This window comes from Humulus lupulus, chromosome 5 (assembly GCF_963169125.1).
Source record: "Humulus lupulus chromosome 5, drHumLupu1.1, whole genome shotgun sequence".
Classification (NCBI taxonomy): domain Eukaryota; kingdom Viridiplantae; phylum Streptophyta; class Magnoliopsida; order Rosales; family Cannabaceae; genus Humulus; species Humulus lupulus.
Window position 1 is genome coordinate 67203391 of NC_084797.1, and position 72089 is coordinate 67275479.

At 40.8% G+C, this 72089-nt stretch overlaps 1 non-coding gene across 1 annotated transcript; it reads left to right on the forward strand.

Moving 5' to 3' along the window:
* The first annotated feature begins 25885 nt into the window (after positions 1-25885).
* Positions 25886-25992, forward strand: LOC133780776 (small nucleolar RNA R71). The gene has a single exon (XR_009869595.1). It is a non-coding gene; the product is annotated as a small nucleolar RNA R71 (small nucleolar RNA).
* Positions 25993-72089: the final 46097 nt, after the last annotated feature.

A 72089-nucleotide genomic window follows, 5' to 3' on the forward strand; every position in this document is an offset into this window, starting at 1 on the left:
AATTATGTAGATATATTTATGATATTAGTAGATTTTCTTTGCTGGGCATTAGGCTCATTCCTTTATTTTTATGTATGCAGGAAAATAGATTTGGCGGGGGAAGGATTCATGGTAGTTTGGTCTGTGTATTGAGGAAGAATGGATTCGATGGACTGCGTAAACGATTCGAGGATGGCGTTGTTTTTAGTTGTTATCCAGATTTCCGGATAGCGTTTAGATTGATGTCCTCGGGGAAGCAGAATTACCAATGTCTTTCGCGGTAGGTGACCAGAGCTCGCGGGTGGACAGAAAGGCTTCGCCTCTCCCGTTTAGTGTCCGGATTACTCTTTCAAGCAAACACGACACGGAGGCTCGTCGACCCTCTCGGACTCCGGAAGGGGTATCCTTCAGGGAAGCTCCTTCCAGGAGGAGCTCTTCAAGTGGTCTTCGCGGAAACAGTTCCGTGCCTCGCACGGAACAAAACCAAGCGGTCGAGTCATGGAGGAGGCATATTTGGAATGATATCCACCTGACACAGGATCCCGCCTGACACGCCCGACAGGTCAAAGCCGCACACATCCCAGCACGCCTAAGGGTACCTTTTCGCCTACTGTTCCGCTGACAACTTGGAAAAGACGGCTGACTTTGTGTGTTCCCCATACTTTCACGTAAATATACCCACATAGAGTCTTGTAGCCATGCTACTACAGTAATTGTATCCCCTATTTATGGCTGGTGTAATTAAGACTCATGTACGTAGAGAAAAACCCTAATCCAAAACCCTAGCTATAAAGACCCCTTCATTTTACAAGAAGAGGGACGGCCAACAGATCACATAGCAAAAACTCTACAAAAATCTCTCTAGCTTTATCTTCTTCAAGAGAACCCGAGAGAAACACTGTGAGTGTGTGAAGTTCTTGTACACCAGCAATCTTACTGTAGTCCTTTCCAAGTATAATAACATCGACTCGTGGACTAGGGCTTGTTAACGCCTGAACCACGTAAAAACACTGTTTGTTTAGTTACATTTCAACACTTCTACAGTTCTTATCTTTTTATTATTCTGTTTGTATTCGTTTCCGAAAAACTCGGTAAACATTTTGGTGCTTTCATTGAGAGCTGTAGGAAGTTGTTAGTCAGCTCTTTTTTTGTGTACGTTTTTGTATTCACTTCGTACTAAAGAGATGGTGACTACGAGAAAATCCGCGGTTGACAAAAATGCTAGGGTCAACCCCGATACTGCGATGGAAGATGCGGTGCAAAGCGAACCCTTGGACTACCAAGGTGAAGACCCGACATCCCGCCAGGATCGGGTCAGTACCGAAGATACGACATACTTAGAAGACGAAGAAGAGTATGTCCAAGACGGTTATTACAAGGACGGCTGCTACTATGAGAAGGACCCAGAGCTGGTCCAAGTAGCCGAAGAACTGGAGGTCACCAAAGCCAAGCTTGCTGAACAGAAGCGCCTCTCTGAAAAAATGCAGCGCATGATGGAGCGCCTCCAAAGCAAGTTCGGAGACCTAGGCGACTCGGACGAGGACGCCTCTGTTTTAGGTGGTGCTGATGCCGCTATGCCGGATCCAGCCGCTGCTGGACCATCCAAAGCCGCCCCTAACAAGGGCAAAGAAAAAGTTGGAGAGCCTGTACGCGCTGACACCCCTGCACCTCCTAAAGGCGTGAATCACCAGGCCGACTGCCCCCCCCGCGCGCAGAAGGTCTCTGGCGCTCCTAAGCCCAGACGTTCTTCAGCCCCAAGGGGGCACTCCATGCCTAAAGGGCCCGGTGCTAAGGCACCCAGGCCTAGGGGAAGGAACAACCGCCCCAGTGATTCCGTCAACCAGGACGGTCGGGCTGCGAACTCGCACTCCGAAGATAGCTGGTCCACGGTGGACCTAAGAAGAAGGTTGGAGGCCAAGTATGAAAAGGCCAAAGGAGAAAAGGCCCGGCCTCGCGGAGATGACCTCCGAAATCATATTAATGACAAGCTCCGGGGACGTGACCTCCCGGAGAGTGATACGAAGAGGCTCGAGGAACAGATTGCTGCTTTGACCAAGCTGGTCCGGAAGCAAAGTGGGGCCCTGTCAGACTCTGAGGAGGAAGACCCGGAACCATGTATTCGGAGGATCGCGGAAACGTCCCTCCCGGATAACTTCAAAATGCCTCACATAGAATTATATGATGGGAGGACAGACCCGCGTACCCACCTAGCTAAATACAACAAAATGATGCAAGTGGCGCGTGTCAGTGAGGACGCCAAATGCATGTGCTTCTCACTCACCCTTACCAAGTCCGCGGAGGACTGGTGGGAAAGATTAGCTCCCGGATCAATCCACAGTTGGAAGGAGCTACAGTCCGCATTCAGGAGGCAGTTCATTGCTGCCCGCGACCACGACATGGAGGTTGGTTCCTTAACCAACATCAAGCAGCAACCCAATGAGAACCTCAAAGCTTTCATTCAGAGAATGATGGAAGCTGCTGCAAAGACCAAGGTCAGCGATGACATGAAGCTGATCGCCCTTCAATCGGGCCTTACTGTCAGCTCCCTGCTATGGGGGGAAATGCAGAGGAGACGGGCAGAAACGCTGTCCGAATTCATGTCAAAAGCTCAGGGAATCATCAACCTTGAGGATGCCTACCAGCAGGCCTTTGGAGTTCCCCCAGCTCCAACGCCTTCCGTGACTGCGCCGAGCTTTGCTTCGCAAGCTCCCGCACCAGCCCTCACGCTTCCAGGAGCCCAATTCACTCCAAGTGTGTATGGGCCTTCCGCGTCTGCTCAGACGCCGAGTCAAACCCATTTCTCTGGGTATGGAGCTGTACAAACCAGATGTAGTATCGCTCCTGGCATGCCGCAGCCGCAAGCGGAAGCCCTAGAACGAAATTTGAGCCAATCGCGGAGCAAACGAAGCGCTAGAAACTCCAACCGGGGAGACCATTCAAAGAAGCCCCGGAAGGACTATGAGCCCAAGTTCACGGAATATACCAGTTTGATAGACTCACGAGAGAATGTCTATCGGGCGACCTGTAATATGGTCAACTACAGGAAGCCCCCGAAAGTGTCTCACGGAGGAAGGCGTCCGCGAGACACCAATAAGAGGTGTGAGTTCCACGGAGACGTGGGGCACACCACGAACGAGTGCCTTCAGCTGAAGGATGAGATCGAGTCCCTGGCAAGAGCGGGACACCTCGGTCAGTGGGTGAGGATACCAATTATCTATCCCAGACAGGGGGTAGTTCACGAAGCTGCATATTCCCCGGGACAGAGGGGGACCGCTAGCGCTCCTGGACCCGGTCACCCCCAAGCTCCCGGGTCTCAGTTCCCAGCGCTTCCTGCTCCAACCGCCCCGGCACCCATCGCCTTGTTGGCTCCAGGACCGGGCAACCCATATCCGCCCGGCCTTGCTCCGCCACCCGTTGACAGACACGTAGCCACCATTTCCGGAGGACCGCACCTTGCCGGAAGCACCCGCAACTCCCAGAAGAGGTACTTGAGGGAGTTAGAACACAACGGGGAGATGTGCGCCTTGGTTCAATCACCTGCTCAACGTCCCCGAATGATGGACCTTCCCATCACCTTCATGGAGGACGACGCTCGACATGTGCACTTCCCCCACAACGATCCCCTCGTGGTGGAAGCCCAGATTGCCAATAAGAAGGTCTCACGGATCTTGGTCGATAACGGAAGCTCCGTAAACATCCTCTTCAAAGCGGCCTTCCACGCGATCAGATTAACCGAGACAGACCTGGCCCCATGCCCCATCCAGCTTCAAGGGTTCAATGGGGACGCACTCATGCCATTAGGCAAAATTCAACTTCCAGTCACCCTCAGAGGAGAAAACGACGCTTGTGCCTTCAAGTACAGCACATTCGTGGTGGTCGACTGCCCCACGGCGTATAATGCCATCTTAGGCCGACCGGTCCTAATCGATTGTGGGGCCATAACCTCGATACGCCACTTATGCTTGAAGTTTCCATGCGACGATGGGCGTATTGGCACCCTCCGAGGAGACCAACGAAGTGCACGGAGCTGTTATAACGTCTCTGTCCGATCCGTCTACACGGTCCAGGAGACGTTTGCTGCCATTCCTTTGGCGGAAGAATTACCAGAAACTGGGGGTGCTCAGGAGGCATAATTTGACGAACTCGACCCAAGAGTGGGAATCGAGAAAGCAATAGAGCCGATGGAGGAAGTCGAAGAGGTGATCCTCAACCCGGGAGATCCCACCAAAGTCATTCAGGTGGGGAAAAACCTGCCGTCGGCCATTCGAGATAAGATCATGGCCACTGTGAAGAATAATCAGGATATCCTGGCATGGTGCCACGCTGATATGACGGGGATTAATCCTAATGTGGCGTGCCACACACTCAACATAGACCCATCTGCAACTCCAATTCGCCAAAAGAGGAGGCCGTTAGACCCAGTGAGGGCCGAAGCCGTCAAAGCTTAAGTGGACAAGTTGATGTCCATAGGCTTTCTCCAGGAGTCACACTATCCCGTGTGGTTGGCCAACCCAGTTCTGGTCCCGAAACCCGATGGGTCCTGGAGAATGTGCATTGACTTCACGGACCTAAACAAAGCCTGCCCGAAAGATTGTTTCCCTCTTCCGCGAATCGATCAGATGGTAGACGCTACTTCCGGGTACGAACTCTTATCCTTCATGGATGCGTACTCCGGATACAACCAGATCAAGATGCATGTCGCGGACCAGGAACACACCAGCTTCCTCACGGACAAAGGTGTCTACTGTTACGTGGTCATGCCTTTCGGTTTGAAGAATGCTGGGGCGACGTACCAGCGTCTAGTAAACAGGATGTTCAAGGACCAACTGGGGAGGAACATGGAGGTGTACGTGGACGACATGTTGGTAAAGTCCAAGACCTCCGGGGACCACAGTGACGACCTTGAGGAAGCTTTCGCCGTGATCCGAAAGTACGGAATGAAACTGAATCCAAAGAAATGTACTTTCGGGGTCTCGTCTAGGAAGTTCCTCGGTTTCATTGTCAGCTCCCGCGGAGTGGAAGCCAACCCTGAGAAAATTAAGGCGTTCATAGATATGCCTTCCCCCTGGAAGCATAAGGATGTCCAGAGTGTTACCGGAAGGATAGCTGCTCTCAGCCGCTTCGTATCCAAGGCCACTGACAAGTGTATCCCCTTCTTCAACGTGTTGCGAGGAAACGAGAAGTTCGAGTGGACCCCCGAATGCGAAGCAGCCTTCCAACACCTCAAGGAACATTTAACCCGAGCTCCCATTCTGTCCAAACCTGTCAAAGGAGAGGCGTTGTTCTTATACTTAGCCGTGACTGAGCACGCAGTGAGTGCCGCTCTCGTCCGGGAAGATGGCCGTATCCAGCTCCCTGTGTATTACGTAAGCAAGAGGTTATTGGATGCCGATTCTAGATATTCAATGATCGAAAAACTCTCCCTCTGCTTGCTAATTGCTTCGCGGAAGCTGAGGCCATATTTCCAGGCGCACACCATCAAAGTACTCACCAATCACCCTCTCCGACAAGTCTTGCAAAAACCCGAATCTTCTGGCAGATTGCTTAAGTGGGCCATGGAACTGAGCCAGTTCGACATCCACTACCAACCACGTGTTTCCATAAAAGGTCAAGCTCTCGCGGACTTTATTGTGGAATGCTCGGGAATGAATGACCTCCCGGAAGATCCTGTCCCGGAACTTCCCACCTGGAAGGTCTATGTAGACGGAGCCTCAAATGAAAAAGGAGCTGGAGCAGGGGTCATCCTAATATCTCCCCAAGGGCACCAGCTCCAGAGCGCCATCCGTTTCGCGTTCCCAGCATCCAACAACGAGGCAGAACATGAAGCCATGATAGCTGGATTACGACTAGCCAGAGAAGTCGGAGCCCAAAAAATCGAAGTATACAGCGACTCCCTACTTGTGGTAAACCAAATATCCGGGGAATACCAGACGAAGGGCGAAAAAATGGCTGCCTACGTGTCTCTCTCCCACGGCCTACTGCCGCATTTCAAAGGCTACCAAATCCGCCAGGTCCCCCGGGACCAGAACTCACTCGCGGACACGCTGGCCAAGCTTGCAACGGACCCGGAGATTGAACAGTATGGCCTAGTCCCCATCGGGCACTTAGAAGCCCCCAGTACTGAGACACGAAGGATAAACGCCATCATCGACCATTCCCACTCCTGGATAGGACCCATCCTCAGATTTCTCACCACCGGAGAGCTCCCCACTGATAAAGCTGACGCAAGGAAGCTCCAATATCAAGCTCCCCGATACGTGGTTATGGATGGAAAGCTTTACCGCAAGGGGTTGTCCATACCCTTCCTTAGGTGTGTTGCCGGAACCGAAGTCAGCACCATCATCCATGAGGTTCACGGAGGCTTCTGTGGCGATCATACCTCCGGGCTGAGCCTCTCCAAAAAGATTCTTCGACAAGGATACTTCTGGCCCACCATGAAGAAGGATTGTGTGGATTATGTCAGGAAATGTGAGCAGTGCCAGAGGTACGCCAAGGTTCCGCGAGCGCCGCCTACAGAAATTACCTTAATGACCAGCCCCTGGCCGTTCGCCGTTTGGGGCATTGACCTAGTAGGTTCCCTCCCAACTGGAAAGGGTGGAGTGAAGTATGCCATAGTCGCGGTAGACTACTTCACCAAATGGGCTGAAGCTGAACCTATGAACACGGTCACATCTAAAAAAGCACTGGACTTTGTCATCAGGAATATAGTGTGTCGTTTTGGGCTTCCACGAAAAATTGTGTCCGACAACGGAAAGCAATTTGACAGTGAACACTTCACGAACTTCTGTGCTTCGCATGGAATTATCAAAAGCTTTTCCGCAGTCGCCAGACCCCAGGCTAATGGGCAAGTGGAGGCTGTAAACAAAATATTAAAGACCACGTTGAAGAAAAAACTCCAAGCCTGCAAGGCTCACTGGCCGGAAGAACTTCCGCGAGTACTTTGGGCCTATCGCACAACAGAGAGAACTTCGACGGGGCACACGCCTTATTCCATGACCTTCGGTTGCGAGGCCGGCATCCCAGTAGAAACTATGATCCCCTCTCACAGGCAAGATACCTACGACCCTACCCAGAACCATGCCCTTCTCCAGGAGTCCTTGGACATGATCGAAGAGCTCCGGGAGCAGTCGCAGGTCCAACTAAAAATGTACCAAGGCAAGATAGCCCGACACTTTAACACGAGAGTCAAGAGCCGTACATTCGAAGTTGGGGATCTTGTCCTACGGAGAGTATTTCCTGCTACGCAGGATCCGGGAGTGGGAGTCCTCGGACCCAACTGGGAAGGCCCCTACGAAGTCCAAGAAAAAGTGGGCCATGGGACGTATCACTTAAAGAGACTCGACGGATCTAAAGTCCCGCGCGCCTGGAATGCGGAGCACCTCCGCCGTTACTACCAGTAGGCCCCGGACCATCTAGTCGGAAGTCCTTGGTGAAATTAGCAAAAGTGAAAAATGTGGAAATAATCCTCCCTGTTGTAAAACTCACGCCTAGCAGGCTAATTTAATGAAACACGGAGAGATTCACTCCGCTTTTACTGCACTTTTTATCCCTGTGTTCAAAGCTGCGTTTTAACAAGTGACCACGCGGTCCGGAGACGTCCGGACCCCACGCTCACTTGGGGGGGTATACATGGCTAAGGCATAGCCAAACGCCCCTTGAACAAAATGTACACAGAACACCACTTAGGTGCTAGCATTGTGTTTGAAATTTTTAAATTGTTTGAAATGTTTAAATTGTTAAGCTTAGGTTTATTTGTTGCCATGAACATGCTTGCATTACGTGTCATATGTGCATTATGTGCTTATGTGAAAATTGCCATGGAAATGCCTGCCATTATGTATCATGAAAATTATCTCCTGTGTAGCCCAGCGATGGACAGGACTGGGGGTTGAGGCACGTTCATAGAGCTACGCCGAAACACCCCCAACTCCCTGACAAGTCCTTTGCAGAATACTCCGCGATCGCTGTAGAGCTTTGCTTCGCAAGCTCCAGCTCCGGGTCCCGCAAGGCGAAAGATGGCAAGATCCGTGATCGCTGTAGAGCTCTGCTTCGCAAGCTCCAGCTCCGGGTCCCGCAAGGCGAAAGATGGCAAGATCCGCGACCGTTGTAAGCCTTGCTTCGCAGGCTCCAGCTCCGGATCTCACAAAATAATGCATGGCGAGCTCCTCGACCATTGCAAGTTTCAGCTCCAGGAGCAGACATGGTCGATCCCCCACTCACAGCAGGCCTTGCTTCGCAAAGCCCCTGCTCCGGGATCACACCTAGTGGGCGTGGCGATTTCCCCGACAGCAACGAGCCTTGCCTCGCAGGGCTCCATGCCAGGTCCCTGAAGTCAGCCACCATGAGGTTCGCAACAACAGTTAGTTTTGCTTCGCAAAGATCTAACCTTAAGTCTAGCGACGCTCACCAAAAGAACTCCCGTTCCAAACCATGGAACGGCTCACCTTAGCAATCCCAGCGAACAGTATAACTACAAGTCCCGGGATTGGCTATTTGCCTTAGGAAAGCTAAAATACGGTGAAAGGAGCCTGGCCGTTGGAACCAGAAAACCTTCGTAACCTAGAGACTACGTGGGAAAAGACATCAGCCGTTAGAGCTTCAAGTGGGAAGTGCATAGGTTTTGGCCGTTGGAACCAAAACCTCATGCGCCCCTACAACAGTTTCTACCGTATAAAAGTCTACCCCAAGCGCAAAGATAAATAAAGAACTCGGCAGAAAAGAAAGGAGAATGCTATAATTATGGCAAATATGTCCGTAATGAAAAACTCAAATGAAAAATAAGTAAAGATAAAACCCCTTCAAGCATTGGGGGTAGCTGCAGCTTCCACGACCGCGGCCTCGGGGGCATCGGCTTCAACTGAGGCTGGCGGAGTCGGCTCATTGGAAGGCGGAACTTTGTCACGGGAAGGTTCAGAGGTCCCCGCCTCTCCGGGATCTCCCGCCTCAGGGGCTCCAGCACGTTCGTCAATATTGTAAGTTTGGACGTACGCCTCTGGGCCTTGATCCCATACGAGTAGCTTCTCCCTCATGGCTTCGGCATCCTCTCCCAGATAGCCTAGTACCTCCGGGTTCACTTTCCAGAGTTGATGCATGAGGACCACATGCGATATATTAATCGTCCTGTTCAGTATCACCTCAGCATCCTCCTTCTCCTTCAAGCGCTCCGCCTCGGAGGTTGCTAGCTGTGCCTCCGCGATAGCTAATTGAGCCCTTACTTTTTCCATCTCGGCCTTGGAGGCATCCCGCTCCCCCTTAAGAGAATCAATCTCCTTGCGCTGCTCCCTATTTTGGTTCAGCACGGATTGCTTCTCGGTCACATGCCCCCTGGCAGTGAATTGCAAGGCCCCGATCTCTTTATCCTTCTCGGCGAGCCCCAATTGCAGCATAGACACGAGATCCCTGCTCCTCTTATGGAGTTGCTCCTCCTCGTGCAGCTTACTCTGAAGAGTGGAATATTCCTCTTGCTGCTTAAGGAGGAGATCATTTTTTGATTGCAAGCGGGCTTCCAAGGTATCCTTCTCCACCCTGGCTTGGGACAGCTCTTCCCGGAGCTTGGAGTTTTCGGCCTTCATCCCATCCGACCGCTGTCTAAACTCATTCTCTGCCTTGGCCCGGTACTCTTGATATTTGGCAAGATATTGCTTGTCCGCCTCTTCCTCAGCCGTGCGCCGGGCCTGATCAATCTTCTCCGAAGCCTCCAAGGCCTGTTGGGTCAGTTTCTGCTTCTCCGCCTCCAAGGCCTGGCGAGCCAGCTGGCTCTCCTCCAGCTGAACCAGAACTGCACCAACCTCCCGGAATGAGCATTCCGCGATCATAGAGGCCTGCAAGGAAAGACAACAGAATGAGTTAAGCTGGACCAAAAGACAGATGATCACAAAACACAACAACTGACGGCTTACCCCGGACAATTGCTGCTTCACGGCATGTGTCAGCAACAGCGGATCCTTACTGCTACTGATGGCCCATTTCTCAGAATTGAGCTCGCACAAGCTCAGGGCCATGTCCTCCATCATCTCTGCTCCGAACGGCGCCAATGCACGTCCAAGCCTAGGCACCAGCCTCTTCTCCAAGGCTGGGCCATCCAAAACCGCTCCAGCCGGGTGAAGAGACCGCACCCCCTCGGCCAACTCAACTCTCTTCACGGCAGACAAGTTGTCTGCCCTTCCCTGGGTAATGGCCTTCTCCGCCTCCAACCGTCTCTTCAAAAAATTATCGGCCCGTCTTACACCCTCCAGGAGGGCAGCGGGGAAACGGGTTGGTTTCTGCGGGAAGTGGAACTTCAGGCCAGGCAGAGGAAGATTTGTTGGCTGAGAAGAAGGAGACCCCGAAAGGGTGGACTCCCTTTGGGATGGAGGAGGAGGCAGACGAGGTATTAAGGCCCCGGTCTGTTGCTTTTGTTGCTGCAGCAGCGGAAGTAATTGCCCTTGTTGCTGCTGCTGGTTTGGATGTTGTAGTTGCTGCCGCTGTGGCGTTGGTGATTGTCTCTGTTGTTCTTGTTGCTGCTGTTGTTGTGGTTGTGGTTGCTGTCGTTGCTGTTGTTGTTGCCTTCGACCAGGAGAAGAGTGTCTAAGGCGTTTCTTCTTAGCGCCCTCAGCATCTTCTCCGGGACGCTTGCTCACCCCAGTTGTCTTCACGGGGAACACAAGCCCTTCCCCGTCGCTGCTGCTACTCGAGACCATCATAGTCTCGGAAGGCCCGTCGGCAGGAGACTTCTCTACCCTCAGAGACGCTTGCGCCTCGCCACTTGTCTTCTTGGGGGAGGCAGCTTTACATCCCCTACCAGCCTTGGTCTTCCGTCCTTTCCCCGTGGACGGGTCTTGGCTAGTGGCAGCCTTCTTAATGAGCAAAGTAACCCTCCCCAACATCTTGGCTTCTGGATACTCTGCAAGAAACGTACAAAGCAAGGTTAACGAACCAACAAGCAATGAGAAAGAAGATAAGCGGAAGACAAGACAATCAACAACATAAAAGCACAAGCAAGCCCGCCAGCAGGGAACAAGAAACAAGAAAAAGAGAAGTTTGAAAGGGACGACCATGCACGAGAAATGTGGATGGCCTTCCCCGAGCAAAACAAAACACTGCTTCCTGCTCCAGGAAGCTCCCGTACTCCTTGAAGTCCGGGAATGACATGCTGAGGGAAGAAGGGTCAACCATGATGACACCTTCTGGCAGACTACCATCACTCAGACACCCGAGGATCTCATCTACCCTATCGCAATATCTGTCAAAAGGTATCCTACGCGGATCTAGCCTAAGGAAGCGGGGATCGAACCCCATCTGAGAGGTCCGGGAAACCTCAGACAGGCTGGGGGTGTGGATCAATCGAAAACTAGTCTTACCTCTCCCGGAGGTACTAGCCCCCGGAGCCCCTTCGTTAGGGTAAGCCGCGGCGTGGCGGGCCTCGATCTCCTCTTCCTCCGGCTGGGGGTCGGGGAACCTCTCCGCCCAACTAGGAGATAAAGTATTCTCGTCCCGGGCTGCTTGGTTGATCACCTTGGACAGCTCCAGGGCAATCTGCTCCCGGATGTCGGCAGACACCTGACTTTGCCCCCTGCCACTCACTGGCTCGATGTTTTGGAAAGAGGCGAGTAGCCCATACTCCCTCAAAGATTCGGAGGTCACAAGTCCCTCCACTTTCAACTCTTCCTCAAAAAGCCCTTCATAGAACTTGGACCTCCTTATCATCTCCGCACAGCGAGGTGTCCGCGGAACGACTTCTGCAAAATTCAAATACAAGCATTAGAGATCCTCCCAAAAGGCAAATCAAACGCAAAGAAACAAAGTTGAAAAGGAGAGGAAGGAGCACTTACCAGGGATTTTGAAGTCCAAAGATAGGGCTGGCACCCTCTTCAGCGGAAAGCCAGTTGTCAGGAACCAGTACTCCCGGAGGTCTGGAACCCTCGCGGTATGACAGGTGGGGCACATCACGTCCGGGTGCCTTTCCAGCCTGTAAAACCCCACCTTGTCTGAATGACCCCTCATAGGCTGAGACTTCAACCCGTAGAAGTACAGCACCTCCTCCGGGGTAGGAGCTTCCAGTTTCCGGGACATGCAAAAGATGAACCACCCTGCTAGGAGCTTGTAGCTGGGAGGAATCAACTGGAAGGGGGCAATCCCCGCCTTCACGCAAAAATTGGCAAAGTAACTCCTTAGGGGCAAGTGCGCCCCACACACTATGTGTGCCCAGCTCCAGGCACCGAAGCCCTCGTGACTCTGGCTAGCCGACTCGCCCAGCACCGACAGACGGTGCCACATCAGACCTGGGATGTTCTTCAGGCCTGCCTCGGAGGAATACAGCTCCAGCATGCCATAATTCCTGAAAAGGTTCGGCTTTTGGTCCATCTCCCAGATTGAACTATTGGAAGTCGGTGGGCTAGCCGCGACCACTTTCGCCTTTCCTTTCCCCTTTGCACTAGCGACAGGGGAACCCTTCTCCTGGGCAGAATCAACCTCCCCCACAGCAAGGAGTTGTTCCTTTGAGATGTTCGTCACTGGACAAAAGAAAGAAAGAAGAAAACACTCTAAGCAGTCAGCACCCTTGTCATACCCTAGTGGTATCAAAGGCGTCGGGGAGACCCTCCCCGAAAACTTCTTGGAGAGGCTCCCACCGAGCTTACCGAGGGATTGGCACCATGCCACCCGAAGGGCAGCAAGGAACCAGACTCAGACTCCGAGCCTAAGCCCACCAAAAGAAGTGTTTTTCCAGAGAAAGACACCCTAAAGGCGTTCATGCTTATGCCCTAAAACAGCAAAACAAGGAACGACTTTCCAAACGCAAATCGTCAAAGCATGCAAAAAAAAGGCTAGTTATCGACTCACATCAATCACATGCCTACCAAAGCCCTATTCACGCATGCACATAAGCGATAATGGCAGAAACCCCAACTCTAACAACTACCAACAACCTAAGGTTTGGGAGGAAAGAGCAAAGTAGAAATACTTACTGATATTCGGGTAGTCGGAGGTTGAAGGAGTAACGGGATCACTGCACAGCACGATCGCGAGAAGTAAAAGCTGCAAAGGCGAACGGCGGTTCAAACCCTGAACTTCGGCGAATAAACCCACTGCCAAACCAAAAGAAAAGTTTCTAGATCCCTTACCAAAAGAGGTGGCAAGGAATGAAAGCTTGGACGCCTGAGAGTTCGAAGGTTTGAAAATCAGAAAATCCGAAAGATAGAGAATTTGAAAGCGTAAAGAGGAAGAAAGGTCCGTTCCCTCGTTTTTATAGAAGGGAAGAAGTCGTTTCGAATTCCTCAAATGGACGGTCCCGATCTTCCCATTCCGTGTGCATCAGATCCAACGGCTGGAGATGAAGCGACGATCCTATTTATGACTCCTCGGATGGGAATAAAGTATTTATTTCCCATCATTACACCACCTCGGGCGCGGAGTACCATTAAAAACCGTCAAATCATTACTCAGATGACTGACGCACGCATACTCAACCAGTCGCCTCACGCACACGTCTTGGTCGCCGAACCATTCCCAGCATGACACGTGGTCCTTGCCGCACTTGAGTACTTGAGTTCAAACAGAAGAAATTCCCTTTCTTTTCCATACTAACACTCAGGAGGGAAAAAGGAACCCTTCCGGGAACACAGAAGGTGGCCCCTCGCCTAATCTAAGAGACCGAAATACCCGGAGGACTGTACAAGCTCCTGGATCTGTCAAAGCTCCGTGACCTTGGGGGGTAAATGTTATCCAGATTTCCGGATAGCGTTTAGATTGATGTCCTCGGGGAAGCAGAATTACCAATGTCTTTCGCGGTAGGTGACCAGAGCTCGCGGGTGGACAGAAAGGCTTCGCCTCTCCCGTTTAGTGTCCGGATTACTCTTTCAAGCAAACACGACACGGAGGCTCGTCGACCCTCTCGGACTCCCGAAGGGGTATCCTTCAGGGAAGCTCCTTCCAGGAGGAGCTCTTCAAGTGGTCTTCGCGGAAACAGTTCCGTGCCTCGCACGGAACAAAACCAAGCAGTCGAGTCATGGAGGAGGCATATTTGGAATGATATCCACCTGACACAGGATCCCGCCTGACACGCCCGACAGGTCAAAGCCGCACACATCCCAGCACGCCTAAGGGTACCTTTTCGCCTACTGTTCCGCTGACAACTTGGAAAAGACGGCTGACTTTGTGTGTTCCCCATACTTTCACGTAAATATACCCACATAGAGTCTTGTAGCCATGCTACTACAGTAATTGTATCCCTTATTTATGGCTGGTGTAATTAAGACTCATGTATGTAGAGAAAAACCCTAATCCAAAACCCTAGCTATAAAGACCCCTTCATTTTACAAGAAGAGGGACGGCCAACAGATCACATAGCAAAAACTCTACAAAAATCTCTCTAGCTTCATCTTCTTCAAGAGAACCCGAGAGAAACACTGTGAGTGTGTGAAGTTCTTGTACACCAGCCATCTTACTGTAGTCCTTTCCAAGTATAATAACATCGTCTCGTGGACTAGGGCTTGTTAACGCCTGAACCACGTAATAACACTGTTTGTTTAGTTACATTTCAGCACTTCTACAGTTCTTATCTTTTTATTATTCTGTTTGTATTCGTTTCCGAAAGACTCGGTAAACATTAGTCTTTTTATTATGTTTTTATGTATTTTTCTGCATTTGGTTTTGTAAACAATTTCCTTTAGTATAAAGTGTTATATATATTTTTAAAACAATGGGATCCCATACCCTGCATTTGTGTATTTCAACATTTACCTTAGAGTTTTTTAATAAAGTTGTGAATGTTTCTTATGTATGTTTTCTTGAAAATAGTGTCTATGTATAGTAGTTTTAATGGTCCAAAGTCTTAGAATTAGTTGGGTCATTACACTTAACTAAACTAAAACTAAATTAAAAAAAAAGTTTAGAAACTTGGGCTGCCTCCTAAGAAGCGCTTGATTTAAAGTCGTCAGCTTGACTTTATGGAGAAGCACACATTAATGAGAGGCTTCCGGCCATAGAAAGTGGCATATGCCCTCATATATGGGTTTTCATTGTGGATGCCCTCATAAATTCAGAAGATAATTTCTTCCATGAGGTGATTGAATGTTTTTTGTACTTGTTGAACCACAATCGGGCGGGTCAAGTCAGAGTTGCGGGGAACAAGATACATCTTAGGTCGAACTTGACATTGTGGGCCATCATTAGCGTATTGAATTTCCCGAGGTGATTGGACGGGTCAGTGTTTTCGTCATATGCGGCATGGTCGACTTCCTGAAGCCAACATGATATGTAGCTGGTGCGATGTTTGGAGCAAAAGGCTCGAGCTCATCATCAAAATCACAATCATCGACTCCTTTTCTAGATAAGATCCTCTTCATCTGTTCTTACATCAAGGCCAGTCACTTGAGGGTTGGAACCTTGACCTCTAAGTTATTTGGGAGCTGATCACCAGTCCCCATCCTATTGTACGCGTTAATTGGGTTGTTTTCCCTCCAAGCTTGAGCTCGGTTAGGTGGGACATTCCCATTCTCACGCACGATAGACGAATCTCCCCTGTACTAAGTTTAATTCAAATCATCACGGTGAACTGGATACCTCCTTTGTAAATTCACATGATCATGCAGGTCAGGATGTGGGTCAGAACAAACACTTTGTGCAGAACTCAAATGATTCCTCAAGTCGCTCTTTGATGTGCCTCCACACTAACTCTCCGTCCAGTAACTTCCGTCAGCAAAACTTACAACCCGTGGCTGGGATTGAGGACCTGGATTATTAGCACGAGGCTGTGGGACATAGATGTCTTCTGAGGGAGGAGGATTTCTCCTGCTATCCCCTCTAGCTGGAGCGTTCCTTTGCGGACGAGGTGGTGTCAGATGTTGAACCGACGACGGCGGGTGTCTTATTGGTGAAGCTATCCTCACTCCATCGGGGTGACTAGGTTAGCTCGTCTTTGTTCTACCCCGATCTCCCAGGTTGGGGTAGAATTGGTTCATTTCTCTGTGTTGGAAGCTCTGGTCATGGCACGAATGGAATTGCTGGGGTGTTTTGCCTCCTTGAATTGGTCCTAGCTCCCTCTGTTGGGTTGTTTTGAACATTCAGTGGAATCTGCTCAGAAGGCACGAAGCTCGGGGTCATAATTATGATCGATCGATTGACATGGGGCCGATGGTTCCTATGAGGGTTAGTAGGTTGAGTATTTCGTTGATTTCACTCTGAGGGTATGGAACTTGGAGTTGTAGTTCTTATAGAGTGACTGAGATTGGGTCGATTATTCCTGTGGGACCTATGGGATCCACTTTTCCTCCTTTCGATATTAACACCGGTTGTAGGAGGGGATAATCAAACCAAGATCTCCTCAATATGCTTGTCAGCCCTAGTGAGATGGCTCCTTAATTGGGGATTTTCCATCTCGATGGTTGTCAGGTACCTCGAATTTGGATTTGGTGGGTGTGATGCTGAGCTCCTGGTATCGTCTTGGCCCACATGTTGCTTTCCAAGACAATGCTGAGCATTTGGGCCTTTTCCAGCGGGAACAACCGTGTGATGCGCCTCCTGATCACTAGGTTGTTCCATGTCGTTGCCATGCATAGACCGAGTGACCACCATGGTGAATGTTGGGTGAAACTTGCGTGGGGGATTAAGCACTAATATGCTCTCAATGAAAGCTTCAATCTGTTGACACAAATTTTCACCAACAATGGATTAAGAAATATGACAACAGAGATATTAGTGCTCTCTTTCTAAACCATAACTAGTCAAATGAACATTATCTCAAACACTCACACTTTAATGTGCTTCAGTGGTTAAAATCCACTTAGTCCACGAGACAATCTTATTAATCTCTTTTAGGCTCTGGATGAAATTGTTTCTTGCAATTTCAGCAGAGTTTTTGTATATCAAGAAGCAACCCCTTTTCCTATCCATTCCATTGATATTTATAGAGGGTTTTTTTGGACAGCTTTGGGTAACCGCGTGCATAAATATGGTAAATAATCAATCGGAATAATCTCCCATTCACATAGGGATATGATTGCCTATGGAATTTACTTTCGTTATCTTGGGTAATAAATGTGTAATAAAATCTGGGCATTAATGAGCGTATAAGGGATCTCCGAGTCTTTTGGGATCCTTCATTATGCGTCATGATTAGGCTTCCGCGAGCTGAACACTTCCCTTGAGCTGGATGTTGAAGAGCTAACGGAACATGACACGAGCCTCCGTTCATAGTTTCTAGGAGGCGATCTAGTCATCACGCATCTCAAACTAGGTTATTGGAATAATAGGCGACGTTGAAGATTATTTGGTTGTCGTACTACCAAGTTTTACTTGAACTACTCACACAAGAGATAGCTAGATGCTCTTCCTATTCGCTTTCTCCATGGGCTTATTTGCCAGCTATACTTTGAACTGAGTGATTTAGTTCGTGTTTATTTTGGGGTATAACACTATGGATTCTCAACACTAAATTAGACACATTCCTTTGCAAATATAGCATTAAGAACACTAATTATGCACCAAATTTCCAATTAGTCATACAAGGTAAATAACATATCCATATACCATCTGCAAATCACACTTATCCAAGGTGATTCTCATGTATCATTCCAGTATTTCCACTAATTTGAAGGAATAAGGTTGATTTAGAAGCGATGACCTTCATTTTGGAGTGGTGGTGGAAATGATGGAGGGTGGCAGCCAGGGTTAGGAAGTAAGTGAGAGTGAAGAAGAAGAAGAAGAAGAAGAAGAAGAAGAAGAAGAAGAGGAGAGGGTATCGGGCATCCTTACTTTTCTTTGTTATTATTTAATTTTTTTATGAAAACTTAGCTACCCTTGTGAGCCTGCAACCCATTCTCATGGGCTTGTGAAGCCCCCTGACTTGTGTGTACCCAATCCTGAAAATTTTGCTCTTCCCACTTTTCCTCGATTAGATCTAGAGATGCGTTGAGTAATTCATGGTTTCGATCTTGAATGAAGGTTTTCTGTCTATGTGTCATCACTAGTGCTTCAATTGGGAGCATAGCCTCACTTCCAAAGGTCAAAGAGAGGGGAGTGTGCCCCATGGAGGAGAGATGTGAGGTCTTATAGGCGCAAAGTACTTAAGGGAGCTGTTCGGGCCATAGTCCCTTGGCTTCATCTAGTCACTTCTTTAAGCTTACCTTTAGGATTTTATTTACAACCTCGACCTGTCCATTAGCTTACAGATTCTCCATTGAAGAGAAACTCTTGGTTATGCTGTATTTCTCACAAGAGTTTGTGAAGAGATCGCTATCAAACTGAGTTCCGTTGTCAGACACGATCTTCTTCGGGAGCCCAAAATGACATATGATGTTCTTCACGATGAAATCCAAGACTCTCTTCGAGGTTATGGTCACCAGAGGCTCAACCTTGACCCACTTCGTAAAGTAGTCGATGGCAACAACTGCATCGTGAACTCCTCCTTTCTGTGTTGGTAATGAACCAATCAAGTCGATTCCCCATATTGCAAATGGTCAGGGGGATGAGATCATGATTAACTCAATGGGCACTACCCGAGCAATTGTGGTGAAGCATTGGCACTTGTTGCATTTCTGTACGTATGAGGCTGAATCCTTTTTTCAGTGTAGGCCAAAAATAGCCCTGTCTCAATATCTTTAGAGCTAAGTTTTGCCCCCCAGCGTGGTCTCTGCAAAAGTTTTCATGTATCTCATGTAGGATAGTCTGTGCTTCCACAAGCAGAACACAACGCAGGAGGGACAGTGAATGACCTAGTTGATATAGAATTCCCTCAACCATAACATACAGTGGGGCTTGATATATCAATTTTCTTGCATCCTTTTGGTTGTTTGGTAGTTTACCGGTTGTGAGGTATTCCACTATGGTGGTTATCCAGGTCATTTTTGTGGAAATCACTCCGACCTCAATTGGTTCTTATATTATGCTTGGTTTTTCTAGGAACTCCAATGAGACTACGTTTAGTGTATCCGCCTCTTTGGTGGTGGAAAGTTGGGCTAAAGGATCTGCATTGGAATTCTGCTCGCAGGGTACTTGCTCAATGGAGCAGAACTCAAACTCAGAAAACTCATCTTTAACCTTAGCTAGGTAAGCCGCCATTTTGATACCACGAGCTTGATACTCCCCTAATATCTTATTAAATACGAGTTTGAAATCAATATAACATTGGACCGCCTTTGCTTTCAATTCTTTTGCCACCCGTATTCCTGCCAATAGAGCTTCATACTTTGCCTCATTATTGGATGCTTCGAACTCGAACCTTAGAGCTGTATGGAATCGATGCCCCACAGGTGAGATCAGAATTATCCCAGATCTAGATTCGTTCTCGTTAGATGATCCATCAACAAAGTTTTTCCACAAATCTTGCATTGGTTCTTTTATTAACTCAACCTGAAAACCTGTACATTCAGCCACAAAGTCAGCGATCGCTTGACACTTGATTGTTGGTCGTGGCATATAGAATATCTCAAACTGGCTGAGTTTGATGGCCCACTTAAGCAGACATCCTGATGTTTCAGGCTTTTGCAAGACCTACCTTAAAGGTTGATTGGTTAAGATGTGGATGGAAGTATGGCTTGAGTTTTCTTGAGGCCAAGATCAAGCAGAACGCGAGTTTTTATATTAATGGATATTGGAACTAATACGACATTGACCGCATTTTCTGTCACAGCTAGGTATAAGAGAAAACATTCCCTAGCTGCTAGTTTTGATAGTATGGGGGATTCCGCTAGGTGAGTTTTCAGATCCTGAAATGCATGTTCTCATTCTTTGGTCCACTTAAACTTTTTGTTCCTTTTGAGCAAGTTGTAAAATAGGAGATACTTGTTAGTTGATTTTGAAACAAAGCGGTATAGGGTCGCCACTTTTCCAGTTAATCTCTGTACTTTTTTACGTGACCTAGGCAAAGGAATTTCTAGTAATGACTTGATCTTCTCTGGGTTCGCCTCTATCCCCCTTGTGATGACTATGAAGCCCATAAATTTTCCCGATGAAACACGAAAGGTACACTTCTGAGGGTTTAGCTTCATGTCATATTTCCTTGGCACGCCAAAACATTCTTCTATGTCGAATACATTGTTACTATCAGTCTTTGATTTAACAAGCATATCATCGACATACATTTCCATATTTCTCCCGATCTGGTTAACAAACATTTTGTTGACCAGCCACTGGTACATCACACCAGCATTCTTTAGCCCGAATGGCATAACTTTGTAGTAGTATACGTTATGCTCAGTCATGAAGCTAGTGTGATCTTGGTCTAAAGGGTTCATCACAATCTAGTTGTATCCATAATATGTGTCCTGAAAGACACAAGCTCGTGGCTGGCTGTTGCATCTACCAATTGATCGATTTGAGGTAGTGGAAAACAATCCTTAGCATAAGCCTTATTGAGATCGGGGAATTCAATGCAAGTTCTCCACTTTCCATTGGGTTTTGGGACCAAAATAAGGTTAGCAACCCAGGTCAACTATTTTGCTTCCCTAATAAATCCACTCTTAACTATGCAAGCTACTTCTTCTTCTAAAGCTTCTGATCGTTCTTTCCCCAGAAGCCTTCGTTTTTGTGCCTTTGCAGACACATTCCTGTCCAAATTCAGAGTATGCATTATTACATTCAGACTAATTCCCACCATATCTTCATGCGACCAGTCCAGGTTATTTCTCAGAAACTCAACAAGCTTCTTCTTCCTTTTGACTCCAAGATATTTTCCAACCTTTACTACCGTTGAAGGTACTTTTGGGTCAATGCTGATTTCATCGAGCTCTTCCAACGCTTGGATCTCAGACTTGTCTTCGCCTAATCTTGGATCAATGTCGTCTTCCTGGGCAACTTCGTTACTTCCTTCCTGAGGTTGTTCCACCTCATGGGAAATTTCCATTACCTGGGGCTCCTCTCCTTCTTCTATAACGACCATTTCTTGTTGTCCGGGTTATAATTTTCCCTTCATGGAAATGCTATAGCATTCTCTGGCAGCAAGCTGGTCTCCTCTCACAGTACATATACCTGAGGTTGAGGGGAACTTCATTCCTAGGTGTCAAATCGAGGTGATAACCTCAAAAGTCATCAGCACGAGTTGTCCCAAAATTGCATTGTAGGAGGTTGGACAATCGATTACCATGAACTCGAGTATTTTAGAAGTAGTTCACGTATCATCCCCTAGCGTAACTACAAGTCTGATCATCCCTATCTCTGTCATTCCTACTTCTGAGAATCCGTACAATGTCATTGAGGTCGCCTTAAGATCGGTTACGAACAATCCCATATTTTCTAGGGTGGATCTGAATAACACATTTACTTAGCTCCCATTATCAACCAATATCCTCCATACCCTTCGATTGGTGAGCTGAACGGTTACCACCAACGGATCATTATGTAGAAACTAAACACAACTAGTGTCCTCTTCCATGAAAATGATTGGTTGTTTCTCCAACCACTGTTGTTTTGATAAATTTTTCTCTGGGATAAATTCAATACCGTTGTGGGTTTTTCAGCTCCTGTATGTACCTTTTTGGGCCCTATTACTAGTGCCCAACAAATGGGGTCCTCTGACGATAGTGGTTATATCCCTTCCTACTATAGGAGGGGGATCGACTTTGTTCCCCTGGTCTGTCTGAGCCTGGGGTTGGCCGATCATATTTTTTGGAACTGGATGAGTATTTTTCCCAGTTGGCTGATTGGGAGCTACTCAATTTCGGGCGTACTGGGCTAATGGTCCAACTCGGATGAGAGTTTCAATCTCGTCCTTTAATTGTTGGCAATCATTAGTGTTATGGGCGATGTCGTTGTGATATCGACAGAACTTAGCAGGCTCTCTTCGCCCTTTGGTGCCTCAACGACTCTAGCTTCTTCCATGGAAGGCGATTAGAGTTCAACAGGAAAATATGCTCTAGCGTATCATTCAAATCAGTATAGTTGGTGTAAATGGGCTTGAATATTTCTCCGAGCTTGTTCTTTTTGGTTCCATTTTTGTCACCCTCACCAGCCTCCTTCCTCTTATTGTTCCCCACCTGCTTATTCTGGGTAACAGGTTGATCCGTAGCAACAACATCTGCCATCACTCCAGCGGGCTGAAGAGGGGTCTGGCTGGTTCTTGTGATAGCAGATTGCGCCTCCTCCAGATTTACCCATTCCTGTGCCTGGGCCAGGAATTCGCTGGAGTTCTTGCCATAAATCAACTCCTACCGTGATCCCCATCCTCATTTCCATGAGCATGGACCTATCATCAACATCCTTAGCTCGTGCTGCTGCATTGGTGAATCTACTCAGATATGCTTTCAGGGACTCACCAGGTTGTTGTTTTATGTTAGCCAACGAATCGGCCTCAACGCGAGTTTCCTTTGAAGCTTAGAACTCTCGCTTAAATTCGGAAGACAATTTCTTCCACTAGGTGATTGAATGTTTTTTGTACTTATTGAACCACAATTTGGCAAGTTCGGTCAGAGTTGCAGGGAACAAGATACATCTTAGGTCAAACTTGACATTGTGGGCCATCATTAGCGTATTGAATTTCCTGAGGTGATTGGATGGGTTAGTGTTTCCATCATATGCAGGCATGGTCGACATCCTGAAGCCAATACGATATGGATCTGCCGCGATGTTTGGAGCAAAAGGCTCGAGCTTCTCATCAGAATAACAATCATCGACTCATTTTCCAGAAAATAGCCTCTTCATCTATTCTTCCATCAAGGTCAGTCGCTCAAGGGTTGGATCCTTAGCCTCTAGGTTATTTGGGAGCTAATCATCAGCCCCCATCCTATTATATGCGTTAGATGAGTTGTTTTCTCTCTAAGCTTGAGCTCGGTTAGGTGGGGCATTTCCATTTTCGCACACAATAGAAAGATCTCCCCTGTGCTGAGTATAACTCAAATCATCATGGTGAACTGGATACCTCCTTTGTGAATTCACATGGTCACGCAGGTCAGTATGTGGTTCGAAACGAAGACTTTGTGCGGAACTTAAATGATTCCTCAGGTCGCTCTCAAACTTGCCTCCACGCTGGCTCTCCGTTCAGTAACTTCTGTTAGCGAAAATTACAACCCGTGGCTGGGATCGAGGACCTGAATTATTAACATGAGGTCGTGGGACATAGATGTCTTCTTAGGGAGGAGGATTTCTCCTACTATACCCTCGAGCTGGAGCGTTCCTTTGTGGAATAGGTGGTGTCGGATGTCGAACTTGTAACGATGGTGTCTTATCGGTGAAGCTATCTTCGTTCCATCAGGGCGCACTAGGTTATCTCATCTTTGTTCTACCTTGATCTCCTAGCTTGGAGGTAGAACCGATTCATTACTCAGTGTCGGAGGCTCTGATCGTGGCACATATGGATTTGCTGGGGTATTTTGCCTCCTTGAATTTGTTCCAGCTCGCCCTGCTGGGGTGTTTTACCGATCAAGTTTTTTTTTTCAACATTCAGGAAGCATAATTTTTTTTTTCAATTACACAAAATTGATTAAAAATCATGATTAAGCTCTCAATTATTTAAGTGGACTCATGTAAACAAGGTAAGAAATATTCAACCAAGCACACAGATTTGTATAGCTTCATTCCCATTCAATTTATACAGCACATAATTCAATCATATTATCATTGGCTAATAATTGTCAACTTGATTCAAATAACACCCTAAATAACCTAAACAAAACACACTAACACAGAAAAACACAACTTAACATAAACAATAAATTCCTTCGCCCAAACTTAACCTAAACATTGTCCCTAATTTTAAAATAAAAGCTAAGGAAAATAAACTTACCTGACACCTCAGACTATTTAAAATGATACGGATCAAGATGGTGAATTGAAAATGGGGAAAGAAAATTTTTTGGTTATCCAATAGTTTATTCTGTGGAGCCCAAAGTAGCGCTGCAACTCAAATTAGTCTCATATTTAATAGAAATTAAAATCAAATAAAAACAAATAAACAAAATACTAAAATTGAAATGTTCATAATCCAAAACTTAAATAAAACTAATAAATAAATAAAAATGCAAATAAAAGATTGGAATGCCTCCAAATGCACTGTCATTAATGTCATTTAGCCAGACGCTTGTTTTCTTTCATATTCAACTTGGATCAAGGCCACCCCTCACACCCTTGAGAGCCATAGTATCATGAGTTGTTCCTCGTTTCTGGTGATTAAAAATTGGTGGAACTTTACCCCGCTCATGTAACATCCGAATCCTTTCACTGAAAAACCTTTTTAAACAATGATGCCTTTTCACATTCCAGTTTTAACCACAGATCTTTGCTTAGAGACTTCCAACTTTTTCTCTCCTTATTTTACCACTTCAACTCTACAACAAGTTGGAATTTCCATTTCTGCAAAAACATTGAATATTACCTCCTCTTTTTGCACTCGTAGCTTTAACTCATCCTTTTGTACATCAATCAAAGCCCTACCAGTAGCCAGATATGGTCTTCCAAGTATTATTGGAATATTGTCATCTTCCTCCATATCTAGAATAATAAAGTCCATAGGAAAGATGAATTTATCCACTTTCACCAATACATCCTCAATCACTCCACAGGGATAATTGATTAATCTATCTGCCATCTGCAAAGACCCAGTAGTAGGCCGAGCTTCTCCCAAATTCAACTTCTGAAAGATTGATAGAGGCATTAAATTCACACTGGCCCCTAAATCACATAAAGCCTTTATTTCTATTGAACCCCCTTATAGAGCATGGAATATTGAAACTACCAGGATCTTTAAGCTTGGGAGGTAGCTTCTTTTGAAGTATCGAATTGCAGTCCTCAGTAAGTGCTACTGTCTCATAATCCTCTAGTTTCCTTTTCTTTGACAAAATTTCTTTCATAAATTTCACATAATTTAGCTTGGGAGGTAGCTTCTTTTGAAGTATCGAATTGCAGTCCTCAGTAAGTGCTACTATCTCATAATCCTCTAGTTTCCTTTTCTTTGACAAAATTTCTTTCATAAATTTCACATAATTTAGCATTTGTTCAATTGCCTCAGCAAACAGAATATTGATGTGTAGCTTTTGAAAGATATCCAAAAATTGATAAAACTGCTTAACAAGCTTATTCATTTGAAGCCTCTAAGGATATGAGATCTTTATATGGTGATCTATACTTATTTCTGATTGCTCTTCTAAATTCTCAGCAACATTAGACCCACTCACTTCCTTCTCCTTGTCAACCACTTTTGGCTCTTTTAACTCCTTGCCACTCTCAAATATATTGCATTGCACTGTTCTTTTGGGTTTACCACAATAGTGCTTGGTAAATTCCCTTGAGCACGGTTTGTCATCAAAGTAGCCAACTGCCCCATTTGAGTCTCTAAACTCCAGATAGATGCCCTGGTTTCTGTCATAAATTGGTTCAACGTGTCTGACTGTACTTCTGGTGGGTTAACTTGAGGATGTAATGGTGGGTGTTGTGGCATTGCTTGGCGAGGATCATAATACGGCCGATGATTTATCCCATACATTGATTGATGGGGTGGATATGGTTGCTGATTTTGTGGGTATGGTGGTTGTGCTCCTTGATTATTTTTCCAAGACAAGTTAGGGTGATTCTGTCACCCTTGATTGTAGAACACGGAATATGGGTTATTGGATGGCCTTTGGCTATTTCTTATGGCTTGAACTTGTTCCATAGGAAAATTATTTAAATCCATTGCAGGACACTGGTTAGGTGGATGTGCAATCCCACACATTTCATACACACTTTGTAATTGCATGGCTTGAGCTGTGAGGTTAGTCTATTGTAGTTGTTTCATCAAGGATGCCACTTAAGCTATAAGCATTGAGATGGCATCTAATTCAATCATCCCATCCACCTTCTTTGTATTTTCCCTCTATGTAGGCCATTGGTAATTGTTCATGGCCATCTCCTCTAATAGATCATAAGCTTCGTTGGCACTCTTGCTCATAAATGCCCTTCCTGATATAGTGCGAGTAGTACCGCCTAACCCATTGTAAAATTATGGACTAAAATCAAATTTTCAATCTCATGATGATGGCACTTTCTTAACAAATCTTTAAATCTCTCCCATGTATCATACAGTGACTCTCTCTCCATCTGACAGAAATTATTAATCTCCCCTCTCAATCGTGCATCCTTGGATGGAGGAAAGAATTTTGCAAGGAACTTTTGAGCAAGCTCCTCCCATGTGGTAATAGAGTTTGTGTCTAGGGAAATCAACCATCGGTTCCTTAGTGAAAATGGAAACAACCTCAACCTTATTGCGTCATTGCTCACCCCATTCATCTTAAAGGTCGCACAAAGCTCTAAGAAATTAGCTATGTGTAAGTTAGGGTCCTCTGTAGGCAAGCCTCCAAACTGAATAGTAGATTGGACCGTTTGCAGAATCACTGGCTTAATCTCAAAATTATTCGCAGTAATTGTTGGAGGTCTGATGCATGAATGCACTCCCGTAACAATTGGGAGTACATAATCTCTTAATCTTCTAGACCCTTGATCAGCAAGGACCTTAGTAGCCACTGCCCCTTCAACATCATTGGCTGCATGATTTACTGTATTCCCTTAATTTGCAGCCATGGAAAAATCTAGCCTTTTCTTTATCTTTCGATTCTTTCTACACGTTCTTTCAATTTCAAGATCTACCGGTATGAACTCCTTTTGTCTACTTCCTCGCATATACCAATATTTCCTAAAACAAAATACAACCTTGATCCAAATGAGTTTAAACCAAATTATAACAAAAAACAATTAATTTTGATATTGGATATTAAGTCCCCGGCAACGACGCCAAAAAATTGATCTGTAAAATATGATACACAAGTCCACGTAATCGATTCAAGTAATATAGATAGTAAATAAAGTATCGATCCCACAAGGACTATTGACCAATTACCAATAATCATTCTTTAATTTCTATTTGGCAAACAAAATTTAGATGAATCATTCTAATTACAAAATTTTAAATAACTATGGAAAAAAATAACTAATCAAGAGATGAAAATCAATAATAAAAAGACCTAGGGTATTAACTTCATCAACTTTTCATTCGACTAATTTTATTAATCAGTTCTAAATTTCTGTCTTCCTATTCTAATAGAGGTTAACATAAATCGATTCTTATTCTTTTTCAAGATATAAGATCTCATCCTATACGCAGGTTTTCTACATCTTTGTGATAAACTTAAACATATAGCAGGCATTAAGCATAGAAACTTAATTACTACACAAGCCATACAAGTACTTTCATCCAATATGTAACCTATTTCTATATAACGATAACATATTCAATTCTCATCTTTCGAATTTTGAATCAAAACCATAAATCAAGCAAATATTGATCAGGTTTTTACTAGCATTAAGCAAACATTATATAGAATAGAATAAAGAAGAATAATCAATAGAACATCATAATAAGATTAAATAGAAATCCAAGTGACTACATTAAACCCTAGATAAAAGTGTTTAGTTCATAGCGGACATGAATAAATCAACAAAATAATAATTTAGAAACATAAAATTCAAAGACTTGAAGAAGAAATAAAAAATATGAAAGTGTAGAAAAACTAATCTCAGAGTCAAAATTAATCTTTAAACTCGTAATTAAAACCTAACCTAACCCTAATTAAAACATAATGTTTTAATTTATACTAAAAAAAATCACGAATCCATTTTTTTTTCATATGCGAGCCGCGACTTGGCCTTTCCTAGGTTGCGGCCCGTGTCTTTTTTTAGCCCTTCAAAGTCTGATTAACCCTCCAGGCGTCGCAACCCTCTAAACCTAGGTCACGGCCCGCCTATGTGTGGACCTCCTGGAGTTTGCCTTTCACTTCTATTAGTACCACGACTCTATTGACCAAGTCGCGACTCTAATTCCTTTCAGCGACCCTTTAGTCTCTGACTTTGCTAGAGTCACGACTCTTAAGTCCACGCCGCGACTTTAATTCCATTTCCTTTCTTCAGATTTTAATCTTTTGACATCCTTCCTTCAACAGAACTTATTATTATTCATCTTAGCACCAATTTGAGTCAAACAACCACTAAAATCTCCATTTTTCCAGCATTTTTTCATCTTTTAACATTTAACTCATGAATCAACTCACCGACCTACAACAAAGACAAACAAAAGTGTAATCTTGCACAAAACAAACATAAAGACTCAAGATTACCACAAAAACACATTCTAAAACAACACTTAAATGGAGTTATCACACGGATGGATTTGCTGGGGTGTTTTTCCTCCTTGAATTGGTCCCAACTCACCCTGCTGGGTTGTTCTGAACATTCCGTGGAATCTGCCAAGAAGGCACGAAGCTCGGGGTCGCAGCTCTGACCGATCGACTAACATGGGGCCAATGGTTCCTATGAGGATTAGCAGGATTGACATGGTTCCAAGGATTCCACTCTAAAGGTATGGAGCTCCGAGTTTCAATTATGACAGAGCGACTAAGATTGGGTCGGTTATTCCTGTGGGACCTATGGGACCCACTTTGCCTCCTTCTAATATTAACATCGGTTGTAGGAGGGGGTAATTGAGCCAAGATCTCCTCATTCTGCTTGTTAGCCCTAGCGAGATGGCTCGTTAATTTGGTATTTTCCATCTAGATGGTTTTTAGGTACCCCAGATTGGGATTTCATGGGCGTGATGCTGAGCTCCCAGTATCGTGTTGGCCCACATGTTGCTTTCCAGGACGATGTTGAGAGTCTGGGCCTTTTCCAGCGTGAACGACTGTGTGATGCGCCTCCTGATCAACAGATTGTTCCATGTCATTTTCATGCATAGACCTGGTGATCACCATGGTGAATGTTGGGTGTAACTAGCGTGGGGATTAAGCACTACTATGCTCTCAACGAAAGCACCAATATGTTGATGCAGTTTTTCGCCAATAGTGGATAAAGAAATCCGACAACAGAGATATTAGTGCTCCCTTTCTAAACCGTAACTAGTCAAATGAATAACATCTCAAACACTCACACTTTAACGTGATTCAGTGGTTAAAATCTACCTAATCCACGAGACAATCTTATTAATCTCTTTTAGGCTCTAGATGAAATTGTTTCTTGCAATTTAAGCAGAGTTTCTGTATATCAAGAAGAAACCCTTTTTCTACCCATTCCACTGATATTTATAGAGGGTTTTCTGGACAACTTTGGGTAATCACGTGCATAAATGTAACGACCCCAAATTCGCTAATGAGGCTTAAGGGCCTTGATTAGTGTGCCGGGAGGGCATAGTTGAGTTAAATGTGATTTGAGTGAGTTTATTGATTTGAATGCATAATTATATGATTAAAAATGCTTGTATGATTATATTGATGTTAATGTGATATATATGGTATATGTGAGAACCACATTATTATGTGGGTAGGTTTACAGAGCACGACTCGAGGCGATCCTAGGGCTAGATAGCGGGAAAAGTCACAACGGGGATTAACAGTTGACTTTGGATAAGTCAGGGGTATTTTAGGTATCGTGTAGTTATTTATACTATTGGGTTATGAAAATAAATATATGGAGATATATTTGAGGTTAGGAAGTCTAGGCGGGAATATTGGGGAATTTTACCGTTTTGCCCTCGGGGACGGTTCCGGCACCTCGGGCCTCAGGATTGACTTAACGGGATAAGGGTAAACTGAATTAAAGGAAATAGTAGAACAAAAATAAGACTGACTCTTTTTCTCAGGCCTTTTCTCTCTCTTCTCTCAAGGAAAACACAAGAAAAACACTAAAAATTTTAGAGGTGTTCAGCTGGAATTCAGTGGATGGAAGGAGTGATTTAGAGGCTTAGCTCAAGAATCATCCAGGAAATTTAATCAATACTAAGGTAAGCATTGAATTCTTTTCTTTTTGGTTGGAAATTCTGAGTTATGGCTGAGTAGTGAGATAGTTGTGATTTTGATGTTAAGGACAGAATTAAGGTGGAAAAGCTTGGGAATTGACTTGGATTTTCCTTAGAGAAGTGGTTCAGCAGAAGAGGTAAGCTCTAATTCATGATTTAGAGGTTTCAATCTGAGTTTGCATGGCTGGTTTTAGTGTTTGAAGTTCTTGAGTTTCAGAGATTGAAGATGGGATTTCCATGAGTTTTAGGTTGAGTTTTCAGTTGAATTATGTTGCTTAAGTCATTCAAAACGTGTTGGGATTAATTGGTTTTGAATTAGGAAGCTTTGGGATGATTTTGGGTAAGGTTTGGGTGTTTAAAATGGTGGAATTTCTAGGCACAAAAGGAAGGGCCGCGGCTCTATTCTAGAGCCCTGCAGCCCTAGGATGCAAAGGAGCCAGGAAGGCTCGGCTAGGGGTAAGTGCCGCGGTGCCCAAGGTAAGGGCCGTGGCGCGTGTCTTCTTTCAAGGGAGGCTTTGGTTCTGTTTTAGGGCAGGGCCGTGGCTAGGCTTCAAGGGCCGCAACCCTTAGGTGTGTACTTGAACATTTAGGGTTTTAAAGCACGAGAGTCTAGCCTAGAGTGCTCAGGATCGATTTCACCATTGTGCTTGGTAGGATTCGATTTCCTGGAAGCTAGTTTTGAACCCGAAAACCTATATTTGAATATTAATGGAACCCAATACCTTGGTTGTGATTAGGTGCTAAAGCTAGTGCTCAGGAAAGGATCGTGCTCGAGGGACGTCGCTCATAACTAGTGAACGAAGAAGCTAAAGGTAAGAAAACTGCACCTGGTTGTATATTTGTAATGGGACTAAGAGTTCCCTAATATGTATACATTGAAAAGGATGGTATTATGCCATGTAAATAGTAAACCAACGGCCTTAGAGTGCCAAAGGTTACACTTGCGCACAGGGCACGGCTTGGCCACTGGTAGTCGAGGACAGCTTATTATGCACTGAGCTCGGTTTAAGCGGGCCGGAGTTAGTGGGGTAAACAGAGGGTGCGGCCTAAGTTGTCGACCCTAGTTCTTACGTGATTTGACTGTCATTAATGATTGGTTGCATCTTTGATTTTGATTACATGCTATGTGATTAATGTGGAATGTTAAGTGGTTGATCATGCTTGATGAATTATGCTCTAGATATGATTGTTAAGATGTGTAATATGTTTTCTTGCTGGGCCTTGGCTCACGGGTGCTAGGTGGTGTAGGTAAAGGCAAGGGAAAAATTGATCAGCCCTGATTTGGAGAGCTCTGCGAGCGGAATGTACATGACCAGTTGCTCAGCCGCCACAGTTGAGGTTTAGGCAGGGACGCGAGACTCAAAAATGTTCATTTTGCCTTAGTATGGCTGACAAATGTTGTATTTTGGGGAGTCTGTAATCCAACTTTTAAACTCTATTTCTTTTGGGATCCCGTGTATGTAACTGTTTAATTATATAAAGTGAAACTTTTGAAACCAAAACCTTTTAACCCTAGCTCATACATGATTAGTGACACGTTTTTAAATTAATGACTTGATTAGCAAGTCCTGCACATTTATAAGTACACAGTGTAGTGGTCTTGGCTATCCAGGCCGTTACAATAAATATGGTAAATAATCAATAAGGATAATCTCCCATTTACAAAGGGATATGATTGCCCATGGAATTTACTTCCGTTATCTTGGGTAATAAAATCTTGGCATTAATGAGCGTATAAGGGATCTCCGAGTCTATTGGGATACCTCATTGTGTGTCATTATTAGGATTCCACGAACTGAATACTTCCCTCGAGCTAGATGTCGAAGAGCTAACGGAACATGACACAGGCCTCTGTTCAGAGTATCTAGAAGGCGATCTAGCCATCACGCATCTCGAACTAGGTTATTGGAATAATAGGCAACATGAATATTATCTGGTTGTCTTACTGCCAAGTTTGACTCGAACTACTCATACCAGAGTTAGATAGATGCTCTTCATGTTTACTTTCTCCATGCGCTTATCTGCCAGCTATACCCCAAACTAAGTGATTTAGTTTGTGTTTATTTTGGGGTACAACACTATGAGTTCTCAACACTAAATTAGAGACACTCCTATGCAAATCTAGCCTTAAGAACACTAATTATGCACCAAGGTAAATAGCATATCCTTATACCATCTATAAATCACACTTATCCAAGGTGATACTCATGTATCATTCAAGTATTTCCACTATTCCTATTTTTTCCAAAATCAAAATTAGCTATGAAACCTACAATTGTTGATCAAGCAAAGTATACAATATTGAGCATCACTTGAATGAACAAAACTTTAATTACTAAAAACATTCATAAAAACATCTATTAAATCCTCAATCCAAGTTCATCAATAATTATAGCTACAAGAAAATTAGTTCATACTCAAAATTTTTTTTACCCAAAATCAACACATCCATGGGTTTACAAATAGAGAGAAATACAAAAAGAGTAAGGGGTAAAAAGGAAACTATGTAGATGGATCTTCATTCCCTGTCCTTCTCTCTTCTCTACTTCTTCTTATTCTCCTTTCTTTTCTTCTTCTTCATTCTCCTTTTGGGTATTTTTTCTCTCTAATTTCAGATCTAGAATCCTCTTTTCTAAAATGGTGGCTGCCTTCATTTTAATGATGCTAGGGTACCAATATTTCCCTAATTAGAAAGCCCACGTCATTTTTCTCTATTTTTTTGGCCCAATCATTTTTTTCTCTTTTTTAATCTTCTAGAAAATTCTGCAAACTTCAGCATCTTGCCTCTGAATTTTCCACCTCATCCCTCCTTGCCAGCTCAATTAGTCTTCATATGCTGAAATTCCCACTTGAATGCTGATGGAAATGCTCCAACAAAATTTCCTTTGCTATAGCAAAATCTGAAATTTTAGCACAAACAAAACAATTCAGAAGCCAATTTACTTTTCCGCTTTCTCCTTAGATAATTCGTGCATAAATTAATTTTTTCCTACTTTCAACTCTTGAAAACTAAAAGACACAATAACTCACAACAACGCAAAAAGGAGAAGAAATTAACTAAAAATAACAACAAAAAGAAAACACCACTCTTCATAATTCTATATTTATATGCTTAAAAATATAAAAAAATAACTCTTTATTCAAGAGTTATCATTAGGTATGACTCATCTATTTATAGGCTTCAGTAGAGAAATAAAAGAAAACTATTAGTGGTTGTTAGAGTAGTTATATCTATTGTTGATGTAAATTGTATTTGATCTTGTTATGTTTTTATGCTCACGTGCAGCTCATGTAAGAGATTTAATCAATGACTTCCACCTAAATCCCCTCATAAGCTCTTAAGATAGTGTAGTTCTCTCTAAGGATCCTAGTTCACAGATGAGTTTTCATCATCCATTGCCAATTCCTAGTAAGTTCATGCAGTTCTTGGACTTAGATAGAGTTACCACTTTAATGCCCATGTTAGTTGTGTTGTCTTTAGTTGGAACTTTTTCATTAGAATTTCTCCTTGTGTCAATTTGTCCTCGATACAGTGGTATTTAATCTCCACATGCTTAATCCTATCATAAAAAACAAGATTTTTTCACTAAGTGTATACAACTCTGGCTATCTGAGTAGACTGTAGGATTTCCTTTGAGTAGCTTTAGTTCTTTCATATGACCCTTGATCCAAATAGCTTATTTTATTGCCTATGTGACGACAATATACTCTGATTTAGTAGTAGATAAGGCAATCACAAGCTGTAGTTGAACTCTTCAGCTAACAGAGTTCCCTCCAACTAGAAAGAAATAGGCTGAATTAGATTTCTTGTTGTCTCTGTCTCTAGCATAGTCCGCATCATTGTACCTTTCTATTATGGTGTTGTTTTGTTGCTTGGAAAACATAAAGACCAACCTCTATAAAACAACATAAGTATTAGAATACCCACTTCATAGCTTGCTGGTGTTCTTCCCTGGATTAGCCATATATTTGCTGAGTACACTAATATCATAAGCTAGATCAGGCCTGGTAAAAACCATTAGGTACATTATAGACCCTACAACATTAGAATAGGGAACTTTTTTTCATGTATTGCTGGTCTTATTGGATTTTAGGACACTGATCTTTACATAGTTGATGTTAATATGATATATGTTGTTTAGTTACCTCAGCATCCTTCATAGAAAACTTTTCAATAATTTTTTTGATGCAGTCTTCCCAAATTAGAAACAACCTTTCTTTGATTTTGTCCTTTTTTATTTTAATCCCGAAGATCTTAGTAGCTTCTCCTAAGTCCTCCATTTCAAATTCTGATTTGAGCAGATTCTTAACCATATTTACCTTAGACCTTTCCTTGCTGAGAATCAACATAACGTCTACATATAAAAGCAAGTAAATAACCTCATTAACTTTAACTCTTTCAAAGTAGAGACAAGTATCATAGTGGCTCACTGTAAACCCCTATTTATTCATAAAAGCATTAAAGCCCTTATTCCACTGCCTAGAAGACTGTTTAAATCCATATAAGGACTTAATCAACTTACAAACCAGGTCTCCTTCACCTTTAACTTCAAAATCCTTAGGTTACTCCATGTAAATGTCTTCCTCTAGCTCTCTATATAGAAAAGTTATAGTTACATCCATTTTTTCTATCTCAAAATTAAGCTGAGTAGCTAAGGATAACACAATTCTAATAATCCTGTACTTAATAATAGGTAGTTTTTTTTTTTTTATGTAAAATCGATTCTTTCTTTTAGAGTAAACCCCTTGGCTACTAGTCTAGTCTTAAACTTTACTGGTTCCTCATTACTTCTACTTATTTTAGTCTATACAACCATTTACAAGCCACCACACTCTTTCTTTTTTGCATTTCCACTAGTTTCCAAGTTTGATTATTTAGTAATGATCTCATTTCATCCCTCATAGCTTTAATCCACATTGTAGAGTCCTTACTAGAAACAACTTCTTCATATGTTGTTGGTTCAACCGTGTTAATATCCATAGCACTCATAAATGCATAAGCAAGTACTTCATCCCAAATATTAAAAGTGAATCTTTGTGTAGGCTTAGACACTCTTCATTCCCTAACTCTTGTTAGTTGATAATTTTCTATGTTTAACTGCTTGATTTTTGAGTTGTACCCTCTGTTTCATTTTCATTTATGACTGTTGGTTGTTCCACTTGACTTGTTTCCACGTTATTAATGTCAGGTTTTGTCATATTAGGTTCCACCTGATCTATTTTAGGTTGGTGATCTAGAAAAGTACTTGCATGGTTAGTTTCTAGAAAATCACTTGCACTTGAATCACTGTTAGAAAAACAGGGAAAAATATCTTCTTTAAAAACAACATCTCTGCTATTAATTATTTTAAAACCATCATTTTCTTTAACCCACAATCTATATCATTTAGTTCCTTCAGGGTAACCTAAGAAAATGCACTTAAGTGCTCTTGGCTCTAATTTTCCCATACTTTGGTGTGCATAAGTTGCACAACCAAAGACCCTTAAGTTTGATAGGTCTGGTTGTTTTCCAATCTATTTTTCTTCAGGTTTTGTAACTTCTATGGCACTAGAATGACACATCTTTATCAAATATGTTGCTATTAGTACAATTTCTCCCCAAAACCCTTGGAAAAACTTGAATTTATTAACATGCATCTACCCTTGTTAAGTATAGTCCTATTTATTCTTTCAGCCACCCCAATTTGTTGGGGTGTTAAGTGAACTGTGATATGCCTTTGTATTCCAACATATTTATTGCAACTCCCTAAACATTCTATCTTTCCAAAAATATATAATTTGACATAATCCATAATGAAATACCAGTTTTGTCAATATCACCTTAATAATAAGGCATACAGAAAAATAATGGATTCATGTTTTAAGTAAAACATTTAATGCAACTTAATAAGTAACTTTTAAATCATTTTACATTTCTAAGACGATACTGGAATTATTTAAAGCGCTTAAAAGATAAAATAAGCTTTTAGCGTTCTTGATCGTTTTTTTGTTCATACGTAATTCATGGATGGGCTTCAACTCGCCACACTCATAAGTAGACATTCAACTGATACCTGTAACTGAAGGGGAAGTAAGGGGATGAGCTCAAGAGCCCATTAAGGAAGTACAAATATTCAATCAATTACATTACCATGACAACTTTGGGAACTAGCTTAAAACAATAGTTCATCCTGATACATACAATGTCATAACATTTCCATGACATTCTATCATCATCATATACCTTAACTTGCATCCATTTATCTCAATCTCATAGCATTAAAAATCGTATCATCATATAATGTAATGTCTTAATATACAAGACATCTATCAAACACAACTTTTAACTTGTCATGACTTAACATCAACATCGCATGACATATCAGAAAACTAGTCATAGAAAAAAATCACAGTGGACATAAAATGCATTCTCATACATAAAACATGTAAATTTAGCATTCATACATAAATATTAAAGACAACAAGTATTATGAAATATAAGCTATGTGAGGAAAAATGTCTTCCTAGGACCATATTGGTCAATTATAGGGCAACCCCTACAAAATATTCATACATGGTAATTTCATCTGCCAAAACACTTGTGTATGAAATCATCATCATAAACATAGCAAACACATAACACATCACATAGAAAACTAGCTAACTTTCTTACTGGATCCTTGCAAATAACAGAGCGGGACTGCTTCACAATAATTCCTAAAATCAAAGTAATAAACTTTAATTTAATTTTACATTACTCGTAAACGTAAGAAAATACAAACTTTCCTCATAAAAACTATCATGCTCTTACTTGAATTCCAAGTTACCTTGCATGGGCCATGCACACATCTAGGCATATATTCTCTCCTAGGCCGAAACCCCCTCATATAGTTCCCAAAATTATTCTTTTGATTCTAATCATGATTTACCAACTTAGAATGGTTCCAACATTAATAATAACTCATAAAATTACTTAGATATTAGAAACAATTCCAAAACCCGAATTCTAAGGTTGGCCGGAACCTTAGCTTAAAATTATTTCTCAAAAATAATTATCACTACCCTAGCATGCGCATGAAACACCTAATGCTTTCATCGTATATCATTAACACAAAACATATAACTTACCTTGTTTTGGGGGATTGGTCGAACCCTAGTGACCTTCTCTTTTATTTGTTTTGTGTCTAAAGCATTTTCACCACAATCACACCTTTCTAAGTTAACCATAGCATCTTCTAGAACTAGGACTACAAAACAAATCACACTTACTTGTTCTTGTGGGATGACTAGAACTCTATAGCTTCTCATTTTCTTGTTGTGCTTCCAAACCTCAATGCCAACATTAAAATATCTAGATTACCTATGAACACAAAGGGACAATACTAGAAGAAGAAAAATGAAACTAGTTACCTCAAACCCTAGCTTCTTCTTCTTCCTCTTCTCTTCTTCTCCTTCAACCTCTTCTTCATTTTCTCTTCTCTTCCAAAATGAAAGAAAAATGAATCCCTCATCTCCTATTTATAAACCCTTGGCCAAAACCCTATAGGGGAAAAAAGGAAATTCAATTTTCCTTTATTTCATTATTTTTCCTAAAGCCTTTTTAATAAAAATTAAGTGGGAGATTTTCTAAAAATGGAAACCTTCCTTTTTTTCCTATCCTTCTTGCCTTACACGCCTCCCCAACCTTTTCTCTTCAATTCTTTTATTCCAAAAATAATTCCTTAATTATTACTAAAATAAATCCCTTAATTATCTAAATTAATTCCAATAAACACCAAATCCCAAAATTACCTCTCAATCAATTATCTTAATCAAATCTCATGATTTCCTCTTATCATGAACCCAGACTTAAATTCTTATTATGTTCTTTCATAAAGCCTTCATTCTTCCATTCACCTTAATTATCTTCACATGATTTTTCTCTGGGACTCATCCTTATCAATTCCGTCCTAATAATTGCAACACAAAAGATAAAAAAATCTAGAAGAAGTAACTTAAGCATCACCATAATTAGAAAAATACCACACAATAAGTATTATTTTAATTATGCCATAAACAAATAAAAATTACAACGGAAATAATATCTACTGGATGTTACATTCATAGTAACTATCAAAACTACAAAAAATTGACCCTATCGCGATGGCAAAATAGAACACATCAAACTATGAAAGATGATTTTTTTTATTAAAGGTCTATAGAGACGATATGTTGTCGCAATAGAGGCTGTCGCTAAAGGTCTTTATTTTTTTTTTGAAGGGAATATACAATGCCAAAATTATATATTATTTATTATTTAACTTTTATTTTTTGTCAAATAACCTATAACGATGACAATCGTCACTGTAGAGCTCCAAAAAAATTGGTGGAAAACTGTAAATGTGGAATTTTTTCCTTGTGAATTCTATTCACAAGTGAAGCTCTATGCTACGAGACATCCTGAAAGGGCATCACATGATGGTGAGGGAGTTGGGGTAAGAGAGTCACCCTCACTAGGCGAGGGACTTCGGCCACTCGCCGATCCAAACTTCACCCTCGCTATGCGAGGGCCCCTAGCTGGCCATCCTCGTGCGCCCCATTCCAGCAGGCATCAAGCCTCGTCCACACTCGGAGGAAGAGCATCAGCCTCGCTATGCGAGGGTGAGGGCTATGTGGAGGTGTCCGTGCTCCTAGCCTCGCGACGCCGCACCTCGGAGGAAGAACATCAGCCTCGCTATGCGAGGGTGAGGGCTGTGTTGAGGTATCCGTGTTCTTAGCCTCACGACGCTATGCTCAGAAGGAGGAGAGGCAGCCTCGCTATGCGAGGGACCCTCGCTATGCGAGGGTGAGGGGTGTGTTGAGGTACCCGCGCTCCTAGCCTCGTGTCTATGCGATCCGCATAGGCCGACCCTGACCCTCGGCACCTCGACTTCTCAAGAGCCTCCTTGGCACAGGCATGGGATCACTTAGGGGAATCTTGTTGATAGGCCAAACGAATGTGGAGCATTTAACGGGAATTGATGAGGACCACCGAGTACGGAACACGTGCGCTGACACGGGGTGTACGGTTATGGAGAGAACAGAGGCACGACCCTATGATCTGCGTCTGAGGAGTAGTGGCGGTACGGACCTGTACGAAGAGTGGTGAGACCACTGGGACACCCTCGACCATGCGCCAGAGCCGACAGTACTATGTCCAAGGCCACGACTCTGACACCATCAGGGTAGACACCACTACGCCCTGAGCCACTACTTTATCAGAGTACCTATGTACGTCCCAGTGGTCTGGGACTTGTTTGTATCCTGGGCCAATAGAGCCTCCCCTATAAATAGGCTCCAACCCCTCAGGCTAAGGGGTTGGAAAACTGAATGTAAAAACGAGACTTATGAAATATATGCTTCTGGTTCTCATGCTTGCCTGAGTTTTCTCCTGTTGTTTAGAGTTCTTTCCATCTAACTCATAGCTTCCTATAGGATAGAGATTGAAGTTTTCTAACCATCAATCGTTGACGAGTTCTTACCGTCAACAAAAACTTTCCGTAAAAAATTTAACGATGAAAATTAATTTTGGAAACTTTCTATAGCAATGACAACGATTATTTTTATTAATGAAAACTATGTGTTTCATATACTACAACGACAATTGTGTGACCTACAGAGACGACATGTCATCACTATAGGATTGCAAGATATAACCCAGTTGGGTTGTCTTCTTCCTTCATTTTCTCCCATTTTCTCTAAAATATCAAAGACAGGAAAATTTCCCCTTCGCCATTTTCACCAAGGGACATCTAATGTCTCTTCGAGCGTGTAATCGTCTTATGTCGCTAAAAAAAATAAGGTTTTTATTTTCAGATTTTTTATTTACGAAAAAAGTGTTATCATTTTTTTAAAATATTTTTCTTAGGGTATTGTGCGTGTAATGTTTTGTCTCCATTGATTCTAGGTATTATTATTTTGTAATTGTATATTTTTATTTTATGATAATGTTTTGTATTATGTTTGATTTCGTGTTTTTTTTTTTCATAGTGTGTTGTCGAATTTTTTGAAACTTTGGTTGGTCTCCTCTCTGTGTTGTTGGATCTTCACTAGGTGTTAGTATTTGTCTTAATTTTTAAATATATAATTTTTTTTTATGACCATGTTAGTATTATGTGTTTGTATTATGTTTAATATTTAATAATTTGTTGTTTTGTTAATTTTATAAATTGTATATTTTTCTTCAGATTTTTGTATCTTTTTGAAAGAGATGAATGTATGTGTTCTAAGTTAAAAAATTAATTTCATGTAAAAAAGTTTAATAATTACTAAATTTTAGATTGCATATACATTAGAAAATTTAGATGATAAAATTTTAATTCTTAGTAGCTAGGTTGTTAATTTTAGATGATAAGAATATTTTTTATATTTGGTATTGTAGATTATAGTTTATATGTGTTTGAGCATGTATTTATAGATATATTGAAAAAAGTTTTATATTTGTATTGTTTTTAGCATGTGTTTATAGAATATTAGTATGCATGTTTATAGATTTTTAGAAATTTTTAGAAGCACCTTCTATTAAAATGAAATGAAATTAGGGAATTTTTGGAAAAACTTGATAGTGTTAACTTTTTATGATATTAAAAGAATATATTTTAATTAGTTTAGTTTATAGATAGGTTAAACTAAGTATATTTGGAATTGCATGTTAGTTAGATAATTTTATGTTAGTAATTTATAATTTTAGTATTTAAAAAAAAAACAAATTGCATGTGTGTGTTTGATTGTTAGTTTTTTAGAATTTATTTAAATTTCTAATAAGTTTTTATTTGTGTAAAATTGTATTGTTAGTTTAGGGTTTGGATAAATTTATATAAATTATTTGTAAATGTGATTTGTTTTTTAAAAATATTTGTTATATGTATTATTTATTTTAATTTATGTATGTATATTGGTATATTTGCGTTAATAATATTTTAATTGTGTTGCTCAAAGCATGGTGCCAATAGATTTGATGACCTTCTATGCTAAAAATGACCATGGAATTATTAATGTTGTTGAGGTATTTTCTCTTTTCTACATAATTATTTTACTTGTTTATGAATTTATATATATTTCATAAATAATATACTTCGTTGTTGTTGATTGGATTGTAATTTATATGTTAGGTTATATATATATATTATATGATTGATATTGAACATATGTCGGTTAAATTTGTTTGTTTTTGTTTTGTTTTCAAATATGTGTGGATGTATATATGTGTCGGTATATACTATGTGTTTGAATGTTAGTTTTAAAACTTTCTTTGGATTTATAAATGTGTTGGTATATATGGTGTAATTTTTTTTATAATTTACATTATGACGATATTATTTATAATGTAATTTATGGAGCAGGTATGGTAGACTTTGTTTGATATTAGAAATTAATTTATGTTTTTTTTTCTAATTATTTATGAGTGTTGAAAATATTAAGTTATTAACTATGTATTTTTACGATATTATTTGGTTAGATTTGTAATTTTTTTTAGAAAAAAAATGTTTTTGAAATTTATTATGGGTCCAAATTTTTTTTTTCTACACAAACGACATGTCGTTGCTATAGGTCCACAAATTAAAAAAAATTGAAAAGTCCTACAGAGACGAGATGTTTGTAAAGACCAAAAAACACTAATTTTGCAGAAAATAAACTATTTATATCATTAAAAAAGTCTAAAAAATCCATATATAAAACACTTTTAAACGTATTGTGTGCACACACTAAAAATATTTACATTACAAACTTGAAAAAATTGTAATAACCAAACTAATTTAAACATAATTAAAATAGTCATTTCAAAAGTGCAGACTCCCGAAAGGTCGGACACATGTACACTTTCGCAGGCAAACCTCAGCTTTCACTGCCCCATCTTTTCCTGACCCTTGCCTACAATATAAACAACTAGGTAAGTGAAAACGCTTAATAAATTAATCTAGCAACACAAAGTAGAAATAACAATAGGAACCAATGACCTAGTCATTGTCCTCACAACATATAACTTACCACACTTAGGGTTCTAGATAAATCCATGCCCTAATCAAACAATTCAAGAATGCCTAAGCATCATGGCGGCATCGCCACAGTTTAGCATAAACCGAAAACATAACCCTGGAGAGAATTCCAAACCACAGCAGAAGTAGAAATAACATCCAATAAAAATTGACCCTAAAGGAAGATTTGGGAGCTGCCAAAGTATCCCCTAGTATCTTAGCTCAAATCGCAGTGGAGACTCAAGTCTCTGTACTAATATCTTAATCATAAATCCCTCTCGAGGGTAAACATCAGATACCTAGGGCATTAATTATAATTTAAAACGGGGTTGATTGATCCACACTGGCTCATCAAGACTCCTAGGTTTATTTGGCTCACTTACCTCTTGAATAATTACCACGGTAGCTACTGGACCAATTATGTCAATGGCAGAATTCATATGCACAATAACTGAGTAGGCAGAAATCGTTCACGCTACATATCAATAGGTGGAAACCGTCCACACACTCATGAGAGAAGCAGAAATCATCTACCAAATAATACAAGTGGATATCATCTAGGTACTCATGAAGTAGGCCAATAATATCAAAGGCAGAAACCATCTGCACAGTCATTTATTGGCAGAAATTGTTCGCACTATATGACAACAAGTGGAAACCATCCACGTTTAATACAACACATGTGGAGCATAAGCCCTGCCTAGTAATTGTCTCTAAACGAGCCCTCTCTAACTAGCGTATAAGCCCTGCTTCTAGCAAGCAATACACTAGTTAATTCATGTTATAGACATATAACTCATATATTGACTTACAATCTGTCCTTTGCTACACACTGACAATCTTCCCACAGAGAATCTTGCCTTGCTAGCCAACACTCTAACTAGCATACAATGTACTCAAATTAATTATGACATTATAATAGATTATTATTCTACTTTGGGCATTAAGGTCGCAATCGAATATCCACTAAGGGCACTTTTGTCCTCACACATTTTAAGCCATTACGACATTTAAGGCTTTCAGAAAAATTCCCACAATGAGTGTAGTCATTTTAAAGTCGGCTTTTACGAAATTTCCTGCTCCGTTTTCACTATCGTACCTAGTTGGAAAAATATGGTTTTGGAAGCTTTCAAGCTTTACTGATTTTAGCCTTTCTTTGATAAGTAACCAAAAAACCAATACTTTTTGGTAAAATCACGTAAATCATAAACTTTGATAAATTATGTTAAATTAATTGATTAAGAAATAATTATATTGATATTGATTAAATTTAGTTTATTTTCAAAAAATTAAGAGAAAGTTGATTTTCATTTTAAAAGATAATTTAATCCATTTCTTTGAAAAATTAGGGTTTGGTCCCTTTTTAATTTCTTAAACAAAATTCATTAATAAACAAAAATATCAATTTTCTATTATCCAAGTTAACCTTAATAATTATTTAGTGTCTTAAACTTAAATCTATAATTATCAAGATTAAATTACATTTTCCAGCAAAACACTTAGAAAATTTCCCATTTTTTTTCTAAGTATAAAACTTTGTTAGTTTTAGTTTTAAGTTGTCTACTTTAAAATTTTGTATTTTGAAAACTATAACTCCAAAAATTCTCAAACTTTGCAGAACCAATCTTGGCTATTCCAAGAAGCTCCTTGTCAAATTTTATACAAAAATAATAATTTTTTACTTAGTGAAAACTATTTTAAAATGCCCTCCTTCAAAACTTCCAAGGAAAAACTTAATATTTTTCTTGAACTTTAAAAATTTATAAAATCCATTGGTTCATTATTGCACAATGTCAGTTGTTTGCATAGTCTTTTGAAAGCAAATTTTCACATTGCACACCAATTTTGCAAAAATCATTACTTGGTCATTTCAAAACCTTTTTGAAAGTTTCTATACACTATGAACATCTACTCTTCCTAAACTACATAATGGAACCAAGAAAATCCAAGAAGAGGTTCATATAATTTTTGCTTGACCCATTGGAAGTCAAGAATTGAACATTTTCTCATATAAAATCATAGTTTGCCTATGGAATGTTGGATTCCATCACTAAACAAAGTACCCCAAGGGCAAAATGGTCTTTAGCCTTTAATTTCCACTAAACCTCAAATTGCACCTTTAATTCCCAATTTAATCCTCTAATATTCCAAACATAACTATTTCCCCCAAAATATTTCATTCACCAAAAATTCTCAAAATATACAAAATTACCAAAATACCCCTACGCTCAACCCGAGCTGGACATTTATCCCCGATGTGACTTTTCCGCTAAACTTGCTCGAAAGGACTCACTCTTGCCTAATATCACAAATATCCATATAATAATGTGGTCCCAGACACATAACACATAAAAATTACAAATATACCCTCAAAGGGTCAAAATTACAAAAATGCCCATTTTTAACAAAAGCAGATCTTTAAACACATTTAATACATATAATCATGCATACTCAGTCATATAATCATATAAATTATATAATTCAATTAATTCACACATAATCACCCCATGTGTCATCTTGGCACGCCAATCAAATCACTTAATTCCAATAGAAGTTTCGGGACACTACAGTTCAAGAGCCATTGAACCACTCCAACTTGTACACACTAACGTGTGTGGTCCACTTAATATACAAAAAAGAGGAGGGTTTGAATACTTTCTCACTTTTATTGATGATTATTCAAGATATGGTTACTTATATTTGATGCAAAAGAAATATGAAACTTTTGGAAAGTTTAAAGAATTCCAAGCAGAAGCTGAAAAATAATTAGGTAAATCACTAAAATTTCTTTGATCTGATCGAGGAGGAGAGTACTTAGATTATGAATTCAAGGACCACTTGCGTGAGCATGGAATTCAATCTCAACTCATTGCACCTGGAATGCCACAACAAAACATTGATTAAGAAAAAATGAACACGACGTTATCAAATATGGTTAGATCATTGATGAGTTATTCATCATTGCCACTGTCATTCTGGGGCTATGCAATTCAATGTACAATGTACATATTGAATGTTGTTCCATCCAATTCAATCCAGAAGAAGCCATTAGAACTATGGAGTGGTACTAAACCTAATTTACACCATTTGTGTCCAACACACATACTGAGAGGAAAGACTGGAAAGATGGAATCATACACTGAACTGCGCATGTTTGTAGGGTATTCCAAAGAGACTAGAGTGGGTATATTCTACAGTCCAAAAGAAAATAAAACATTTGTGTCAAAAAATGCTACTTTTCATGAGTATGACTATATTAGCAACCATAAGCCTCGCAATAAGGTCTTACCATAGGAAATGGTCTCAGATCAAGTAAATAGATCACCAACTATTTGGAATGAACAATAACAAAAAGAAGCCACAAGTTCTGGTCAGAATAATAGAGAGCTTCGTCGTAGTGGGAGGGATGTCAGAAAACCAATTCGCTATGAACATGAAGTTCAATGCTTGTGTTTGACACAAACAAAGATGATTCATTGATATATAGAGATGCAATGAGAGATTCTGATAAAGAAAAATAGCAAGACTCCATGAACCTGGAAATGGAATCGATGTATTCCAATTCTGTCTGGATAATTAAAGATCTACCAGAAAATGTTGAACCTATTGGTTGCAAATGGATATTCAAGAAGAAAAGAGGAGTGGATGGGAAAATGGAGACTTTAAAATCTAGGCTTATTGCTAAGGGATCTACTCAAAGAGAAGTGGTTGATTATGAAAAACCCTTTTCTCTTGTGGCAATGTTGAAATCTATTCGCATACTCTTGTCCACAACTGCTTGTATGGGTTATAAGATATGGAAAATGGACATTAAGACAATATTTCTGAATGGCTATCTTGACTAGACCATTTATATGTCTCAACTAGAAGTATTGAAATAAAAGGTCAAGAGAAAAAGGTTTGCAAGCTTCTTAGGTCAATTTATGGACTAAAACAAGCTTCAAGATCTTAGAATCTGAGATTTGACGACACAATTAAAATGTATGGTTTTGAACAAAACATTGATGAACCATGTGTCTATAAACAAATCAAAGATGGCATTTTGATCTTCTTAGTTCTTTACGTTAATGATATTCTACTGATTGGAAATGACGTAGAAAAATTAACAAAAGTAAAGAAAGGGCTTGCTAAGTAATTCCAAATGAAAGATTTGGGAGATGCAAATTATGTTGTGGGAAAACAGATCCTTTGGGATCGACAGAAAAAAGTTTTGGCTCTATCTCAAACGACTTATATTTATAAGGTACTCAAACATTTCGGTATGCAAAATTCCAAGAAGGGTGATATGCCAACCCGTCATGAAATTATCCTTTCTAAAGAACAGTGTCCTAAGACACCTCAAGAAGAAGAGGATATGAGACAATATCCTTACGCCTCTACAGTAGGCAGTCTAATGTACGCCATGTTGTGTACAAGACTTGACATTTGTTATGCAGTAGGGATAGTCAGTCGTTATCAATCCAATCCTCGATTGAGTCATTGGGTTGCAGTAAAGAATATTCTCAAGTATCTTAGAAAAACTAAAGAACATATGCTTGTATATTCAGGTGGTGACCTGAACCCCACTAGTTACATTGATTATGATTTTCAATCAGACAGAGATAGTCAGAAATCGACTTCTGGATCAATGTTCACACTTTGTGGAGGAGTTGTAGTCTAGCGTAGTATCAAACAAACCAGTATTATAGATTCTACCATGGAAGTCGAATACATAGCGGCTTGTGAAGTAGCTAAGGAGGCTGTGTGGCTCAAAAAGTTCTATTCTGTTCTGGAAGTTGTTCTAGACATGGATAAGCAACTGGTCCTATAGTGTGACAAAAGTGGGGCGATAGCTAACTTAAAGGAACCAATGAGTCACAAGAGGGGAAAGCATATCGAGAGGAAGTACCACTTGATCAGGCATATTGTTCACAGAGGATATGTAGTTGTTATGAAGATAGCTTCAAAACATAACCTTGCAAACACTTTTACTAAGACTTTAGCTACCAAGTCTTTTAATGATCAATTTAGAAACATGGGTTTGAGAGAGATGCCTCATTTGATTTAGGGCAAGTGGGAGATTGTTGGGAATTGTGTCCTTTAAAGCATGTGTTGACAATGTTTTATGAAATAAATAATTAAAATAATATTTTTTTTTGCATATATTGGATGTTTATAATTATTATTATTAGAATAATATTATATGAATATTAGAAAATCCTTGAATTCGTTATATTAAGATTGTAAGGAACAACTTTAAATAGTTCGTAGTAAAGCAAAGTCATATGGAATCTTTGGATTAAATACTGTAAGTATGGTTCACTAGTATTATGAATACATTTAATCTAGATTTAGAATACTGATGTAGTAGGAAATCTTAGTGGAGGTACTTTGTATAAAGTGGTTATGCATGAACATGACCTGATATGTTTTTAATACTTAACTAAATACTGTTTGTTTTATAAGTATCAATTAAACATATCAATAAGATGATCATGTACAAATTGATCTTAATCTTGAAGTTATTAGAAACTCCTGTTTATGTCATTTGGGTTCTTTGATTAACTCCTTATGGTTTGTCAAAATGATTAGGCTGAAAACTTTTGTTTCAAGAGCTCATTGGTGTAAATGGCTGGGGGACATAATATACAGATATGGAATCTATGCCTTTTAGAGAGGAATTGAATAATTATTCTCTTAAGGGTTAGTTTTTGGAACTGAAAGGTTATTGAGCTCAAATTTATAAAACAGTTTATGAATTAACCTTCACTACTAAAGTTAATGCTACTTAAGGAAACAAGATATAATTAAAGAGGAAAAATGATATCTTAACCCTACATTAATCATGAACCATTCATAGATGATTAAATTGTATGTAATGATTAAATCAATGGACGCTTTTTATATTTAAAAGTACTCAATAAATAAATGTCTATAATTACAAGAGTGTAGTCTCATATTTTTAGTGGAATAATATTGAGATTAATTAAATAAGGTTATTATATTAAATAGTTTTAATTAATAATCTAAATTTATTGGTGTAATATCCGTCTTTTTCATTTCATGAGTATTTTGGTAATTTTCTCCTATGATGGCAATTTGGTAATTTAATACTCTTAAGGGGTATTTTTGTAATTTTTTAAAATTATGTAGTATGTTATTATATGAATATGTTTATGTGATATTAATATCAATGTCAGATATTTTACGTTGGAAAATACCGAAAGTGCCTGGGATATGTGTTAAAGTGACGAATCATGGTTTCCCTCAAGTGATACGGGCTTTATTGTCAAGAATTGCTAAAAGAGGGGTCATAATGGAATAAAGATAACTTATGGGGAATAATTTAATTATGGATTATGAAAACTAATAGTTTAGTGGAGAATTACTAAAAATGGTTTAATGGAATTGTTAGAATGGCTTAGATCAAGGGTAAGATGGTAATTTGACGATAATGAGTCATTATAAATAGAAAGTGAGAGATTAGGGTTAGGGTTAGACTCACAATTTGAATTTGGTGGCTGCTTTACACAAGATCAAAGAAGAGAATTCTCTCACTCTCTCTCTAGACTAGGGCTCAAGCTCTAAGGAAGAAGAAGGATGAGGATCTCTTCATATATGTATGGATCACTAGGAACTCGTGTAGGGGGCTCATTTAGGATACTTTTGTAGAAGAGTTTCAAGGCTTACGTTGCTACACATGATCTTCGTAAGAACTTCTCACACTTTTAAAGTTTCTCTGATAGTTCTTGAAGCTTTGAGTTTTGTTAATGGTGGATTTGTTTAGAAAGCATGATAGGTTGGGAGGATTGGTTATGTATGCATGTTAGAGACTAGGAGTAATGCCCAAAAATCCCTAATAAGGTTTAGGACCTTGATTAGGAGGCCGGGAGGGCCATAATTGATTTATTGTGTTATTAAATGATTATATGCATGCTTATGTGAATTATATAATTATAAGATGATAAATGCATGAATATGGGTCCACATTTTATTATAAGGGCATTTTGGTAATTTGGCCCATTGAGGGCAGATTTGTATATTTTCATGCATGTTGATGAATTTTGAATAAGACCACATTATAATGTGGATTTGTTCGAGCCATTCGACATGAGACGATCTATGAATGCAAGTTATCGGTCTGGTCATAACGGGGTTAATTTCGGGGCTCGGGGTGAGTCTCGGGGTAATTTGAGGATTAGAACATTACCAGGAATTAAAGGGTAATGGGATATGATTTATTAGCATTTGAGAATATTGAGAATAACAGGAATTGGAGGGCGTTAATTATAATTAACAAGATAGGTGGGAAAGGACGATTTCACCCTTGGTGGCCTTAAGAGGATTTTAAATAACCTAGGGGCATTTTAGTCTTTTGACCCTAAAGGATATATATCAGCCATTTAAGCTTTAAGGCTGTAGAAAACAGAGCACTCCTTCACCTTCTTTCGTTCATCATTTCTTCTCCTTTTCTTCTTGATTTTTGAAGCTCTTTTTGAGGAACCAAGCTAGGGAACCAAGCCTTAAGGGTTTTGGGTTATGCTCTACCATTGAAGAGGGTGCTAAGTTGAGATTGATGCGAGTTTCTGGCCATTAAAACCTTAGTTCTTGCTCTATTTTCATTTGGTTTTCAGTTGGAAAGTTGAGAATTCAATGGGGTTTTTGGCAAAGTTTACTTGGGTTATGATGCCTAGGTCTTGTGTAGATGGTTTTTGGGTTCAATTAGGGGTTAAATTGAGGTTTGGAAGCTTGATTTCCAGGTTGGAAATGGAGGATTCATAGGAGGCTAAAACCAGGGTGAATCTGCCTGGTCCTAGCGCTATAATGCCCAAAGGGTGGCGCTACAGCGCTAGCCAGGGAAAAATTCCCCTGATTGTAGCGCTGGGGCGCTAGGGGGCAGCGCTACCCTGTTTTCTCTGATGCATATTTTGGGCACTTTTGAGGGTTTTTGGCTCGGGGTTTCAATTCCTAAGGCTCAGGATCGAATCAACTCACCGTTTGGGTACAATTTGGGGTCCCGAGAGTGAGGTTTAGGTCAAGAACCTTTCATTGTTGATTTTATTAATGGAGATTGAAATTGGTTATGACTAGGTGACCACTAGGGAATCAAAATGATCAATCGTTCTCAAGGGTCGTTCAATTGCTATTTCTCGCTCAAACCAGAGGTAAGAAAACTGCACCCCATATGTGACATGCAAGGTTATTATTGAGGCATGTTGAGTGTTTAAATGTGGACATTGATCGCATATCAAAGGCTTAGAAAGTCTTGCTCACTTGTGAATGGCACTAACTTATTAATCAGAATCGGCAATGGTGTCGGTATTAACTTTGAAGCTGTGACTTACTAGTCAAGTTCGACACTAGTACTGAGCACTGGTCGTATGGGATTGACTTATAAGTCAAGGACGGTCTTAGCATGTTTAATGCAAGCCGATAAAGATTAGATCTAATCGATATCTACATTGAATGACTCATCATGAGCATTAATGTTGGATTGAATTCAAGTTCGATGAAAACTAAAAGCACTTGTCTAGTCTAAAGGGTACTTATTTAGAGCCAGAGCTAGAGCCAGAAAGGTTAAGGTGACCTACACATCAGATGGCTAGGAGGGTATGGGACCTCAGAGATAGGCTTATCAGTCATCTGACCGAGATGGACTTATCATGCATCTGACCAGGATGGACTTATTAGTCATCTGACCGGGATGGACTTATCAATCATCTGATCGAGAAAGACTTATTAGTCATCTCATCGAGATAGACCTATTAGTCATCTAACCGAGATGGAATTATAAGTCATCTGACCGAGATAGACTTAGTAGTCATCTGACCGAGATGAACTTATCAGTCATCTGACCGAGATGGACTTATCAGTCATCTGTCCGAGATAGACTTATTAGTCATCTGACCATGATGAACTTATTAGTCATCTGACTGAGATAGACTTATCAGTCATCTGACCGAGATAGACTTATCATTCATCTATTTAGAGAGTGACTTATTAGTCAACTGTTCAAAGAATGACTTATAAGTCATCTACCTCAGAGAGACTTATTAGTCATCTACCTCAGAGCGAGAGACTTATTAGTCCTCTACTCAGAGCGCAGGACTTCACAAACATTTAATTGTACATGCTTGCATGCATGAGTAGGGTTATTACTGCTAGGCATGCCTATTATGACTTAGTAACATGTTATTACTTCTTCATGAGCATATTGAGTTTTCTTGTTGGGATTCAGCTCATGGGTGCTAAGTGGTGCCGGTAAAGGCAAAAGAAAGTTGGACCATCCTTGAGTTGGAGAGCTTAGGTGACGATGTGTACATATGCGGCTGCTCGACCACCACGGTTGAGGGTTTAAAGAGGAGCTAAGGTTAAACCCTATTTTGCAGCTTAGGTCGGCTGGTTGTAAATATTTTCTTGTAATTATCCTTTAAATTATATTTCTGGGATCCCAAGGTATAAAGTAAACATTTTAGTGAAACGTTATATCTTAATCAAAAAAATTTTTAACCCTAATCCGCTAATCATGCTTAGTTACACGATTATGGTCAAATGACTCGATTAGCGAGTTTAGCACTATTTAAAAGGCACACCGTAACAGTCCCTGGAGTTGAGGGCATTACAACTTGGTATCAGAGCGAGCCAAGGTTAAGGGTTCCTGAAGATAAGCTGGGCATGTACACTCGTCACTAAAGATTGCTTCACTCAGGGAATGGTAACTATTTATGTAGTTATGTGTTTAACTACGTAATGTAACGACCCACTAATCTAGACTTTTTGGACCATTAACGAAACTACACATAAAACTTACATTTTTGCGAAAATACCATAATTTATCAGAAACTTGTAGAAACAAAGTTTACTTTCATAAAATAAGTAGGATATGGGTACCCATTGTCTTTAAAACAAAAGAAATACTTAAAGTAAAAAGGGTTACATAGAAAATGCGGAAAAATACATTTAAAAACCATAAAAACATAAATAAGACTACATCCTCGAATCGAATAACGCTCGGCCCCTTGACTCCATTCACCATCGATACACATCCTCTAAACGTCACGAATCTTTCCGCCTCTAAAGCTTATTTCCTGCACATAAACAGAAAGGAATGAGCCTAATGCCCAGCAAGGAAAATCTAACACATAGTCATAAACATAAACATAATTTCATAATAACGTAAAGACATATCATAACACATAATTCACTTATTATAATGGCCATTATTACTTGGGGTCCCATAGACTAAACACGCATATGCCCATGGGATTAGTGGGGTCCTACTAGCTAAGTAGGTCATATGCCCATAACCCATTTGGGGTCTTGTTAGCCATATGGGTCATATGCCCAAGCCTACAAACATACACATATACATATCATAACACATTAATAACATAAAGCATATAGATAACATAAGCACATAACATATTAATTCTAGCCTATTTTCCTTACCAAAGTTACCGAGATTATGGACTGAGTTGGGACTTTTGGAACACTCCTAAAACCATAAGAAAGAGTGAGTCTAAAGAGAGGAGATGAAATGAAAGAGATGGAAAGACTAAACCATAAAAACATACTTACCAACTTATATGCTTAAGAGCTTGGATTCCCTAACCAAAATAAGAATAAGGTTAGGGGACTGAGTAGAAGGTTTTGAGAAAAGAAATAACATAAAATACAGAAAGGAACTAGAGTTTTGGGTTTACCTCAAAGATTGCAAGATCACTCTAACCTTCACCGAAATACTATAGAACTCACTTCCCAAAGTGTTTGATAAGCTTATGATGTTTAAGCTTATAGTTTTTCCCCAAACCAAGTGTTTACACTCTCACACTCACTTAACACTAGCAGCCTCTGAACTTAGAGCAAATGGTGAATAATGGCTGGGTACTAGGTCCTATTTATAGAGTTTGGGAATGAAAATATCTTGATTTTACTTGAATAAAAATAATGGCTTTTTAGGTGAAAATCATTTCAATAATTGTTCAGCAGAGGCTGAAGACTCGTTCAGAAGATGCTGGACTGTTGAAGGAGTTTGAATGGCTGAAGGGAAAGGAATTCAAAAGTATTTGAATTCATGCTGGTGGAGGCGATATATCACCCCCTATAGGCAATATATCGCCTGGACCTTTGTTCCCGAGGCGACGGTGCATCGATTCGTGTTTTCCGTATCTACGTGCTGCGATATATCGCCCCCTATAGCTGCGATATATCGGCATACGCTGAATATTTAAACACGAATTTACACATTTTTAGCTGAGTTTGAATGGAGTAAACAGCCTTGACTAAGCCCTCAACGTGCTCAAAGCTGCTGACTGACCCTATACATTCAAACTTTTACCCTTATTTAATTTAATCCTCAAAAATACTTAATCCTTAATTACCATTCAAAACATGTGCTTAAAATCCTATTGGTTGATGTCTAAACCTTATAATATAATAATATAATCCTTAATATCAGTCACATTAATCAAACCTTAGGTTATACTTAATATTCTTAAACTATAGGTTAAACTTAGAAAATCTATAAGTACTACTATGAGTGTCCAAATAACTCCCGGTCTGAACCAAAAATCCAAAGTAACAAAGATAATGCTATAAATACTATCATACTACTATCTATCTTAGCTAAGTAAAGTTCTTGGACTCTACAATTCTCTCCTACTAAAAAGAATTTCGTCCTCGAAATTTACTTATCACATAACTCCGGATACCGGCCTTGCATGTCCTCCTCCAACTCCCACATTGCCTCGCATTCAGAACTATTGCTCCATAGGACTTTGACTATAGGAAAGCTCTTAGACCGTAACTACTTCATCCATCTATCTAGGATGCTAATCGGTCGTTCCTCGTAACTTAAGTTTTTCTGGAGCGCTATCGTATCGTACTTGAGGACGTGAGATGGGTCTGACACATATTTGCGTAACATCGAGATGTGGAAGACGTTGTGACTATCGGCTAATGCTGGCGGTAGGGCTAGTCTATACGCAACTGTTCCCATTTTGTCCAATATCTAAAAGGACCTAAGAATCGGGGACTAAGCTTGCCTTTCTTTCTGAACCGCTTGACACTTTTCATAGGAGATATCTTGATCTCCAACTTGGAATTCCACATCGCGTCGCTTGGTATCCGCATATCTTTTCTGACAGCTTTGAGCAGCCAGCATACGCTGTCTAATAAGCGTTACTGCTTCTTGAGCTTGTCTAACAGCTTCGGGCCTTAGAAGCTGCCTTTCTCCTACGTCGTCCTAGTGCAACGGTGATCGGTACCTTCGTCCATATAGCAACTCATAAGATGCCATTCCGATCGTTGACTGGTAGCTGTTGTTGTACGAGAACTCGATCAGCGGTAAGTACTTGTTCCACGATCCTCCGAAATCAAGTATACACGCGCGTAGCATACCTCTAAGATCTGAATCGTACGCTTAAACTGCCCATCTGTCTGAGGATGGAAAGTTGTACTAAGGCTTAACTTAGTACCCATATCTATCTGTAAGTTTCTCCAAAATTTTGACGTAAATACTGATCCTCTATCTGACATTATCGTCTTGGGGATTCCATGCAATCGTACAATCTCTTGGATGTAGATGTCTGCATATTGGTCTGCCGTATAAGAAGTCTTAACCGGCAGAAAATGAGCCGACTTGGTTAGTCTATCTATGACTATCCAAGCATAATCATGCTGCTTATTCGTCTTTGGCAGACCCGTCACGAAGTCCATGGCTATATCGTCCCACTTCCATTCCGGTATGCTAAGCGGTTGCAATAAACCTGCAGGCCGCTGATGCTCTGCTTTCACTTGCTGGCATACCAGACACTTAGATACATACTCCGCTATGTCCTTCTTCATCCCTGGCCACCAATAGACTGCCTTGATGTCATGAGTCATCTTGGTAGACCCTGGATGAACTGAGTATGGGGTGCTGTGCGCTTCTTCTAGGATCGTCTTCTTAATACTTTGATCGTCTGGTACACATACCCGATCCTTATATCTCAATAAACCTTGACTAGATATTGAGAAATCTATAGTCTTGCCTTCTCTGACTTCATCCATGTGCGCTGTTAGTGTGTCATCATGCCTCTGACCAATCCGGATGTCCTCTAACAGATTCGATTGGATAGACAAGTTAGCCAGCTTGCCTACAATCACCTCTATTCTGGCACTAATCAGCTCCTGCTGTAGCGGCTCTGCTGTAGCGGCTTCTCTATTCCGGCTAAAGCTGCTAAATTTCCATAACTTTTCCTACTAAGTGTATCAGAAACTACGTTCGCCTTCTCCGGGTGGTATAGGATTTCGCAGTCGTAATCCTTGACTAATTCTATCCACCTGCGCTGCCTCATGTTGAGCTCCTTCTATGTAAAGAAGTATTTTAAACTCTTGTGGTCCGTATAAATCTCGCACCGTTCTCCGTAAAGATAATGGCACCAGATTTTCAATGCAACGACCACCGCTGCCAACTCCATATCGTGAGTTGGATAGCGTTGTTCATACTCCTTCAACTGACGTGAGGCGTAGGCTATCACCTTGTCATTTTTGCATCAACACGCATCCCAATCCTAGCTTTGATGCATCGCATTAGACAACGAACTTATCGTCGGGTGTCGGTACACTAAGTACTGGTGTTGAGCAAAGCTTATCCTTAAGCAACTGGAAGCTTTCTTCACACTTATCATTCCAGTTAAACTTTTGTTGCTTCTGGGTCAGGTTGGTGAGTGGAGTGGCTATCTTAGAAAAGCCCTCTACAAACTTTCTATAGTAACCTGCTAGCCCTAAGAAGCTTCTTACTTCCGACGCGTTCTTTGGTCTAGGCCAATCCTTCACGGCCTCTACCTTCGATGGATCTACTGCAACTCCGTCTTTCGATAAGATGTGCCCGAGGAACGCCACTTGTGAGAGCCAAAACTTGCATTTCTTGAACTTCTCGTAGAGTTGATGCTCCTTCAATCGCGTCAAAATCATCCTCAAATGTTCCTCGTGCTCTACTTCATCCTTGGAGTATACTAAGATATTGTCGATGAATACAACGACAAATTTATCTGAGTAATCCTTGAAGACTCTATTCATTAAGTCCATAAACGCGGCTGGTGCGTTAGTAAGACCAAAAGACATAACCAAGAACTCGTAATGTCCATAACGAGTCCTAAAGGCTGTCTTAGGAATATCTTCTCCCTTTACCTTGAGCTGATGATACCCGGACCGTAAATCGATCTTAGAAAATACAGTCGCGCCTCGAAGTTGATCAAACAAATCATCAATTCGAGGTAGCGGGTACTTGTTCTTAATCGTTACTTTGTTCAGCTCATGATAGTCTATGCACATTCGCATACTTCCGTCCTTCTTCTTCACGAATAGTACCAGAGCTCCCCATGGTGAATGGCTTGGCCTAATGAAACCCAAGTCTAGGAGTTCTTGTAGCTGCGTCTATAACTCCTTGAGTTCCGTAGGTGCCATCCGGTATGGTGCCTTAGAGATAGGCTCGGTGCCTGGTACTAATTCTATCGTGAAGTCTATCTCTCGAGTTGGCGGCAATCCTGGCAAGTCATCGGGAAATACCTCTGGAAATTCTTGTATAACTCGAACATCTCCATCCTTAAGTGGCGTCTCCCTTTCCACGTTCGTGATGCTGGCTAAGAATGCTTGACATCCTTTCTCTATCCTTTGTTGAGCTTTGAGAGATGACACTAACGGGGTGCGTAATCCTGAAGCTTGTCCCATGAAGCAACGTCTCTGGCCGTCAGGAGTTTCGAACATCACCTTCTTGCGTTTGCAGTCGATCGTTGCGCCATGCCGTGCTAGCCAATCCATGCCTAGTATTACGTCGAAGTCCTTGATCACTAGCTCTATCAGGTCTCCTTCTAGTTCTATGTCCTCAATCTTGATCGGTAGGCCTCGTACTATTCGTGATGATAGAACTACTTTGCCCGAAGGCAACTCGGTCACAAACCTAGTTCTAAATCTTTCACTAGGTTTGTCTAGTTTTTTTTTTTGTATCATTCCTAACGAGATCTACGAGTATACAGCTACCAATCAAGTGATACTAGAACATATACTATCGAGGATAGGATCTGACCTGTAAATCCTTAGCATGGGTTCCTCCTTGGGTCAATGGAAAGACTTTGGTCTGGAACCATCGTTTAATCCTTCTTCTCCTCACTAACATTCATCAGAATCCTTTCTATTTCGATTGTCGTTTCTAGAACATTGGCATAGGTAGTGGTTCCCAGGTTTGCTAACTTAACCCCTAATTCCATCTTTGGTCTAAGTCCTCTTGGTCAACCTCGTAAAGTCAGTTGGGACCAACTCTGGTGCAAACTTGACTAATCTGTTGAACTGACGAGCATATTCTTCTACCATTAGCGATGACTGCCGAGGAGTAATACTTCTTGTGGAACGGCTCCACAAATCTTGTCCATATTATGGTGGTGACATCGTTAGTCTGCTGAACGAAGTCCCACCATATTCTGGCATCCTTCCTGAGTAATGACGAGACGCAGGATATGCGGTCCGTATTACTGAGGTTCATGTGCGTAAGAATTGGTTTTACATTCCTTAGCCACTCTTCTGCCTCAAAGGGGTCTATAGTCCCTTCGAAGTTTGGAGCGTGCTGCTTGCGGAACCTTTCATACACTGACTCCATATTCGGTACTGGATGTGGCGCGTAGTTCGTCACTGGGCATCCCCCATATGGACCAACTTGTTGGGGTGCTAGGGCCATTTGTTGTAGCTACGGCTGCGGTTGCGGCGGAGGCTGAGGCTGAGTCTGCGCCTGTTGACGTTGTTGCTGCAAGAGTTCCTCGACTTGTTGTCGCCGTCTAGCGATTTCCGCGGTGTTGTCAGCTGACGGTGTCGGCGCGTTGCGGCTAGTAGTAGCACGCACTCCTCTTCTGCGAACTGGAGGGCATCATTGGTCGTTGGAATCAACGTTGGAGGCGTTTCCGTTGGTGCGTGCAGATCTTCGGAGCGACATCTTCACCAAAATTTCTAACAGTCAAGAACTTGTTAGAACTTACCCTAATAGGCTCTAAGGCAAAAACTTATTCTAAAACAAACATATCTCGGACCTATTTATTATGACTTCTTATGAAAAATTATATAGGTCTTTATTTATTATTAGAGTGGGTTTCTATACTTAGAAAAACAAGTCATCTTTATTTTCTAGGTGTGTTTCTAATCATCCTATATGACTTAATTCTCAGGCTCGAAACTTATCTTTGTTCCAAAGTTAACCATATTGAGGGAAGGCTGGGATCAGTAAAATCGTTCCCACTACTAAGGCCCCCTAACTCTCAATAAGGAAACTTGGTTCATTGATTTGTATCCACCCTCACTGAATTTGGTCATTATTCATTTTATTTATTACTTATTATGATTGCGAAAATAAAATCAAACTCATACATGATAAAATAACATGAAATTAATTTGGAAAAAGATTTTCACTTATTACAATCATAAAATAAAGAAATAAACAAAGCAAACAATGAAAAACTAGCTATTCTAAAAATCAGGATCTTCTACATCCGATCCTTCATCTAGCATATCATTATCTATCTCCTTATAATCATCATTGTCTTGAGCCTCAAAATTTCCTCGGGGAAGATTCAAGAAGATCCTATGTTGTTGCTCATTAGTGAATTGAAACTCTAAATCATAGGTGAACTTAAGTATGAGAGAATAATATCTTAGGGCTGCTTGTAAGTCATCATATTATTTATATTCTCCCATATTTCTTCTAAAGTTAAAATTGCTGAAGGAAAATCTTTTAAAAGCCTAATTACTAGGACATATTGTTCTGCAGCTCTCATCATGATTTGCTTAGACTCTTGAAGGTGACCTATCTCTTTGTGGAACAAGATCAATCTTCGAGTGATCTTTTCTAGTGCTCCTACGGTGTTTCTTGGCTCCCTTATTCTTTTTAAAGCCTTAATGGCTCGGATATCCTCATTGCTTAAAGCTCCATTCATTCTTAACTGAAACATAAACACTAAAGTCGTTAGCTATACACATAGACAAAGTAACTTGTAACTTGTAACTTAAACACTTACTTGGCGGTCCGATTCGGAGCTTTGAGCATGTGTATCGAGGAGAACTTCATGCGAAGGAACCGTTTTCTCTGATACCAACTGTAACGACCCACTAATCTAGACTTTTTGGACCATTAACGAAACTACACATAAAACTTACATTTTTGCGAAAATACCATAATTTATCAGAAACTTGTAGAAACAAAGTTTACTTTCATAAAATAAGTAGGATATGGGTACCCATTGTCTTTAAAACAAAAGAAATACTTAAAGTAAAAAGGGTTACATAGAAAATGCGGAAAAATACATTTAAAAACCATAAAAACATAAATAAGACTACATCCTCGAATCGAATAACGCTCGGTCCCTTGACTCCATTCACCATCGATACACATCTTCTAAGCGTCACGAATCTTTCCGCCTCTAAAGCTTATTTCCTGCACATAAACAGAAAGGAATGAGCCTAATGCCCAGCAAGGAAAATCTAACACATAGTCATAAACATAAACATAATTTCATAATAACGTAAAGACATATCATAACACATAATTCACTTATTATAATGGCCATTATTACTTGGGGTCCCATAGACTAAACACGCATATGCCCATGGGATTAGTGGGGTCCTACTAGCTAAGTAGGTCATATGCCCATAACCCATTTGGGGTCTTGTTAGCCATATGGGTCATATGCCCAAGCCTACAAACATACACATATACATATCATAACACATTAATAGCATAAAGCATATAGATAACATAAGCACATAACATATTAATTCTAGCCTATTTTCCTTACCAAAGTTATCGAGATTATGGACTGAGTTGGGACTTTTGGAACACTCCTAAAACCATAAGAAAGAGTGAGTCTAAAGAGAGGAGATGAAATGAAAGAGATGGAAAGACTAAACCATAAAAACATACTTACCAACTTATATGCTTAAGAGCTTGGATTCCCTAACCAAAATAAGAATAAGGTTAGGGGACTGAGTAGAAGGTTTTGAGAAAAGAAATAACATAAAATACAGAAAGGAACTAGAATTTTGGGTTTACCTCAAAGATTGCAAGATCACTCTAACCTTCACCGAAATACTATAGAACTCACTTCCCAAAGTGTTTGATAAGCTTATGATGTTTAAGCTTATAGTTTTTCCCCAAACCAAGTGTTTACACTCTCACACTCACTTAACACTAGCAGCCTCTGAACTTAGAGCAAATGGTGAATAATGGCTGGGTACTAGGTCCTATTTATAGAGTTTGGGAATGAAAATATCTTGATTTTACTTGAATAAAAATAATGGCTTTTTAGGTGAAAATCATTTCAATAATCGTTCAGCAGAGGCTGAAGACTCGTTCAGAAGATGCTGGACTGTTGAAGGAGTTTGAATGGCTGAAGGAAAAGGAATTCAAAAGTATTTGAATTCATGCTGGTGGAGGCGATATATCGCCTGGACCTTTGTTCCCGAGGCGACGGTGCATCGATTCGTGTTTTCCGTATCTACGTGCTGCGATATATCGCCCCCTATAGCTGCGATATATCGGCATACGCTGAATATTTAAACACGAATTTACACATTTTTAGCTGAGTTTGAATGGAGTAAACAGCCTTGACTAAGCCCTCAACGTGCTCAAAGCTGCTGACTGACCCTATACATTCAAACTTTTACCCTTATTTAATTTAATCCTAAAAAATACTTAATCCTTAATTACCATTCAAAACATGTGCTTAAAATCCTATTGGTTGATGTCTAAACCTTATAATATAATAATATAATCCTTAATATCAGTCACATTAATCAAACCTTAGGTTATACTTAATATTCTTAAACTATAGGTTAAACTTAGAAAATCTATAAGTACTACTATGAGTGTCCAAATAACTCCCGGTCTGAACCAAAAATCCAAAGTAACAAAGATAATGCTATAAATACTATCATACTACTATCTATCTTAGCTAAGTAAAGTTCTTGGACTCTACACATAAATAGAATGTAAATGCTTTACCAGCACAATGTATTAGGGAGCATGAGATTCTGATAGAGCCTGGCTCTTGACTATGAATGTGATTATATGATTACCTGCTCTGTGATTGTATAAATGTATTAATTTCATGTTGGGGTTGGAAGCATGGTATGTATGTTGGAAGAGCAGGGAATATGATTGATGCATGAATTCCATGGGCATGTTTTTAGCACTGCAGTGGGTTGTGATTGTAGTGTGGTAAGATTGTTTATGTGGGGAAAGCTCTTGATATGCTCATCATATTTAATGGGTTAAGTTATTGACTGTAGATTCAACTAGCAGGTATGTATCCAAGGCAGATAATGAGGCCTGATGGTGGTTATATTGGGGCTGGGAGTTACAACCAGGGTTTGAGTTCTTCACCTGCCCCTCAGACTTTTCAGCAGGTGCTTACTGATATGCAATTAAGATTGCAGAGGCAAGAGGCAGAGATTAGGTGTTTGAAGCAACATCAGAATCTGTTGGGGAACACCTTTTCCTTTATTATGCCAGGAGTGGCATCAGCTTTGACTCTGCCTAGGGTTGAGAGCAGATGGGAATCTCTTTGTGGAAGATTCAAGAGTTTTACCCTCTAGTCTTCGAGGGAAGCCTAGATCCATTTAGAGCGGAGCAATGGATGGGCATGATCATTTCCATTATTGATATTATGGGGCTGTTGGGTCACGATAGGGTGATCTGTGCTACTTATGTACAGCCGGATGATGCCCGGACGTGGTGGGAAGTAGTATCCCAGACACGAGATACAACTGTGATGGATTGGAAAAACTTTAGGCAGCTGTTCAATGAAAGGTATTACTGTGATGTGACCCAAACTACTAAGATGAATGGATTTATGAACCTGGTTCAGGGCAATGCAATAGTAACCGAGTATATTAACAGATTTGATGGGTTGGCCGAGTTTGCTTTTGATATGGTAACCACAGATGTAGCTCGAAAGGAAAAATTTATCCAAGGATTGAATTCCAAGATAGCTCAAGGCGTTAGAGTTGCCCCAGTGCATGAACCCTACACCTACGCTCAGGTGGTAGGGAAGGCTCTTGCTGTTGAGAGCATAAGAGTGCCAGAGAGCACGGAGCTCAGGCAGTGACACCTTCATTTATTAGAGCGAGCAAGAAAAAGAGCTGGATGACTTATACAAAATGCGCCAAGTGTAAAAGACATCATCTAGGAGAATGCCGAGCAAAGGCATGTTACTTATGTGGAATGGTTGGGCATTTCATGAGAGATTGCCCAAGACAAGTAAAGATGAGAAAAATGGGATGGACAACTCGACTCCAGCTCGAGCGTTCATTCTGAGGCAGTCAAATTCGGAGACTTAGACTGAGCCTGAGGCTGGTTCCTCAGGGGTGGCAGGTCATCTTTCTAGTTTTGATTTTTGTATTGTGCTGACTGATTTTGGTACCATATTGTTCTTTGTTTGTTGCATCTAGAGAAGCATAAATTTGATACGCAGATAGCATGATTATGTTGTGATGAGTTAGGTTATGGTGGAAAGGACTCATCAGTTGTTGTGATAAAGTTGGTTATGACTGACTTCAATATGATCCTAGATTTGGATTGGTTAACCATGTGTGGGGCAATGATAAATTGCAAGGAAAGGATAGTAACTCTTGGGTTTGAGAGTGGGAAACCCTTGTGGTAGTTGGCATTGTGCATGAATTTTGTATGCTGATGACATCTGTATTCATAGCTAGAGATCTATTGTAGGAGGATGCATATAACTCTTAGTTAGTGTGGGGGATACCACTTAGGTTGTGTCAGTGGGGTCAGGACAGACTGGATTAGTCTGTGAGTTCTGGATGTATCTCTAGGGGATTTGTCAGGGTTACATTTACATAAAACAGATAAATGGTGATTGGGTTGGTGCCAAGGATGGAATCAGGCTTAGGGCACTGTTTTGAATGGCTTCAGCAAAGTTGTAAGAACTTAAGGCTCGATTATTGGGTAAGATGATATTCTCCAAGGTGGATCTTTGATCTGGTTATTACCAGCTAAAGATCAGGGAGAAGGATATGCAGAAGGCTGCTTTTTAAATCAGATAAGGGCACTGGGAGTGCTGAGTTATGTTTTGAGGATTTAATTAATGGTGAGTTGTTTTTATGAAAATTAGATGATCAAAGTATTCAAGAATTATTTGAATTAGATTTGTGATCTTCTTGATTGATGGTATTATGAGATACTCTCACTTGGAGATTTGCCAAGGTCAAGGAATGGCTTAGGGGCAGGATTTTTCTTGGATGGGTAGGATATTACATGTGTTTTGCGAAAGAATTCCGAGTCTTCTTACAGATCAGAAATAGTCTGTAGGTTGTTATGACACCTCAGTGACAGGGAAAAAGGGATTGCTTATGCATCATGTTATTTAAAGGATTTGACTAGAACTAGAGTAGAGTTTCTGGTGGGTCAGGTGGCCAGCAGTATACTTGAGTTTACTCTTTCAGAGAGATCAAAGGAAAGACAGTTAAGTGAACCACAGATAGGAAGATTGAGTGGAAAGTTTTAGCTAGATTAGCTAAGGATTATGTAGTGTCAGGTATGAATTTATTGAGGTATGGGGATTAGATTTGGAATCTGATGGACACTGGGATTAAATGGGAGATTCTGGATGAATCTCATATTATCCTTTTATTCTCTTCATCCAGGCATCAGGAAAATGTATAGAGTTTGAAAGCTTTGTATTGGTGGCCTCGGATGGAGAGGGACATAATGGTATATGTGACAAAGTTCTTAACTTGTTAGCAAGTCAAGACAGAGTATCAGAAATCAGTAAGGCTATTGTAGCCTTTGAGTATTCCATAGTGGAAATAAGGAAACATCACGATGGGTTTCGCGGTGAAGCTGCTCAGGATAGTGGGTCAGCGTGATTTGGATTGGGTCATTATGGACTAGTATCTAAAGTGAGCCAATTCTATTAGTAAGGATGAGTAATATAGCTGATCAATATTCAGATCTTTATGTGAGAGAGGTGGTATTCCTTCATCAGAATTCGAGGTCCATCTTATCAGATGAAGACTCTATTATTACTTCCAAGTTTTGGAAGGGTTGCAGAAGGTGATGAATACACATTTTATTACTCTCAGACTGATGATAAATCAGAGAGAGAGAGAGAGAGAGAGAGAGAGAGAGTTATCCAATTATTATTGGAAGGACATCTTATGAGATGAATGAGATATTATGTCTTGATCCTGAGGTAGTTCAGGGGATCATTGAGGTTATTCAAAAGGTGAGAGCATGGATGCTCACTTCTCAGAGTAAATGGAAAAGTTATAATGATTTGAGATGCATGAGCATGTAATTCCAAGTAGAAGATTGTATCTTCCTTAAAGTATCACCATGGAAAGGGGTAAGGTAATAAGGGCAAGTTGAGCTCTAGATTAGAAAAGACCATTTGAATCCTGCATAGGATCAGTTAGGTTGCCTTTGGATCGGCCTTATCTTTGGCACTGTTGGCTGTATACAGTGTATTTCATGTTTCCATGTTGAGGACATGGGTTAGAAGAGACTCACATGTTCAGTTATAAGAATCTGAAAATTGAGGCTAAGTTATCTTGTGAGGTGTAGCCAGTTCAGATCTTAACAAAAAGAAACGAGGTTCTGAGAAGCAAAGCTACACCTTGGGTCAAGGTAATGTTACAAAAATAGGGAGGTCGAGGGAACGACCTGGGAACTAGAATCAGTGGTTCGGAATTTATGTTTCGGACTGTGCAGATAAATTTTGAGGATGAAATTTCTATAAGGAGGGGATGGTAGTAATCCCCCAAAATCCCTAATAAGGTTTAGGACCTTGATTAGGAGGTCGGGCGGGCAATAATTGATTTATTGTGTTATTAAATGATTATATGCATGCTTATGTGAATTATATTATTATATGATGATAAATGCATGCATATGGGTCCATATTTTATTATAAGGGCATTTTGGTAATTTGGCCCGTTGATGTCATATTTGTATATTTTCATGAATGTTGGTGAATTTTGAATAAGACCGCATTATAATGTGGATTTGTTCGAGCCATTTGGCATGAGACGATCTGTGAATGCAAGTTATTGGTCTGGTCATAACAAGGTTAATTTCGGGGCTCGGGGTGAGTCTCGGGGTAATTTGAGGATTAGAACATTACCGGGAATTAAAGGGTAATGGGATATGATTTATTAGCATTTGAGAATATTGAGAATAACAGAAATTGGAGGGCGTTAATTATGATTAACGAGATAGGGGAAAGGACAATTTTGCCCTTGGTGACCTTAAGAGGATTTTAAATAACCTAGGGGCATTTTAGTCTTTTGACCCTAAAGGATATATATCAGCCATTTAAGCTTAGAAGGCTGTAGAAAACAGAGCACTCCTTCACCTTCTCCCGTTCATCATTTCTTCTCCTTTTCTTCTTGATTTTTGAAGCTCTTTTTGAGGAACCAAGCTAGGGAACTAAGCCTTGAGGGTTTTGGGCTATGCTTTACCATTGAAGAGGGTGCTAAGCTGAGATTGAGGTGAATTTCTGGCCATTAAAACCTTAGTTCTTGCTCTGTTTTCATTTGGTTTTCAGTTTGGTTTTTCAGTTGGAAAGTTGAGAATTCAATGGGGTTTTTGGCAAAGGTTACTTGGGTTATGATGCCTAGGTCTTGTGTAGATGTTCTTTGGGTTCAATTGGTGGTTTAAATGAGGTTTGTAAGCTTGATTTTCAAGTTGGAAATGGAGGATGCGAAGGAGGCTAAAACCAGGGTGAATCTGCCTGGTCCTAGCGCTATAGCGCCCAAAGGGTGGCGCTACAGCACTAGCCAGGGCAAAATTCCCCTGGTTGTAGCGCTGGGGCGCTAGGGGGGCAGTGCTGTAGTGCTACCCTGTTTTTTCTTATGCATATTTTGGGCACTTTTGAGGGTTTTTGGCTCGGGGTTTCAATTCCTAAGGCTCGGGATCGAATCTACTCACCATTTGGGTACAATTCGGGGTATCGAGAGTGAGGTATAGGTCAAGACCCTTTCATTATTGATTTCATTAATGGAGATTGAAATTGGTTATGACTAGGTGATCATTAGGGAATTAAAAGAATTAATCGTTCTCAAGGGTCGGTCAATTGTCATTTCTCGCTCGAACCAGAGGTAAGAAAACTGCACCCCATATGTTACATGCAAGGTTATTATTATTTCAACAGAGGCTTAAGACTCGGTCAAAAACGTTCAGAGAAAAACCGAGCATTCAAAAATAAATAGGTGGGGCCGATATATCGCCCCCTATAGACGATATATCGCCCCCTATAGACGATATATCGCCTCTCCTAGTATTCATGAGGCTAGTTCGATCGTTCGTGAAAAGTTGATGTGTTTTTCGTGTCTCTTGTGCGGCAATATATCGCCCCTATAGCTGCAATATATCGCCATACGCTGAAATATTAGACAATTAATTGCACTTTTTCAGCTTAATTTGAATTGGATAAACATCTTTGACTGAGTCATAATACGGTTTTAAGGCTGCTAGCATGTCCTAGAGTTTTTAAATATTTCTTTTTAAAAACTATTCATCAAAAATACTTAATTCCTTAATAAACATGCACACGAAAAGTGTCATGATCTTATTAGTTCTATCTAAACCTTATAGTATAATGAATGACATTCTTATAATCAACTATATTAATCAAACCTTAGGTTATAATTAATATTCCTAAACTATAGGTTAAACTTCTAAAATCTATAAGTGTTGCTACGAGTGTTCAACTAAGTCCCGGTTTGAACCAAAATCCACAGTAACTATCATACTATAACTACTACTATTTAAATAGCCAAGTAAAATTCTCGGACTCTACAATTCTCCCCTACTAAAAATAATTTTTTCCTCGAAATTTACTTACCAAACGATTCCGGATACCGTGCTAACATGTCCTCCCCTAACACCCGCGTTGTCTCTCGTTCAGAACTATTACTCCATAGAACCTTGACTATCATAATACTCTTGGACAGTAAATCCTTCATCCCTCTATCTAGGATGCTAACCGGTCGTTCCTCATAACTCAAGTCTTTCTGGAGTGCTATCGTATCGTACTTGAGGACGTGAGATGGGTCTGGCACATATCTACGCAGCATCGAGATGTGGAACACATTGTGGCGATCTGCTAGAGATGGCGGTGGGGCTAATCTATATGCAACTGCTCCCATTTTGTCCAATATATCAAAAGGACCTATAAACCGGGGAATAAGCTTGCCTTTCTTCCCAAATCGCTTTACACCTTTCATAGGAGATATCTTTAGGAAGACTTGATCTCCGACCTTGAATTCCACCTCACGCCGCTTGGCATCCGCATATCTTTTCTGACAGCTTTGAGCAGCGAGCATTTGCTTTCTAATCAGTGCTACTGCTTCCTGAGCTTATCTAACAGCTTTGGGACCAAGAAGTTTCCTTTCTCCTGCCTCGTCCCAATGTAACTACAATTGACACCTCCTTCCATAAAGTAACTCATAAGGCGCCATCCCGATCGTTGACTGGTAGCTATTGTTGTAGGAGAATTCTATCAACAACAAGTTCTTACTCCATGATCCACCGAAATCAAGTACATAAGCGCGCAACATATCTTCTAAAATCTGTATGGTGCACTCGGACTGACCGTTGGTTTGAGGATGAAATGCTGTACTAAGACTTAACTTGGTACCCATGGCTTGCTGCAACCTTCCCCAAAATCTCGATGTAAACACCGATCATCTATCAGATACTATTGTTTTAGGAATTCCACGCAGTCATACTATTTCTTGGACATAAATGTCTGCGTATTGATCTACTGTCTATGAAGTCTTTTTAGGTAGGAAATGAGCTGACTTGGTTAGTCTATCTATTACTACCCAAATCGAATCATGCTGCTTATTTGTTCGTGGCAATCCCGTCACGAAATCCATGGCTATATCGTCCCATTTCCATTCTGGAATGCTAAGTGTTTGCAATAAGCTTGTAGGCCGCTGATGTTCTACTTTCACTTGCTAGCATACTAAACATTTAGACACAAATTCAGTTGTATCTTTCCACATTATTCCTGGCCACCAATATATTGCCTTAATGTCGTGAGTCATCTTGGTTGACCCTGGGTGAACTAAGTATGGGTTACTGTGCGCTTCTTCTAAAATCTTCATCTTAATCCCTGATCATTTGGCACGCATACCCGATCCTTATATCTTAATAAGCCCGATCCTGATATTGAGAACTTTGTGGCCTTGCCTTCTTTAACTGCATCTATATGTACTACTAATGTGTCATCATGCCCTTGTCCAATCCGTATTTCTTCTAACAGACTGGACTAGATGGACAAGTTAGCCAGCTTACCGATGACTACTTCTATTCTGACACTGATCAGCTCCTGCTGTAGTGGCTTTTCTATTCGAGCTATTCTTCATACTGAGCGCATCAGCAACTACATTTTCCTTTCCTAGGTGGTATAGGATTTTGCAGTCATAATCCTTCACTAGTTCTAACCACCTGCGCTGCCTCAAGTTGAGCTCCTTCTGAGTGAAGAAATACTTTAAGCATTTGTGGTCCATATAAATCTCGCACCGTTCCCCGTAAAGATAATGGCACCAGATTTTCAACGCAAAGACCTCGTACTATCCGTGATGATAGAACTATTTTTCCCCAAGGCAACTCTGTTACAAACCTAGTTCTAAATCTTTCACAAGGTTTGTCTAGTTTTTCTATCATCCCTAACGAAATATACGAATGAGTGGCTCCCGAATCAAATAATATAGAACATACATTATTGAGGATAGAAACTTGACCTGTAACCACTTTATTGCTAGCATTAGCTTCTCCTTTGGTTAAGGCAAATACCCTGGCAGGAACCATCTTGTTGTCCCTTTTCTCCTCTGTCTTGACCTGGGGACATTCTCTCTTTTGGTGTCCTTCCTGACCACAGTTGTAGCATCCCTTGGTGTTTGTACACCATTCACCAGGATGTTTCTTTTGGCACTTAGCACATTGCGGGTATTCAACATAACCCGGCCTATTACTTCCATTGTTCGTCCATGCCCTTTTATCATTATCGGATTGCTTGTTGTTAGGATGCCATCTCTTCTGACCATTACTATTGTTGCTGGACTGATTACTGTTGTTGTTGTGATTGTTGTTTCGACCATTCTGAGGTTGACTCTGTTGTTTAGGCTCAGGCTTACTGGCCTCCTCTTTACTAACATTCGCCTGAAGCCTTTCTACTTCTATTGCCGTTTCTAGAACATCAACATAGGTAGTATTTCCTGGGTTTGCTAGCTTAACCCCTAACTCAATCTTTGGTCGAAGTCCTTTAACGAACTTGGTCACCCTCAGAAAGTAGGTGGGAACCATTTTTGGTGCAAACTTGGCTAATCGGTCGAACTGCCGAGCATACTCTACTAGTGATAAGTTCCCTTACTTCAAACAAACGAACTCCTCGACCGTTGTGGCGATGACTACCGAATTGTAATACTTTTTGTGGAATAGCTCCACAAATCTGGTCCAAGTCATGGTGGCGACATCGTGAGTCTACTGAACTAAGTCCCACCATATTCTAGCATCCTTCCTTAGTAGAGATGAAATGCAGGATATGCGTTCCGCATTGCCGAGGTTCATGTGCGCTAGGATCGGCTCCACATTTATGAGCCATTCTTCCACCTCGAAGGGGTCTGTTGTGCCTTCAAAGTTTGGAGCGTGTTGCTTACAAAACCGCTCGTAAATTAGTTCCATGTGCTGAGCTGGATATGGCGCATAGTTCGCCATTGGCCATCCCCCATAAGGACGTACTTGATGAGGTGCTTGAGCCATTTGCTGAGGCTGCGGTTGCGGCAGAAGTGGAGGCTGAGTTTGAGGCTGAGCCTGTTGTTGCTGTTGCTACAGCAATTCCTCAACTTGTTGTCGTAGCTTGGCAATTTCTACAATGTTGTCAACTGGCGGTGGCGGCAGTGCACTTCGATTGGCAGTAGAATGCACTCCCGTTCTGTGAACTGGAGGGGCTTCATTGCTCTCAGGAGCGGCATTGGAGGCATTGGCATTGGTGCGAGCAAACCTTCTGAGCGACATCTTCAGCGGAGTTCTAATAGTTGAGAAAAACATGTTAGAACTTACCCTAATAGGCTTCTAAGGAAAAAACTTAATCTAAGCAAACATAACTCAGACCTATTAATTATGACTATTTATGAAAAGAATTATATAAGCCTTCTTTTAATTAGGATATGTTTCTATACTTAGAAAAATAGGCCATCTTTATTATTTTTCTAAATTTGTTTCTAATCATCCTATATGACTAAATTCTCAGGTTCGAAACTCGTCGTTGTTCCAAAGTTAACCATATTGAGGGAGGGCTAGGATCAGTAAAATCGTTCCCACTACTATGGCCCCCTAACTCTCAATATAGAACCTGGTTCATTGATTTGTATCCACCCTCACCGAACTTGGTCATTATTTATTAAATTTATTATTTATTATGATTGCAAAAGAAAATCAAACTCATACATGTCAAAAAAATAACAATGATATTTATTTGGAAAAAGCTTTTTCAGTAATTACAATCATAAATAAAATAAATAAGGAAACTAATCTATTCTAAAAATTGGGATCTTCTACATCTGATCCTTCATCGAACATATCATCATCTATCTCCTCATAGTCATCATTATCTTGAGCCTCAAAATGCCCTAGAGGAAGATTCGTAAATATTCTATGTTTTTGCTCATTTGTAAATTGGAATTCCATTTTAGAAGTGAACCTAGTATGAGAAAATAATATCTCATAGCTACCGGTAATTCATCTTCGTCATCTATAGCCTACCATATTTCTTCTAAAGCTACAATTACAGTAGGATAATCTTTAGCAAGACTTGATCTCCGACTTTGAATTCCACATCTCGCCGCTTGGCATCCGCATAACTTTTCTAATGGCTCTGAGTAGCGAGCATACACTTTATAATCAGTGCCACTGCATCCTGAGCCTCTCTAATAGTTTCAGGTCAAAGAAGTTGTCTTTCTCCTACATCGTCCCAATGTAACGATGATTGGCACTTCCTTCAATAAAGTAACTCATAGGGTGCCATACCAATCGTTTACTGGTAGCTATTATTGTAGGAGAATTCTATAAGTGGCAAATACTTACTCCATGATCCTCCGAAGTCTAGTACACAAGCGCGCAACATATCTTCTAAAATCTGTATGGTACGCTCGGACTGATCGTCGGTCTGAGGATGAAATGCTGTGCTAAGACTTAACTTGGTACCCATATCTTGCTACAATCTTCCCCAAAATCTCAATGTAAACACCGATCCTCTATCAGATACTATGGTTTTAGGGATTCCATGTAGTCATACTATTTCTTAAACATAAATGTTTGCGTACTGGTCCGCAGTGTACGTAGTCTTGACAGGCAGGAAGTAAGTTGACTTGGTTAGTCTATCTACTACTACCCAAGCCGAGTGGTGCAGCTTATTTGTTCGTGGTGATGCTTATTTGTTCGTGGTAATCCTGTCACGAAGTCCATGGCTATATCTTCCCACTTCCATTCCGAAATACTAAGCGGTTGCAATACGCTTGCAGGTCGCTGATGTTCTACTTTCACTTGCTATCATACTAATCATTTGGACACATATTCTGCTACGTCTTTCTTCATTCCCGGCCACCAATATAGTGCCTTAAGGTCGTGAGTCATCTTGGTCGACCCTGGCTGAACTGAGTATGGGGTAGTGTTTGCCTCTTCTAAAATATTCATCTTATTTCATGGTCATTCGGCACATATACCCATCCCTTATATCTCAAGAACCCCTGTCCTGATATAGAGAAATCTGTGGCCTTGCCTTCTTTGACTGCAGCCATATGTGCCACTAATGTGTCATCATGCCCTTGCCTGATCTGTATATCTTCTAATAGATTTGATTGGATGGACAAGTTAGCCAGTTTACCAATGACTACTTCTATTCAGGCATTGATCAACTCTTGCTGAAGCGACTTTTCTATTCCGGATAACACTGCTAGATTTCCGTAACTCTTCTTGCTTTGCGAATCAGCAACTACGTTTGCTTTTCCTAGGTGGTATAGGATTTCGCAGTCATAATCCTTTACTAGTTCTAACCACCTGTGCTGCCTCATGTTGAGCTCCTTCTGTGTGAAGAAATACTTTACGCTCTCGTGGTCCGTATAAATCTCACACCGTTCTCCATAAAGATAGTGGTGCCAAATTTTTAATGCGAAGACCACCGCAGCCAACTCCATATCATGTGTTGGATATCATTGCTTGTATTCCTTCAGCTGCCTTGAGGCGTAGGCTATCACTTTGTCATTTTGCATCAGCACACAACCCAAACCTTGCTTCGACCTGTCACAATATACTACAAACTTGTCATTGGGTGTCGGTACACAAAGTACTGGTGCTGAGCATAACTTATCCTTGAGCAACTGGAAGCTCTCTGCACATC